The following is a 72,089-nucleotide window of genomic DNA, read 5'->3' as shown; positions in this document are numbered from 1 at the left end:
AGGACTTCCGCAGGAGGTCCTTGGATCCTGAGCCCCCACAAGACCCTGGCCAGGAGACTGGCTGAGGAGAAGCCTTACACTCCATGGTCCCTCCGTGTCCACGTCTCAGCACCAGGGCGGTGTCCCCCAGTTCCTCTGAAACTGTCCTCCACACCCCTGGCCTCTGTTTCTGTGGTGTTTCATCCAGTGTCCTTGGCAACTCTATAAGGAAGACGTAGAATAAAGCACAGAAGAGCAACCTAATTTACCCAAGCCACACAGTCTAGCAGCAAACCTTCTCAGCACTGAGCACATGACTCCGACAGCAGACCCCTTTATGCTTCTGCTCCAAGCACAGGCCTGGGTATAGACGCCAGGATCTCACCTGGGCCCTGGGCAGTCCCTCTCCAGGATTGCCATGCTAGAGATCTCTGTGGCTTCTGACATCCATATAAGCTGAGACTTCCCTGCCGCGCTTTGTGAAGCGAGAGTGCCAAACGTTAGCATCTTTACTTTGCAAGTAGGGAAACTGAGGAACTGGGGCCTGGCATGGCCAGAGCACTAAAGAATGTCTGGAACATTGCAGTCATGCAGGGGTCTGCCTCAGATCCCATCAGGACATTGTTCAAGTGGGGGAGAATGTGGGACATAGCCCCAAAAGACAGAGGACCAGACCTATGGTCAGTTATTTATCCGCTAGTGTTAACCACAGATGACTTCCCTGCTCCTTCATGCCAAGCTTTGCTTTGCATGTCTCCAAGTATATATAAATATATACCTACCAGTGTAGCAATGGTAGAACCATTCTGATCTTAGCTTGGTAAGAGAAGCATTTTTGATGAAGAAACAACAGGGAACATCAAAAAGACTAGGCTGGGGTGGGGGAGGTTACACTAGAAGCTGTAATCTAATCAGACAGAGCACAGTTTTGTCTCAGATACCTGGACTTTCCCTTCTACCAGTGACTAAAAAAAAAAAAATGTATATGAAGCACTTGTTTGTATATTCAGAACCAGGTGGCTAGCTGAGATCAGTGTCCCAAAGAAGCAGAGCTGGCCTTCCCTGCCTGGGTCACCCAGATGAAGAGATGTTGCCTAGGACCTGAACACAGCCCTCCCCTAACCCCACACTGCTGTTGCTGTCGGGCTGCCCCAGCCACCAAAAAGCCACCCACATAGGTTGCCTGTGGCAGACAGCACTACAGGCGACTTCCAAATCTGGAATGGGACGCTGTGAGCCCCTTGGGATTCTGGGCTCTGTTATTTTCAGATGGATCAGTTGTTCCAACCCTGCTTTCCTCCCCAGACCCCCCACACTGATTTCCCAAGCAATCAAATCCACGTGTTACCGGTTCCGGGCCTGGTGCTGGGTGAGGTGAATGCTGGATGCTCACAGTGCCACCAAAGGCTGTATGCCCTAGCAGTCTGGCCCTTCCTGAAGGTCCGGACTCCAGTGTGGTTCCCAAGAGCCAGAATCCCCACACCTTACGATGCTTCCAGGCCTCCAGAAACCCCAGAGGCCAAAGGATAAAAGGGAAACCATGTTTAGAAAGAGAAACAGTCTGAGGGCCAGGGAAAGCCTGAATGTGCGTTGACAGCCTGGCCACATGTCTTCCTCCCCTCTCAACCCCTTCTCAATGCTGGGGGAGTTGAATGGGAGGGCAGTTGAACGAGAAGGGCAGTAGAAGTTCCCACTCTGTCCAGATGGCCAAGTGCTATGGGAGAAACAGTCTTCCACAGACCTGTGACCTAGTGTCTGCTCTGAGACTTTGGGTCATCTGCCCCATCCCCCTGGCGTTGTTATCTGCTCATCCCCAAACTGTGGGTGAGGGCATGTCCTCAACCATAGGGCAGCGGTGAGATTTGGCTGATGGTGTGTATAAAAGGTTTCCCCTAGGACACAGCAGTATCTGGTACCCTGGTCACTTCTGAATGACCAACAAAGGAATAAAGCTTTGTTGAACACCACAGAGAGGGAAGGAAGAGACAGGTGCACTTCTGGAGTCCTGTAGGAGTAGGGACATTTAGATGATGGACACTCTGTCCCCTCAGCACCATCCTGGGATTGCTTGAGTCTGAAGCAACCTACTCCACGCCATCTCTACCTGCTCCACAGCAGAACATACTAGTTCTTGGGGGCCCTGATGTGCCCACTCTTGCCATACAATCACCCTTGGAAGCACAAGAGATCCCTTTTACTCTGACTGCTTGCCTGACCCATGACTCCCCAGTTCAGTGAGGGCAGGAATGACTACCCAAGCCCAGCTCCTCACCGTTCTCTGTGTGTGTTCAGCAGGTGCTGGAAGCATGGGACGCACTGGGCTCCCTGAAGGACACAGAGGAGCCAGACCGGAGGCCTGGTTTCAATCGCACTGGCTCACCCTCTCAGAGTCTGTCTCCTCCGATGTGAAAGGGGCCTGGGGAATCCCAAGTGATCCAGGCAGAGGAGACACGGGGAGCCCTTTAAACAGCAACAGCCTGTCTCTGGGTCACCACAGAATCCCCCACAGGAGACAGAGGCACGGAGAAGAAAGAGCTCCTCCAAGGCACTGGGATCTGGATCCTAACTCTTACTCACCCAGGTAGAGTTAGTAGAATCTTTAGCAAGTAAGAAGGACAATATTGGCAGTCCTCTTCTTGCCCCAGAAAGACCCTGAAGACAGCAGGATAGATCCTTTCCAGATAGGTCCTCACCTCAGATCACCCAGGACAGACAGCATCACACAGACAGGACATCCTCTCATTTGCACACACAAACACAACACACACACACACACACACACACACACATACACACACACACACACACACACATACACAGTGCCAATATGGTAGGACTTATGCATGGTCCCCTGTCCCTGCCATGGGAGCCAGTCACCTCCCTCCACCAGCCGCCCCCTAATTCTTCCAATGTGGCTGAGAGCTATCGAGCCTGGGAAGGAGGAGGGAAGGGAGGGCCGAGACCACCTCTGCTGATGGCTTGTTTACAGCCCGCCCATCAAGTGTACAAACCAGTTGGGACAGCCCTTGGGAGTACCAGTGACACACAGCAGGCATTGGGGGAGGCCTGACCTCTGTCACTGGGAACGGCACTGAGGACCACCCCAGCCGGCCAGAGCCAAAGCAGCCTGGGTGAGTCTAGCCAAGCAGCAGAGAACTAGCAGCTCTGGAGAAGCCTCGGTCTGAAAACAGCAAACCTCCAATCCCCACCCAACCCCGTGTCTTGCCAGGATAGCCAGAGGGCCTTGGTGCGGCAGGGCTCCCTGGGCTGACTGCGCAGGACCTGGGGCTGAAGAATGGAGGGAGATGTGGGTGACTCAGAGCTGTTCCCTCTTCTGGTGGCCCACGTGGTGGGTCTCCAGGCAGTGTCCCAGAGGAGGGGGGCTGTGAGGACCACTCACTGCCAGAGGAAGCTGGGTTTCTATCCCAAGTTTCTCATGGGCTTGCTGTGTGATCCAGGTAGGACTCAACCTCTATGGATCTCTGAAGTGAAGGAGTAAGGATGAGATGAGAGTGTGCAGAGAAGAGGGATTCAGAGGCTGCTGTTCGCCATTCAGATGAGGTTCCGTAGCATGATTCACACTCTCAGGGAGCTGTGAACTCCAAAGATATTCAGTAAGCGTGACGAGCACACCATGCTGAGGACACTGAGCTGAAGCAGCCTACCTTCCCCTTAAGACCACCAGGTTTAGCTAAGGACTAATTAATTAATAATTAACTAATTATCAAATATATAAATAAATAAAAATGATTCATAATTGAACACTTGAGGCCAAGATAGGGAACATGACATGTTTAAGGTTACTTAGTAAATGAACTGTAAATTCGGAACTAGAATGTGAGGCTTCTGACTTCTGCCCAGCAACCTTCCTGTGTCATGGTTCCCGCCTGTTCCAGACTCCTGTCCCCTCCTCCTCTGGTGCAAGAAAGAAAGGAAAACAGAGAAAGAAGGATTGCAGCGACGGGACCAACCATGCTTGTATGACCTGGTTTCTGTCCCCTGATTATGGGGTTTGATCCATTTATCTTTGTCTGTTTCTCTGTTCTTAAAAATGAATTTTGATTATGGACTGGAAATGTGCTTTGAAAGGTGCAAAAAGTCACCACAAGATGGAGTAGGATGGAGTCATTTCAGTGACACCACCCCCATTCCCAAAAAGAAAAGTCTAGTCCTAGGTTAGAGGAGTCTCGAGGATGTTGTGCCCAGGACCTTGTGTCATTGCAGAGCTTAGAAAGATGGGGCAGGGCTCCTGTACACAGGTGATAAATGGGCCGAGAAAGAAATCAGAGAAATATAACCCTTCACAATAGCCATAAATAGCATAAAATATCTCAGAGTAACTCTAACCGAACAAGTGGAAGACTTATATAAGAAGAACTTTAAATCTTTGAAGAATAAATTGAAGAAGACACCAGAAAGTGGAAAGATCTCCCAGGCTCTTGGGTAGGCAGAATTAACATAGTAAAAAATGGCAATCTTACCAAAAGCGATCTACAGATTCAATGCAATGCCAATTAAAATCCCAGAAAAATTCTTCACAAACCTTGAAAGAGTGGTACTCAACTTCATATAGAAAAGGGAAAAAAAACAGGATAGCCAAAACAACCCTGTACAATAAAAGAATTTCTAGAGGTATCACAATCCCTGACTTCAAACTCTACTACAGAGCTACAGTACTGAAAACAGTCTGGTACTGGCATAAGAATAGACAGGAGGACAAATGGAACCAAATCGAAGACCTGGATATTAATCCACACACTTTTGAACACCTGATTTTTGACAAAGAAATAACAAATAGAAAAAAGAAAGCATATTTAACAAATGGTGCTGACACAATTGGATATCAACATGTAGAAGCATGAAAATAGATTCATATCTATAACCATGCACAAAACTCAAGTTCAAATGGATCAAAGACCTCAACATAAAGCCAGCCACACTGAACCTCATAGAAGAGAAAGAGGGAAGTACACTTGAACGCATTGGCACAGGAGACCACTTCCAAAATATAACCCCAGCAGCACAGACACTGAGAGAAACAATTAATAAATGGGACCTCCTGAAACTGAAAAGCTTCTGTAAGGCAAAGGACAGAGTCAACAAGACAAAACGACAGCCTACAGAATGGGAAAAAATCTTCACCAACCCCACCTCACACATACAAAGAACACAAAAAAAATGGTCAACAAAAGAATAAATAATCCAATAAAAATAATGGAGTACAGACCTAAACAGAGAACTCTCAACAGAGGAATCTAAAATGACTGAAAGACACTTAAGGAAATGTTCAACATCCTTAGTCATCAGAGAAATGCTGAGATTCCATCTTATACCTGTAAGAATGGCCAAGATCAAAAACACTGATGACAACCTATGCTGGAGAGGTTGTGGGGGAAAGAAAACACTCCTGCATTTCTGGTGGGAATGCAAGCTGGTACAGCCCCTTTGGATGTCAATGTGGTGATGTCTCATAAAATTAGGAAACAACCTTCCTCAAGACTCAGTAATACCACTTTTGGGCATATATCCAAAGGATGCTCAACCATGCCACAAGGATATGTGCTCAACTATGTTCATAGCAGCATTGTTTGTCATAGCCAGAACCTGGAAACCACCTAATGCCCATCGACCAAAGAATGCAAAGAATGGATAAGGAAAATGTGGTAAATTTACACAATGGAGTACTACACAGCAAAAATAAATAAATAAATAAATAAATAATGACATCTTGAAATTTTCAGGGAAATGGATAGAACTAGAAAACATCATATTGAGTAAGGTAACCCAGACCCAGAAAGACAATTATCATATGTACTCACTCATAAGTGGTTTCAAAACATAAAGCAAAGAAAACCAGCCCACAAATCATAATCCCAGAGAACCTAGACAACAATGAGGACACTAAGAGAGACATACACGGATCTAATCTAATCTACATGGGAAGTAGAAAAAGACAAGATCTCCTGAGTAAATTTTGAGCATGGGGACCTTGGGAGAGGGTTGAAGGGAAGGGACTGTGGCAGGGAAGGGGAGAGAAATCATTCTGGTGCCAGTTTCTGGACTCTGGCTTCCATGGGAAGAAGGGCAGAGCGGGGTCAAGCCGCCAGCATCCACAGCCGTGTCTGCACACGGGCAGCCTGAGAATGATGGTTCAGGCAGTGCAGATCATTTCCAGCCCTGGGTGTGTCCACTGTTCCTATGCTCCTTCCCTGTGTACACTCACGCTGAGAGCAAGTGTCAGACATCCTGGCACTATGTGTTCTATGGAGACTTTTTCATTTGTGGCACACAGGGACTGGGACCTCAGGCATTGATAGCTAGGGACAAGTTCTGGCCCCAGAGTGTGGCATCTCAGCTTCAAATTGCATCCTGGAGACTGCCCCCATCGTCTACCTTCTGCATGAATCAGAGTTTTCATCATTGCAACAGTATGTAAAAAGGTTTGAAGACAAAGATTGGTGGAGGCTCACCGTTTCAGACGTTTCAGTCCAAGGGAACTAGGTTCCACCGCTGTGAGCCTGAGGTGAGGCCAACTTTGCTGGTGGGGGAAGAATGAACTACAGGAGTCTGCGCACCTCACAGTGGGTAGGAAGTGAGCATGGCAGGAAGAGGCTGGGGACAAGTCTTTCCAGGGCATACCCTCAGAGTCCTCCTTCCTCCAACTAGGCTCACAACCTCATTTGTATCGCCCACTAATACTGTCATCAAATTAACTCATTCACGGACTGCACAGTTGATGAGATTAGAGCCATCATGATCTAGTTCCTTCTCAATGATCAGATCCACCAACTAGGACCAAGCTTCAGCATCTGAGCATTTGGGGGACATCTCAGATACAGACCTCTACTTTCAGTTCCTTCATCTGTGAGTGAGAACAACATCTCCTCTCCTGCTTTCAGAGACCATTATCAGAGGAGGAAGCTCTGGCCTAGCCACTGAAGCCCACGTGGCACCCCACTACCCAGGTAGTGCTAGTATCCTGCTGGAGTATGGAACCCATAAAAAGAAAGTACTCACTGTCCTGGACAGGGAACACATATGGATCTAGTATCAGCATAGAGGGAGACAGACATTTGCCTCCCCGTGCTGTGTTAGGTAGAGTGATGTTTCTCTGTTCCCCATACCATCTTTCTTCCCCTTCTTGTAATAGCAAGGAGCCTAGAGCACAGGCTGCTAAAGACAAGAACCTGGATAAGAATCCAGCTTTGGTTGCTCTTAGCTGTGCAGGTTAAAGAAAGTCAGCTGACCCCTTCATGCTTCTACTTCCAAATATGCAAAATGGGGTGAGGACAGAGTTGTTGCAAAGACCCAGCACCTTAACGTGTGCAAAGGGCTTTGAGCGGCATCACACACATTATGGGTTACTAACTAAATGACAGCATCATCTGAAGCCCAGTCCTGGGGATGGTACCCCCAGAAGATTCTCTGACCTCACAAACAGGGCTGCTGCACTTTCCCCTTGGCCCTCCAGGTCCACTGGCACTCCCTCTCACAAGGTCTTTATCTTCCTACACTTGAGCCTATTCACAGAAGTGAAGACCAAGATCTATCAATGTTAGTGATTCTGCTCCTCTGGCCAGCATGTATCCATTGTACACACACGTGTGCACATGCACATGTGCACGTGTGCACTCACATGCCCAGCCACGAGGTAACCTCGGGCATGGCAGCTCTGAGTGCTATTTGCAGGCTAAGAGGCAACCAGCAGAAGAGGGGTGTGAGAAAGGAGGTGGCACAAGCCGGAAGTCGTGATGAGATGGCTGAAGTAAGAAAAGAAACTTGTTGGGACCCTAGAGCAGTTTGGGGGTACTGGGGTACAAAGGGAGCCAGGGGCTGGCAGGGAGAGGAGAAATGAGCTCTACCACACGGCCATGCCCTTGAGCACTAGTCCAGGACCAACAGGCCAATGGGCTGCCTGTAGCAGGGTACGGAAGGAGCCAGGTTTCCACCTGGACCCCCACGACCTATAAGCACTTGGTAGTCCTATTATTGCAATGTTTTGTCACCCTGTACCAGAACTGCCACTCATATGCCCACCTTTATAACACCCAGGAAGGCAGGTCTATTCGTCTTCTGGATCCCTGATCTCCTGTGCCAGGCACAGAGCAGACACACAGGAGATGACCTTCCCAGCTCAGTAATTAACCAGAAGCAAAGCACATCATGCCAAATAGGCTGAACTGTTGTACAGAAGAAAAACTTCTGAACCTGAGAGTTCAGTCCAAAGCCTGGTTCTCCCTCACTGTAGAATGGCCATGACACGTGCCATGGTGTTGTCCTGGAGCCTCAGCTCCTGCTCCACATGAGCCTAGTGTCCCCTCCTCTCCAGGCTTGAGCTTGGATGGGGTTTCAGGCAGCGTAACCACTCTCTAAACGGCAGCTTCAAGAACACCATGAAACTCTTTGGGTGCAAAGCTGTAAGACCATGCCCTGGTTCTGATGTCAGGAAACAGGAAAGGCAGCGTGAAAGACAAATTTTAAAGCAGCGAGATCTGATTTAGAAACTTGGCTCTGCTTCTTGCGAGCTGCGCAACCCTTGAGAAGTAAATTAACCTCCCTGTTTTCCTTGTCTGTTCAATGCTGGCCGCAAGGAGGCCGAGCACAGGCTCAAGAAGACAGCAGACGTGACTATGCTCAGTGTACCAAAAGTGGGCAGTGACCATCACTGTGCGGACAGCGCCTGACAGCAGGACAGAGGGTCCTGTTGTAAACAAGGCCCCTACCCCATTCTGCAGTCTGGAGGCTGCTGGGTGCTTTGTTCCCTGCAGGGCATAGCTGGAGGAGCAGAGGCCATGGCAGTCTCAATGCTCCCACCATCTGCACCTCAGCGTTGGCCCATCTGTCCAACAGCGGGCACACATGCGACCTCATCTTAGGGCATGGGGTCATCAGGGTCAAGCAGGAGAAAATTGGGGGCAGATGAGGAGAAGATTCCAGCTTATTTTTAGAAATAGGGGAGAACAGGGAAGACAGGAGGGCCCTTGTTCATCATCTTCTCCCCATGTGAACGCAAGCAGGAGAGCGGGTGGGCAGCCAAGCCCAGGCCAGAGACAGAGAATCTGCTCTGCAGTCACTAGCCAAGCCAGCTTGTGCCCTGCCCCTCAGGACCCCTCTCCTTCCCATGCCAAACTGTTAGAACGGGAAAACTGTATCTTACTTATCGACTTTTAATTCATCTTTTAAAAGTATCATAAGCATAATATCCTAAAACCAAGATGAATCCAACTATGCTCCACTTCTATATGTAAAGCACTGAGAACAAAATTAATAAGTTAACGTCTGGTTGGCAGAGAGCCCAATTCTAATGGGAAAGGATTGGGGTTCTAGGACAGACAACACTTGGTGAACATCTGTGGAATTGCTTGTGTGTACCTGGCCCAAACAGACTAAGGGGGTGCCTAGAGATGCCGACACAAGACCCACACAGAGACACCGCCCACAGTTATGTGACCTGGGGAGGCTTCCCAGAAGAGATGGTACCTAAGGCCATCATCTGAAGACTGCTGGAAAGTGATTGGGGATGAGGGCACACCCAGTCACATGATAGAATATAGAAGCCAGGATGTTCCAGCCGCTTGAGGGGAGAAAGAAAGGTTTGGGAAGCATGGCCCCTTTGTGCACTGGAGGAGGGCAGGGCCCAGCTCCCTGGTGTCCAGTTCTCAGTACAGTCCTGGCCACATCCGGGAACTGTTATAAGATGAGCCCAGGCCCTAGAGGAGCTTATGCAGTCTCAGGCTATTAAGCAATAAGGCCTTTTCAGGGCTGGAAGAAGAAGAAAAGAGGGTAAGGGAGGGAAGAAGAGGGGAGGGGAGGGGAAAAATGGGAGGAGAGGAAAGGGGAGGGGAAGGGAGAGGAGGACATGTAGGTTAGAATCTGGTGTCCGGGAGGCCAGTGGACCTTCTCAGAAAAGGGCCCAGCACACAGTAGGCCTTCAGAAGAACAAATTCGCACCTGTTGCCTTCCCCCTGGAGCCCATGAACCACCTGCCCTACTCCAAGGACAGCAACAGGAGTGGTTATGAAGGAGACTAGGGCCAGACCACAGGTCTGTAAATTCCGCCTTTCAAAATTCCTGGCTGTGTAGCTTGGAGCCTGTTGCTTTGTCTGTCTGTGCCTCAGTTTCCTTGTCTATAAGATGAACATGGGTGTCATTTATAACACGGTGTTGCTATGAAAATGTATCAATGATTATGAGACACTTGGAACAGAGTCCAGTGCTCAGCAAGCATTGTGTCATCTGTGGTCACTGACTGCTGGGGTGGCATGTGAGGAGGCAGAAGATTAGCCACTCTCCAAAAGGACCTACCTATAGAGAGCCAGGCCATCAGAATGTGATGCCCTTGATGAGAATGCCCCAAATGGCGGGAATCGTTACAATCATTGACTTTTGCCATTCACAGGCCCAGATCCCTCATCCTCGTTCTTTAGAATTTCGTACTATCTCAGGAACAATACATAAATGTCTAAAGACCCCAAAGAGGATGGTTGGTTCAGGAGATAGCATGCTACTGAGTTAACAGCACAAAGGTAGGGGACTGCATGCATATACGTGTGTATGTGTGCATGTGTGTATAAGCCACGGGTGGACCTGAACAAACATGATTAGGAAGCTACACATGTGTCTATGCACATGTGGCTCATAAACATACTCAGTGTACATACTCATGTTTCCCTACAAGCAGCACTCGGACTACAAGAGGCTTTATGTGTGAACCTGACACAGCGGGTACCCATCTGCTCGAACGGCCTGTGCTTTGAAAAAGCAGTAAACACACTTGCTCTGAAGATGGCTTGGCTGAGTCCTACCAGAATGTTCCTGGCTGGCTCCAAAGGCATGTTCTCTTACTGGCAGCTGATGGCTAAGGGACAGGGTTCCAGTTTATCCATATTTCCCTGGAAAGAGTACAGAGCCCTATTGGTTAGTGAGAATTTGCTCTTCTCTGGACCTCATTTTCTCTACCTGTATCAAAATGGAAAACCTTAGGGAACCCCTGAGGGACTCCCAAACTGACAGACTCCTGGATCCACAGAGAAAGGTAATTGGGAACAGTCGTCACTGGGGTGAGCATGGAGGCCTCCAAGAGTGGGTCACCAGACTTCCCCCAGCTGCGGACACTGCCCCGTGGTTTATGTCAAATTGTCAGGCCCAATCCTGTTTCCCTCCCGGGCAGGGCCGCCTGCAGTGGAGCTCAGGAGTGGTGGCCTGTCCAGTCTCTGTGTTTACAGTGCTCAGACGAGTCAGGGAATCTGATCCGGGCAGAGAAGGGTGGGCAGCCCCGCTGGGCCCACCATGTCCACACTCATTTCCCGGAGACTGAACATGGCCGGCCCGCCCACCTCGATGGGTCCAGCTGCTAACCATCCACTCACAGAGAAGCCAGCTCATTGCGGACAGGCACCCTGACGTTGGTAGTGGTGAGAGGGCCCTCAGAGTTGGGGGGAGTACAGAGGAACAAGCGACTTTCTCAGTAGGTTGGTCTCTTCTCCCTTGCCTTGCCTTGACAATTCTAGCTCCATCATCTGGATCAGGAACAGCAAGCTAGACAGCCACTGGTAGGAGGCAGGGATTTTGCCTATGCTTCTTTGTGTGTGGGGAAAATATAATAAGACATGAAGATTATGCGAATGTCAAATGTCAGTATCCATACGTAAAGTTTTATTAAAACACAGCCGTACTTATTTAGATACATGTCATTTTTTTTGTCTCTGGCTGCTTTTGCACAACAGCAACAGAGCTGGACAGTTGCAACAGAGATCATATGGCCCACAGGGAAAGACAGTTTCTTTTATGGATGACATCTATCATTCTCTGATCTGCTTCACTCCTAGATGAAAGAGAAACCTTGGGTCCCCACTTTACCGACTGGCAAAGGAACATGTAGACACAAGAAATGCCAGTTTCTTAATTCCCTAAAACTTAATTCCCCTCACCAAGTTTTGCGGTCATGCCCACATCTGAAATCTTCCTGATGAAACCAAGACCTAGGCAGGGCACAACACTGTTCCTGAGTATTTATCCATGAGATATTCCTGAGATGCCCTTTGTACACTCTCCCTGGGCCCCAAGTGCTCAACCTCCTCGGCAACTTCACAGCCATCTCTTGATGCACCCACACACAGTCCCTGCTCCTGGGGCTCCTGTCCCTTCTTCTGAGTCAGAAGGACCTGAGAAAAGCCCCTGATGGTGGCTTCTGCTAGTCTCCCCGTATAACAGCACTTGCTTTTGCTGGCACCCACTAAAATGCTCTTAATATCAACCTTAATCCCTTCAGACATTTACAAGTCCCTTCTTTAATAAACAAGATGATCCAGGCATGGTGACGCATGCCTTTAATCCCAGCAGTCAGGAGGCAGAGGCAGATAGATCTCTGAGTTTGAGACTAGCCTGGTCTATAGAGAGAGAGAGAGTTCTAGAACAGCCAGGGCTGTCAGAGTTGTTAAACAGAGAAACTCTATCAAAAAACACAAAAGAAGGAGGAGAAAGAGGAGAAGGAAAAGGAAGAGGAAGAGGAGGGGAGGAAAGAGAAGAGGAAGGGGAGGGAAGAAGAGGAGGAGGGGGGAGAGAGGAGGAGAAAAAGAGGCAGAGGAGGAGAAGCAGCAACAGCAAACTGACTATAAGGAATCTTCTGAACAAGATGATTGAAGGAGAGGGGACAGGAAGTAGACACTGTACTGGAACAGGGAAGGCCAGCTCAGTCCTGACCTTGGGAACCTGTGGGCTGAGGAGTCCCAGGACAAAGCTGAAATGTGCAATGGAGAGTAGCCCTCACTGTGCACTCACACAGGGCCGTGGGGCTGAGGGGAGGCTCTACCAGATGAGAAGGGATGAGAGAAGGCTGATGGGAGATGATAAGAGGTGGTAAGACAGAGCGGGAGCAGGAGGAGGGAGAAGAGGGAAATAGAGTCAAATCCACCTGGAAGAGTCAGAGGACCTCTCACAAAAGATATCTGAACCAGACCTGAAAAATAAGATTATAACCACACTAGCTGGGCAGTGGTGACACACACCTTTAATCCCAGCACTCAGGAGACAGAGGCAGGTGAATCTCTGAGTTCGAGGCCAGCCCGGTCTACAGACTGAGTTCCAGGACAACCAGGGCTACACAGAGAAACCTTGCCTTGAAAAAAGAAAAAAAAACTAAAACCAAACCAGAGAGGGAAAGAGAGAGAGCTCCAAACCAACCAACAGCCAGGGGCAGTTAGGGAGGGAGAGAGGAAGGGAGGGAGAGAGGGAGGGAAGAAGGGAGGGGGGAGGGAGCGAGGGAGTTAATGCAAAGGGCCATGATGACACACAGTAGAAAGCGATAAGGGTCAGCAGATAGGCTCAGCTTTGATGCCAGACTCTAGATGAGTGACCTGGGCAAGTTCCTAACCTCTGTGCTTCTGCAGCTCTATTAAACCCAACTGCATGATGGTCTACCTAGTGAGGAAGGAGAAAAACTTCTCATACACGCCATGACTGTGCGATCACTGAAGGTTCCCTCTTCTTCTCACAGGATCTGTTTGCTCAGAGACAGCCTGTAGTGGTGGAGCTTGCCTTCTATTTGAGACCACCACTGCTTACTCCCAGCAGTTCTAGAATTTTTTTTCACAAGGTTCTTGCCCCACAGGCTCTCTCTGCCCCCCCTCTCACCGTGGTTTGAATAAGAATGCCCCCCCACAGAGATTTGAATTTTGAGTCACCAGGGAGTAGCATTATTTGAAAGGATTAGAAGGACTAGGAGGTGTGGCCTTGTTGGAAAAAATGTGTCACTGTGGGTGGGCTTGGAGGTTTCAAAAGCCCATATTAAGCCCAGTGTCTCTCTCTTGGCCTGTGAATCAGGATGTAGCCCCAGCACTGCCAAGATCCCCTCCAGGATGATAATTAACCTTAACCTCTGAAACTGTAAGCAAGCCCCCAATTAAATGCTTTCTATTTTTATAGAAAGTCTTTATTAACTTGTTGACAACTACACTGGGTGTTCGGGATCATCCTTCTCAGGGGAGGTTGTTTGCTTGTTTGTTTGTTTGTTTTGTTTTTTGAGACAAGGTTTTTCTGTGTAACAGTTCTGGCTGTCCTGAAATTTGCTTTGTAGACCAGGCTGACCTCAAACTCACTAAGATCCAACTGCCTCTCCCTCCCAAGTACTGGGATTAAAGGTGTGTGCCTCCAGCACCTGGCTAAATGCTCTCTTTTATGAGAGATGTCTTGGTCATGGTGTGTCTTCACAACAGCAGGACAGGACTTGGACACACCCTCAACCATGTCATTCCATAGTGGCACTTGCTCTATGTGCACCAGTCAGCCCAGGACTCTCCCTACACTCTGTACAACTGCAAACTCTTGCCCTCAGGAACAGACTCTCCAGACAGGAGATAAAGCATGTACATCAGGTAAAGGGGGTAGTTCTGGACAAAGAGAGGATGCAGGAGAAGTGGGCAGAGAGGCCATGCCAGCCCCTCATTGTCACCTCATCTCACCTGTACTACAATACCCCCAATGGCATCCTCCCAACTCCCTCCCACGCAGCTGTCCCAAAGAGTAATGGAGGAACCACACAGAGATAAGCTTTGCTTAGAAACAAGCTCTTACCTTAAATGTTACAAATACTCAGGCCAGGGCCCAGGAGACATGACTTGCAGGTTGGGGCTGTCATTCAAGACCTTTCGTAACCTAATGTGGTGTTGAGTAGCTACTCAATACAATCTTCTGAACAAATGAATGCTCTCCCCCATTCATTTCCCCCGTTGCTCACTCTGGCTCTACAGCTCGAAAAAATAGTGGTTTTTCTTTCCTTTTAGCCCCCCTCCACCCATCCCACATTCACAGGCTCTACTGAACTCTTCTTCAACACCACTTTTCCCAGCAAGGCTCCCCTACCCAGCACTGCCCCATTGTTGCCATCACAGATACAGTACCAGGCAGGCTACAGATAGGGGATCTCTGTGCATTCCTACCTCTTCCCCCAGGCTAGTGTGTGAGCACCATCCAGGAGAGAGAGAACGTTCCTGGAATTCAGCAAGGGGCTTGGCATAGAAGAAAGGCCTGGTGAGTAACTGGTCATGAGGTTGGTTGCTTGGATCAGAGATCCAAGAGGTGGACTGCCTTTCACTGGAAACAGGAAGCAAGCCAGGAGCTGCAGTAACCCTCCAGGCCACCAGGGGGGGTCAAAAAGAAATCAAGCCAGAATGGGGCTGAATGCCTTCCCCCCTCCGCTGTGGTGGGTCACAGGAAGAACTACTGTGGCTTCCCAGGCCCTGACTTTGTGAGAATCTAGACTGAGGTGTGAGTCCACAGGATCCTGAGATGGCCACACCCCCCACTCCCCTGAGAGATTTTTTTTTTTCTCAAAGAGCTTGAGCACTCTGGCTCCACTTATCAGGTAGAAAAACATGAGGTTCACAGAGAAGACCCGAATGTCGAAGAAGCAGAGCCCAGCTTCCCCAGGGAACAGAGAACGTGTCTGCAGTGACGAGCCATCGAGTCTGATGGGTGCCCATGTTCTCTCCTCATCCAGCCATGTACCCAGAGCTGGGCATGTGCTATGGCAGGTCAGATATCTGCTGATTGGATGGTTCCGAGTTATCTCTTCCCATCCCCCAGCCTGCTCAGGACGGTGGGATCTGGATCCAACTCTTCCTGTGACCAGCATGTGAGTTCCATCACCTCCCTCTCTTTACCTGCTGGTTTTCTCCCTGCATCTAGAGAGTGAGCTGGACTCTGAGTGGCCGATGATAGATTTTCTGGAGAAATGCCACCTTAGATTGATTAGCTCTGCCCCCCTGAAATCTGTGAGGTAGAATGCTTTGGCTGATTAGGGATGTCTGGCCTGGGGCCAGGAGGCAGTTTTGCAAATAAAAAATAGAGGATCCCTAGACCTGGAAATCCTGACCAATTCTTCTAAGGCCCTTGTACCTTTTCGTGATCTAAACATCTTCCTCCGCCCCTTATTCCTCCTGTCTTTTCTGTGGCTATCCAGAATGGTTTAAAGCACGGTGCCACCGTGAACCCTTCAGAGATAACCAGGCCAGGATGGTTCCTTTCTCCTGGCAAAGTTCACAGTTGGCTAAGAGACCCCTGCCCAAATCCATGTGCAAACAGCTGGAGCTGGTTGAGCCCAGTCTGAGGCACAAAGAAGCTTAGGTCACAGGTCAGATGCTTCAACATTGAACGAGCCCTCTCAAGTAGTCGTTCAGTGTCTCCTGCTCCTCGCTCCCTCTCAGGAATCTTGTCACTAAAGCCCACTGCGTATTTCACGATGGCAGAAGCCTAATACCTCGAATGGTAGCTATGCTCCCAGGTCCTGGCAATTCCAGTACAAGCTGTGCCAGCTCTCCCAAACGTGGTCACGGATCCCTGATATATCTGCCCTGCCTCTGCCTCTTCACTTCTCCATCTGGTTCAAGGTCTGGTGGGGCTGTCCTGAGGAAGAGAGGAGTAAATACAGTAGCCCGTCTGGCACAGAGCCTTGGGACAGGTGATTTCCCACTTTCTCCCAACTTCTCTTGCTATGCACTCGGGGGGGAAACACGGCCACCTAGTGTTCCTATGGCCCCAGGAAAGCTCAATACAGAAGCAGAGATGCCCGCAAGGCTCCACCAGCATCCCCTCCTGGAGAGTGACATGTAGACATCTCTGCCTGCTGCCGCCTTGGGCATTTACCAGCTATGGTGGCTCAACTTTAAACCAGCCCCTCTGAAGAGAGCCCCCAGAGGAAGGTGGGAAGACCACATTCTGAGGGTGACCCTGCCTCCCTGGCCTGGCTGTATTCTCGCTAATAAAGGCCTGGCTTTATTGGTGTGCTTTCCTCCTTCCCAGGGGAGCCTGTGGCCATGCCACCAATCCATGTTGGACCATGGTGGGCTGAGTGTTTGCTCCATGCCTCCTCACCCCACAAATTATTAAACAAGCTGCAATGGAAATGCAGCTGTCACGTGGCCAGCTCGGCCGCCAACCTTGGCACTTCTTCTCTGATCCCGTTTGTTTTTCTAATATAAAACTAATATGACATAATGTATAATCTAATTTGGAAATTACCATTTGCTTGGTTGGCCCACACTGCCAGCCAATACCAACAGCAAGAGAAATTATTTAAGAATGTTTCTTTTCCTTCAGAACACGGCTGATAATTTATTTTTCCGCAAGAAGATTACTTTTCTCTTTACGACATTTCCTGCCCTTGTGATTTGTGTTAGGTTTCAACAAAATGCTCTGTGACTAATGCAGGGAGGTGGGCCGACATGCCTCTCCCTGGACTGAGCAGGGGCTCGGTCGTGGTCAGTAGCGCATTTGTACCTACACCCAGGAATGGGAGGCCAGTTAGGATTAGCAGTAAGGGCTACACAGAGGGCAGGAAGTCTCTTGCCCGTCCTAGAAGCCATTCCTGAAGGCTGCCTCTATATAAGTCTGTGTAAGCCAGGAACTGCAGGCCTCTGGGGACAGTTGTCCTTGTCCAGCATTTCTAAACAGGAGAGCTCGGCTCCAAGGTGAGCTGTAAGAGAGAGGGAGCTCTCCAGGACTCCAGCCTGTCTACGACTGAGTGCCTCTTCCCTTGAGTATGTATGTGTGTGTGCACACACACTTGAGGTGGCTCCTCAAGTGTCATCTCACATCTTCCTTGTAGTACAGGCCAGGCCAAGCCACTCCCTTACCCTCCTTTCGTGAGTATTCCAGAGGTCCAGCTGGCTCCACAACCTAGGACTGGTTTCAGATGAGACCACTTAATAGCCTTGTGGCCTCGGGCAGCTTTCCTCACTTCTGTGAACACCCAGGAACTTCATCTGTATCATGGGGACAATCGGGTGTTGTAGACACGTCATGGAGAATATAAAGGACTTCTTACCCCGTGTCTGTAAGTGCTTAGATGTGTAACTGTAGTTAATGGACTCTGGACAGAGGTGGTCAGAAGTTCTGGATTTGATGAGAGAGTTCTGGTTCCTATGACCTGGGACCGTGGACAGCAGGCTAGTGCTGGGTCTGCCGGTGTCTACCACTGAGAATTTACTCAGCCAGCACACTATGCACAGGCTTGCTACTCCATGGCACATCTGTCCCCCTTCAAATGCTCTGGAACAGGGGACTCTGAGGGGCTCCTTCCCAACCACAGCGTGGGGAGAAGGTGTAGAAGCTATTCTGACAGATCGCCCTGGCCACCTGCAGCCACTCTCACTAGAAAAACTAATCGTCCACTGAAGCTATTCACCAGATGAGTGACAGGACTGATTTCTTCCTGCCTGCTGGGGACTAAGCTGACTTGGCACCTTGGGGAAGGACCCCTCCGTTGGCTGTGTGAGCCTTTGTTGAGAGTGCTGGGCAGGAAGGGCGTGCCCAGAGAGATCCAGGCATGCTCTGTTCCTTTAACCACGTTAAGTGGCTGTTTGGGTTTTTATTGCATGGAGGCAAGCAGCAAATCGTGCAGTTGACTGGATGTTTAGACACAGGCTCTCCTGCCTGAGTGGTTGTTTGACAGGATGGAGTGGGTGTTTTGTTACTGCCTGGTGACCAGTGTGACCTGTTGGCTTTCGCTCTGTATGACTGGGTTGACTGCTTGTTTGTCTGTGGTGATGGTCGGTTTCACCAAGTCCACCAGTTGTTTTGTCACGGTTAGAGTGGCTGTTTAAGTTGGATAGGTGTTTTGGCATTCATTAGTTCAGTTGACTGGGTTTGATTGAACTGACTGGATGTTTGGGTGAATTAATCCAAATATTTGGACGTTGTTTGAGGCTGTTGATTGGCTGTTTATGAGAGCCGGGGTGTGCTGCTCTTATGTGACCCAGCCGACCCATTGTTCTGGCATTGTTTGACCCGCAGGCTGTTTGTCGAGTTGCTGTGCTGTTTGGGTTTTGTTTAGCTTTAAAGACAGGCTGCTTGAGCTGTTGGATCAAGGGGATGGGTGGTTTGATTGTGCTGAACGATTGCTTCGGTGTCGCTCGACTGCTGACTTAGTCAACCCATTATGATGTGGTGACCCAGCTGTTTACAGGCGCTCACTTGGGGAGCTCTGAGGATAGGCTATTCAGGCACTGCTGGGGCCCACCCACTGTGACCTTGGTCTCCTCAGTTCCATTTGGCCAGCAGGGCTTCGCTGAATTCAATCATCATTTCCGTGGGGTCTCAGGGCTGACCAGGTCCTTCCGGATTGCCTGGCTTTTGGTCTCCTGTTAACAGGCACAGGAATGGCCAGCCCAGCCCTACACTTGCAGCAAGTTACTCCAGAAGCCAGCTGACCTGCTGTGGCAGAGAGGACCACGCACCTCCAACATGGACCCGGCAGGTGAGAAAGTCCAGCAGCGGTGCAGCTGCTGCCTGCGGGCGCTCCCTTGTGCTCTCCTAACCCGGAGTCGAAAGCATTTGGCAGAACGCCTCAAGAATGCAACCTCTGGGTTAAGTGGCTGAAATTAGGCCCAATGGGGCTGTTTCATTGAGAATTTACAGTCAGTCGCAGAGCACAGCCTGATCAAGTGAGAGTTCCACCCATCAAGCTGCAGCCGGCTGCCTATCTAGGGTCTCTGAGCAGCTAATGTGTACGGCAACCCATGACCATACTGTACAAAGGCCTGTCCTCCCCATGGACTGAGGCCACCCTCTCGATGCCTTGGGAGGTGAAGGACGACCCTTCTTCCCCTCAGCTTCCTGATGGGAGGACTCTGGTGGGAGGCTACCCCACATGCGATGCCTGTGAATGGAGACCCCAGAGCCTCCACCCACTCCCCAGAGAGTCACGGGAGTAGGTCTGCTAAGTGAATCACTTAGTGCTCCAGATCACAGAGGTTAAGGGTCTGTCCAGGGGAGCTGGACTGACCTCTTATTTTGCATGAGGAAACTAAGTCACACAGTGGGAAGGCCTTTTCATTTCTATTCTGTTCTGTTTTTCAGTTGTTGTCTTTGAAATTCACACTGTAGCCCAAGTGGACCTTGAACTTACAGCTCTCCTGCCTCTGTGTCTGCTGGGATTACAGGTGCATGCTGCCACACCAGGGGATGCTAAGATTGCATGTGTGTGCCACCATATCAGGGGATGCTGGGATTGCAGGTGCATGCCGCCACACCTGGAAATGCTGGGATTGCAGGTGCGTGCTGCCACACTTGGAGATTCTGGGACTGCAGGTGCATGCCGCCACACCTGGGAATGCTGGGATTGCAGGTGCGTGCCACCACACCTGGGGATGCTGGGATTGCAGGTGCATGCCACCACACCTGGGAATGCTGGGATTGCAGGTGCGTGCTGCCACACTTGGAGATGCTGGGACTGCAGGTGCATGCCACCACACCTGGGAATGCTGGGATTGCAGGTGCGTGCTGCCACACTTGGAGATGCTGGGACTGCAGGTGCATGCCACCACACCTGGGGATGCTGGGATTACAGGTGTGTGCCGCCACACCTGGGGAGAAAATGTGAGATGATAGAGGACACAGAGTTATCCACTTTTTCAGCATAGACAGGTTCAAATCGGAAATCCCTGATCAAGGAGCTGAAGGAGGAGCCAGTTCCGATACAGGGCAGGAACAGCTCTCTGGTTCACATTGACTCACTGCAGCCTCCTTCAGGAGATCTCAGGGGAGCTGCTGCTCAAGAAACACTCAGCACAGGTCCCAGGCTTAGGGATTCAGACTTCCACTTCTAGCTCCATCAAGAAGAGTAGCTATCATTGGAGTGAGGGAGGTGATAGCATCACCGGGCTCTACCTGGAGTTCCCAATAAGACTCAATGGGCAATAATGGGACATCTGTATTGTCTCCTCCAAGGTGGAGAAAATGTGGGATGGTGGGGATCGCTGCCTCATGGCAGCTGTGGTTACCTGCACAAGACTTGTCCCACCAATGTCCTGTCATGGGATGTGGAGAGGCCCCTGGGGCCCCACCTGAGGGTTTCGAGGAGGTGTATGGTTGATGGATGAGGAAGAGTTTCTTCAGTGGTGGAGCTTCTGGTAAACAATCCCAATAAAACTCACTGGGTCGTCAGTGAATATAATTAAAATATGTTAGGTATTTGTATGAAATCCACTATAATGTTTAATATATTAATAACCTGATTATTATAATAATTAAATATTAATGATATTATTAATGTTAATGTTTTTAATGTTTAAAAGAATCAAAGAGAAAATAATAAAATTATTTACAAGAAAAATCGTGTCCTAAGAAAAACTGACGGTGGGGGAAGGTCTGTGCCACTGTGAAGAACGTACAGACAGGCCGAGCCGCTGAGAATTATGGCTGTCAGGGAGCAGAGGTTATAGCACCCAGAAGGCATTTGGAAAACGTTCAAAAGTGATTCTACAGAAGCTGAGTACAAAGAGAGCCCTCTGGCCGACCACACTGTCTAAGGGAGAGGATGCCTAGTCTCCTGAGATGTTGCAGGGTTCCTTGTTGGGTACAGAGAGCCAAGTCAAAGACAACAAGCTCGCTTTCTCCATTCCTGCAGCCACAACTGTCCTCCCTGCTCTGGCACCGTCATCTGGCACCGAGCCTGGTCACCTTTATGGGCTCCAGATGGGACTCCTTTCACACAGGGTACTGTGAGGTACATTAGTGCCTCCCTGGCACTAATACAGACCACTGCCCTCTAACTAGGATTTCAAGCACCAACATCCCATGGGTTCTGGTTCTACCAAGTAGCCCTGCTGAGGGCAGAACCCGGCACGCTCCCTGGAGACTTGCACGGACCCACGATTAGAGAGCTACTCTGCAGTCATGTGATACCGCTGTGTCCATTCTCAGATGCTGCTGCCATTGGGTGCAGAATGGCAAAGCTCCAAAGCTGCTGGAGGAGGGCAGGCCAGAAGCCCTGAAAGATAGCCAGAGCCTCGGGCCTCTCATCAGACACCTTGAAGAAATCCTAAGGGACACACATGATCAACTTCATGGTCCCCCAAAACCCTGGCTGGACAAAGATATTTGTGTAGCTGGGGCCCACACTTACAGGCCTCTGCCTTCCACACAGGCAGTGCCAGAGAAGATTCTGGAGAATGGAGGCCCTCACACTCCTTCTTGCAGGAGCCAGGGCCTCATTGAACACACAGTACCGAGTCACCCAGGGGTTGAGCACAGAGGACAGAGGAGGTAGGGCTGCTGGGAAATACCAAGGCAAAGAAGCAAGACAGTTGGTCAAAAGCTTAGACTCAGGGCCCCTTAGTGCCCTCCTGCTGACTGACCTTGGTCAGGCTACCAGACCATGCTAGCCTCCTCTTCCCAACATGGAAAAGGCCCAGAAATCCTGGAGTCCCGTTCTCAGCTTACAGACAGGAAGGTGACCCAGTGAGAAAGCAATGATCATGTGGGATTGAATTCTGGTCCCCAGCCCAGCCCAGCTTACATTTCCCGCAAGGCCAACTATTCTCTAGACCTGTAGACCACCATCACTACTGTTCTGACAGCTTAAATTCTGAAAAAAAAAAAAAGCATTTTACTTTGCTTGTGTTGCTATAGCAGACACACATCTCCATTCTAGAGGCCAGAAGTTCAAGATCCTAGGAGTGGCAGTGTTGATTTCCTCCATGGGCAGTAGGAAGCTATTTCACATGCCCCCTTTAAGTTCTAGGAGTTATCTGGCATGCTTAGGGCTCCTTGGGCTGTGGAAGCATCACTCCAACCTCAGGCAGCATCTTCATTCAGCATCTCTCACTGCCCATTTCTATTCTGACAACAGCCATCTTGAGTGAGTGCCTACCTGACAGCCTGGTTTTCATATTATTTCCTCTGTAAAGAGTCCACTCTGATGTAAGTGCACACCCTAGGTCCTGGAGGGGGCACAGCAGCATATGGATTTGTAAAGGACCTGATCAAGCAGTCATTTCAGAGAACTGGTGGTACCTCACAGGCCATACACATGTGTGGATAACAGGAGACAGAAGCAACCCTATCTTGGAGACCCTCCCCAACTCGCTGAGCACCTGACCCCATGTCAAGCACCAGAAAGGATGATGGCTGGGATGGTGTGGTTAGACTGAGAACTTTCCGGAGACCGGAAGTGCCACCTTTGTCAACACACCTGGCTTCTTCCATGCCATGTAAGGGTGACAGAGCTGGTGGCTAAGAAGAGCCCTACCCGATGAGAGAGGCAGTCACCCAGCAGGCACAAGTTACCAGTGCCGAAGCCATCCCCTCTTCATCCTCTGGGGATGTTTACACTCCTTCCTAGAGCCTCTGAAGTGGCCTGTGGGATACCTCCCCCAGTGCCAGGGACACGTCTCCAGCACTGCTAAGCTTCTCCCTGACTAGGGTTGGCACTTCTGCAGGATACCCTAATTTCTTTCTTCCCGTCCCCTTCCTGCCAGTCCTTAAGAATCTGCACTGACACACATGGCCTTCTTGGGAGAACTTTTCGGTAGACATTCCTGCCACTTTTGAGGTGTAGGATCAAGGATCCCAAGCCAGATGATATCCTCTGGAAGACAGTGGACACACTCTGTGCCCACTCTGCTGGAAGGTAATGGCCAGGCCAAGGTTTGAAGGACTGGGTGCTTCAGCTTGTCACTGACACATGAGCATACAGGAGCCTACATGCTGAAATATGTACACACGAGCACACACAGCACAGGAGCACATGCATCGCACAAGAGCATGCACGCATGCAGGCACTTATGTGCATGCGCGCGCATGTGCGCTCTCTCTCTCTCTCTCTCTCTCTCTCTCTCTCTCTCTCTCTCTCTCTCTCCTTTCCAGGGTTAGACACAAACACAAGCAATGGAGCTCATACACCGAGACCCATGGGTTGAGGGGGACCCTGTGACTGGAAGTGACTCCTCTCTGCAAACGCCTTCCTGATAAACTGTCAATTAGGCTGCAACTTTAAACCTGAAGAGTCACTGCCTATGTAAGGAGTCAAGGGAAAAGCATTTAGGCAACAAGAACAGAAAGAATGAAGACCATTGGTTGTGTAATCAGCATTCCCATAAGAAATGGGAAGCTTCAAAGGAGTGGGGACTCCTTCCTGATGTGCTTAAGTTTCTTCTCAACCTCCTGTGTATGACTAGATTCCAGTGGCTGAGTTGGAAATGCCACCCTAGGACCCTCTTGACATCCTCATTTCTGTCCCCCAACTGCCACCAGAGGGTCAAAACTCCATAGAACAAAAGACCCATCAAACAGAAGCCCACCTGTTAGACTCAGTTGAAAAAAAGTCTAGGCCTGAGCTGAGCCCCAGGGTCACATCAGCCAAGCAGACTCTGCTAACAAGAAGCCAGAGGGTCATGGCCTGTAAGGGGAGCCAAGTGCTACCAAGGGAGAGGAAATCTAGCTAGAGGGCCAGCATCAAGGTGAGCATGGTACGGAATCTCGATTCTACTGTAATGCGAGCTGACGACTAGAGAACATTCTGCCTCATCCCTGTTCCACCGCCCAGCCTAGCCCACACACAGCAGTCCAAGAAGTTGATTCAGGTGCTAAACTTGAGGTTGCATCCTAGACTAAGGAATGCAGGTACCAGTGAGCCTGAACCTCTGTCTCTTTGGAACTAAGAAGGAAGCAAGAGATCCAGGAACAGGCTCAAAGGGCAGCCACCCAAGGGACCAAGATGAGGATTGTTCAGTGCAAAACTAGAGGTCACTCCTGCTGCCCTGACCCCTGGCAACCTTAGAGGGTGACTGTGAAGTCAGACAACTACTCACTGCCGAAACTTAAGACCTAAAGGACCCTAGGTACTCAGCATAGTTGCTAGTGCTCCCAACAAGGTTCCCCAAGGAACACCAGAACACCAGTTAGGCTCCAAGAATATCACCCCGAGGGTCCTTGGAGCAAACCTTGGAGAGAATTTCACTCGGCTAGGAAGCCAGACACTGGCCTATTGCATCCACCTACATACTTTCTAACTGTGTGTCCCAGCCAATGTTAGCCGGCCACCTCTACCAAAGGCCAAGACCATAGGAATCAGGCAGGTGCATCTCTGCAGCCCTCTTCATCCCTGGAAATCTACAGCAAGCAATGGGCAAACCCAGACAGATTCTGCCCCACCCTTACACACCAGCCCTCTTCCTCCCCTACCCACACTCACCATTTCCTGGGCACCAACTGTGCGGCTGGCCCAGGAGACTAAGATGAAGGAAGGTGTAGCGAAGAGAATGTGCCATCAGATTGAAGGCTGACGGTAGGGTATCAGAGAAGACCTCCCAGAGGAGGAAATTTAAGTGGGACCTTGGAGGATGAGCTGGAGTTGGCCAACGTCATTTTTTAACAATAATTTTTCCTCTATAGCACTTTCTTAGTTCACTTTCAAAATCACTTTCACCCTTCCAGACTATGGTTTTGGCAAACTGGGACTCCGAATATGTAAATGTTAAACTCCGAGGATCTCTTCGCCATTGTTCCCATTTTCCAATTGAGAGGACTGAGGCTCAGAGAGGGAAATGGACTTTCTGAGGTCATCCAGCTGGGAAATCATACACAGGCCCTGAAGTCAAACCCTCAGGATAGAACTCCTGCCACAAAGGCTGGCTCACCACTTTTTTTTCCTTTAAACCACCACCTGGCCCAAGCAACTGTCCCACACCTCCTGCCGGACATGGGACACGTTTTACAGGGAAGGAACGGGTGGGGTGGGTGCGCAGAGAACACAGAGAGAGTTTAACCCCACTATGTTTTCATACTTGGAATCTGAAAACACAAGTTTCTCCAGCAAAGCAGCTTAGCGTTAAGCAGAAAATCGGCTCGAAAGGATGTGATATCATTTATAGCAGTACATTAAATGCAAGCTGAGAAGCTGATATATTTTAGGAACGTTCAGCACACTCTAGACTAATAAACATTTTACAATATTATTGCACATGTTCCTTTCACTTTGTCCAAATAACCATTCCCTTCACATCTAATAAGTCTGTTTGACACATAAGTGGTCTTGGGCAAACACCTCGGAGGCCATGTTTCTCTGTGCATTGATCATTTATTTGTGTAGCCCGCCAGGACAGTGACTAATTATTTTGAGGTTGAAACGTCCTCAAACATCGTCTTTGCCCCCCTGCCTCTTATCGCAGAAATGTAAAATAATTTCATCTTGGCCCCAGAACTTGTTTTTCATGTATGAAAAATGCCTGTCTCTCCTCTGCCTGACATGGCATCCATCAGTTTAAAACAATATTTGGAGGAGCCCCAATCTTTGGGTCCTCCACCAAGCTCTCAGAGTCCCCAGGAGAGAGGTTCCCAAAGACCACTTACTGGGGAATTTCCAAACAAACCTGCCACTACCACTGTAGCCATGCAGAAGCACACCCTACACGCTAGGAGAGCCCTGTCCTTCCACCACCCAGAGAGTAGAAAGTTGCTGGGCACAGCTGGCTCCTCTCAGCCCCAAAAACGTTCATGGGGTTCTATGGCCCAGTAGTCCTGTGGTAGTCTGTTAACCAACCCACCACAGTCCTGGTCTTTAGGAACTCCAAATCAGAGCAAGGCCCACAGTAGTGCAAAACACATTTGTGTGAGAAGTTGATAAAGTAGCCCCACTGGGTAGGATCCGCCAGTTGAGCCCTTCGTTAAGAACAGCAGTGATATACCTTTGTGTAAATTAGAAGCAAAGGACTTTTGCCTCTAAACAGATGCTGGCTCCAATTTGGGCATATTCTTTATAAGTGTATGACCCAAACAACTGTCCAAAAAGGCCAGCTTTGCTCTGTCCTGGTGGAGCGAGAGCAGGACTCAGTGATGACAGACACTGAGACAATGTTATGAAATATATGCCCCATAAAGGGACAAGCCATTAGGAGCAGGATGACTGATTGGAGAGATGGAAGAGCAGACAAGTAGATGGGAGGGTGAAGGGTGGGCAGGTGAGCAGGTGGGCGGATGGATGGATGGATAGATGGATGGATGGCATGTTAAGAGGTATGGGGTTTGAGAAGGACTTACTAGGAAATGTTTGTCTTCTCTCCTCAAACAGAGAGAACTACATCTTACATTGTCCTGAGTAGTTTGTTTGTTTGTTGTGTTTGTCAACTTGACTCACACATTAGAGTCAACTGGGAAGATGAACCTCAATTAAGAAAATTGGCCTGCTTGGCCTGGAGGCAAGCCTATAGGGCATTTTCTCAATTAACGATTGATATGGAAGGATCTAGTCCACTGGGTAATACCACCCTGGGACCAGTGGTCCTAGATGATATAAAAAGCAGGCTGAGCAAGCCATGAGGAGTAAGACACTCATCCATGACCCTCTCTCCGGTGCCTGCCTCCAGGATCCTGCTATGAGTTCCTGTCTTGGTTTCCCTCAGTGAACTACGATATCTAAGCCAAACAAAACCTTTTCTCCCCAAGTGGCTTCTGGTCACTGTGTTTTATCACAGCAATAGAAACCCTAAGACATACATGATCACTTGTCCATCGTGAACTGGAAGGAATCTGGGTCCACACACAGTAGACATGATTCTTTAGGGTCATTTTGTTGGAAAAGGAGACAAGGTAAGGCTGGGGGCAGGATGGGGTGGAGGGCTCTCTATTCTGCCCTGGTCACTAGATTGTGTCTCACCCCCACGAAGATGGGACCAGGCACTGGATGAAGAGCTCTGCCTTCTTATATTTGGAAATAGCACTCAGCTGGATTTGTCATTTCTTGTTCTGCTGAAGTTTTTGAGTCCTCTGCAGCCCTGTTGGGATTGATCTGCTGCTGACCCTTGAGATTCTGAGGCTCAGAGAACTGATTTTTCTGAGGTCACACGTCTGTCAGAGCCCATTTAACTCGCCTAATGACACATTAGATGACACACTAAGTTGAGGAGATGGCCTAAAGAGGCTTCTTCAGCCCTCACACCCAAGAAGTCCAGGCTCAATGTGCAATGCGCTCAATGCGCTCAATGCGCTCACTCAGCTCTGGGTGCAAGATCCAGGCCACTCTGGCTCTGAGGCCTGATCTGCTCCTCCTCCCTGCTGCTTCCAAAAAATAATAATAATAACCTGGAACCAATTCATGGGTTAAGAAATTTGTGCTGAGCTCTAGCTTTGACCTCCTCCCACCCTACTCTCTCCCCTCATGCTTCATTCACCACACCCAATTTGCAAAACAATGCAACATGCTAACACACACTCTTTCATACACACATACACATGCACACACAGACACATTTGCATGTGTTCCTCTCTGCATAAATTTACTATTTTTTATCTAGAATCTAGATATAAAAGATGCTATTATCTAGATTCTAGATAATGCCTGTTGCCTTTCCAGGACAACTCACGTGTCTCCTCCTGCAGGAGGCCCCTCGGACTCCATGTCTGAGGACCTCCCTTGTGCTCCCATGGTTACTGACTCATCTCAGCGGGGCACTTGGGTGTTTATATTTTTGTGATGTACTTATGTAATCTTTCTCTATTCCATCATGGACTGAAGAAGAGAAGAGGAAGGATTTGTCTTCAGCTCCCAGTACAGAGCCTGACCCAGAGCAGAATCAGAAAATGTTGGAACGATGTAGATGAGTGGATGGACGGATGGACGGACGGACAGATGGATGGATGGACGGATGGATGGATAGATGGAATCAGTGAGTGGATAGGTAAGTAGATGGGTGACTAGGAAGGTAGTTGGGTGTGTGGGTACATGAATGGAGGGGCAGGCAAATGAGTGGGTAGGTACGTGCAGCTAAGGCAAGATTATTTGGGTGATGGTGGGCAAAATGATAGTGGATAGATGGATGATTGGATGCATAAGTGAGTAGATGTGTGAGTGGGTGAATGGACAAATGGATGGACCAATAAATAGATTCTCTTTGATGGAAAACAAATTTTGGGCTTGGCTCATCTACTTCCAAGAATAATATTCTAGCTGAAATAAACAGAAGTCAGGTCTTACAAGCTGAAGTTGAGGGTGGTGGTTCTGGCAATAGTAACCCATGGGTGCACAGACCTGAGTATTCATGCACATGAGTGAACAGAGAGGAAAGAGAAAAGCCAGGTGTTATGGGACACCATCACACAGGCAGGAATCCCAGGTCTCAGACAGAGACTCAATAAGAGACTTGGTCTATGTTATGAAGCAGACAGAAGCTGAAGGGTTGGTGAGATGTGAGAACAAGAACACAGGAATCTGTGAGGGCTCACCCCATCTAAGCCTCCACCCCAAAGTTGTGTTCTCTGGGAGAAGCTGGGACCTTGTGTCATGGAGTCCACACACACACCTGGCCCAGGACTCAAGAGTGCTGGAGAAGGAGATGAGGAAAGAGCTGGAGGACTCCAGGACCTTGGCTATTGCAAGATACTATTACTGGACCGCTATCCTCCAAACATGGCATGGCCATTGATATATCAAGATCAGAGAGGTTGTGATCATTTTCATCCACAAGACCTTCACAAGATTAGACCTGTTGATGGTCCTCCATAGAAGGACTGTACAGGGAGGGTCATCGGCCCTTCAACCTGAGATTCCAGACACACTTCTTTTTGCCCACCATCCCCCAAATAATCTTGCCTTAGCTGCACATAGCCTCAAGAGGAGCTAGAATATTATGGAGGGCAGAAGGTTAATGAAGGAGGGGACTCCTTCTGTAGAGCTGTCAAGTGACTGCCACTCATTCTGGAATGGGACTTGTCAGTGATACGGGTGTTTTAGTAAGTCCAATAAACGCACTGTTCACCAAGCCAGACTCGAATCCAATTGTCACTTTCGTTTCTCATTAATAACCTAGATGGAGTGAGTCTACACCTATGAGCAGCTTCCTAGGAAAAGTTACAACCTTTGGCACCCAAACAGAACCAAAGGTGAGTCTGAGAGCCACAGTTGCCTTGCCCCTGCTGTGGAGGATGAGACATGAAGCTAAAACTAAGGCGTTTGAGCCACCTGCAGCCCCTGACACAGGATGGAATGGTGTGCCTTCTTGCTGTAGCATGGTTGCACCCTGCAGCCTCTGGCACGGGATGGAGTAGTGTGCATTCTTGCTGTAGCATGATTGCACCCTGCAGCCCCTGGCACGGGATGGATTGCTATGCCTTGTGACTGTAACACAGTTGCACCCTGCAGCCCCTGGCGTGGGATGGAGTGCTGTGCCTTCTTGCTGTAGCACAGTTGCAGTGTGTCTGCTATGGGTGGCAAGACTTGCAGAAGTGGAGCCGTTGGCTTCAGAGGAAGTCCACAAAGAACATCCCAGTAGGACTGTCTTTCTCTGTGTCTTATGGAAAAGGGTTCCTTCTTGATGAATGTAGTCCAACAAGAGAGTATGGGGATGCCTTTAAAAACCGGAGACTAGGTAACATACTTGTCACAGGACTGTAAGAAAGCTGTGGCAGAATTTGCCTTGTCTCTGCTCTGGGTGATAAGATAGGCAACTGAGGCTCAGCTGTCTGCCCAGAAATACCAAATCAGCATAAGGGAAGAGTTTTAGCAAGAAAAAGACACTCAGGTGAAGTCCCCAGTATTAGCAGCTGATTTGGTAGGCAAATTGGATAAAGGAGAGGATGCTGTGAAAATACAGGCTTGCATTTCTGATGTCTGGGGGAGGGGACAAAATAGTGAAGATTACATCTGTACTGAATAACTCTTCCAGGGACCCAAAAACCCGGAATCTGTGGAAAGAAACAGCAAAGAGAGAGCAAATAAGGTAAAAATGATAGAGAGGGAACTGGGCATGCATGAAATGCTGTTTAGTTCCCAGTCATCTAAGTGAGATAGGATGCACCTTAAAAGGAAGTTAGTTCAGCAGGGACCTCAGGACTGGTGGGGCTTCCGTGGCTTTGCTGAGCCCGGTGGTGATGCAGAAGAGGCGCCAGAGGATCTGAGTGACAGAGTGACAAGAAAATCAGCTTTAGAAAGTGCCAGGGCAATTAACAAGAGGGAGTGAGAAACAGAGAAAGGCAAACAGGGATAGGGGACTGTTCATGTCACTCAGAAACAACATCACAAGATTCCTGTCAAGCTGCCATTCTTAGGCAACCAAATGCTGCACTTGAGAGTTTCTAGAGATCTTTACAAGCCTGAAAGTTCATCCAAGGGGTAGAGAAGGTGCAGGGGCACCCCACTGTGACGCTGCTTTGGAAGACGGTGCTTTCACAGGGTAGGAACTGCCTCAACTGCTTCCCTAATGGAGTGGCCACAGCTGTCTGCTAGAGCCATGTGGATAACTAGAGGCCTCCCATGGAGCTATACGCTCATTGCTCTCCCACAAAATGTGCAGATCTGGATTTGTGTGGATCCAGTGGCTCCTGACAGCTTCCAGGAGCAATAGGCATCAGAGGGTAGATCTGGAGATGCAGTGGTTCAAGTAAAAAATGATTAAACTTGTCCCAAGGGTGGGCAATTATCTCCCCAGCGTATGCTGTGTACATATATCCCCCCGAGGTGGAGATTGTGTCCCCAGCCTGGGGCCCTTTCCACAGCTCGACTTGGCCTGTTGACATGCAGCGGCTGTGGTGCCAGTCTTGAAACCCACTGGAGCACGTGGGAGATACAACTGGAGAGAACATAGCCCTGTTCCCACTTGGCACTCAGATGGGTGAGCAACCTGGGCCAGCTCTGCCTAGTGCACAGATACGGGAAGACGTGCAATGGCCCCCACAGCAGTGCCCCAGGGTAAAGAAGCAGAAACACTTGAGAACGGTTATGGTTTGCAGAGAGCTATATAGTGAGTGCCTCTCATCTATGCCCCTGCGCCCAACACTGCCCTTTGGGAGAAACAATAGTTGACAAGAGTGATGGGATTTTTTTTTTCTTGCTACATTGGACCTTGCCAACTTTTTGTTAAAATTCCTTTGGCTGATGTATCCCAAGACCAGTTGGCATGCCTGGAGTAGAGGTCAGGGGACCTTCTGTAAAAAGCTTTCACAGTATGATGTTAACCCCATAATGGCCGTCCCACTCTGACTGTCTTACAGGGTTAGAAAAGCAACTGAAGGACACGAAGGCATATTTTAAGAAATAGGGACGAGAAGTCAGCCCTCACGGTGCAGAGGCCAGAGGCAGCTATAAAATTCTTGGGAATCTTAGGGTCGAGAACGACACAGACAGCTTCTAATAAGGTGACCGAGAATATCCTACAACAGCCTGCTTGTGAATGTGAAAGCATCGGTTAAGAAGTTAAGCACAGAAGGCGTAAGTGGGAGAAGGCACACCCAGAGGAGTTAAGATTTTTTTTAATGAAAATCCCAGTGCCAGGGATAGGTTATCGGCCTGCAAGTCATTGGTCTGGGAGGCTCCATCTGAAGATCCCAAAACATGCCGCAGATAGGCACTCATGTTTGGTGCTGTACAACAAAAGCGTGTGGCTGAAGCATAGACCCATGTGGAGGAGCAAAATTGACCTCTCAACACATAGCTTTATATCCAAAGATTGTGCCATCAGCTGTGGTCAGGGAGCTTGTTTTTGCAATGGGCATTGATTACTGCACAGGTGCAGTACCGGTTGTCTTAGTTGGGATTTTGATTTCTGTGGTAAACCACCTTGACCAAAAGCAATTTGGGGAGGAAAGGGTTTATTTGGCTACAGGTTACAGTCAATCACCAGGGGAACCCAAGGCAGGAACCTAGAGTCCACGGAAGCAGAGGCCATGGAGGAATGCGACTTACTGGCTTGCGAAGTTTGTTTTCTTATATACCGCAGGACCACCTGCCCAAGGATAGAACCACCCAGAGTGGACTGGGCCCATCCACATCAAGCGCCGATCAAGAAAACCTCCCACGGGCTTGCTCAAAGGTCAATCTGATAGGGGTATTTTCTCAATTGAGGGTCTTTCTTAACAAATGGCTCTAGATTATGTCACATGGACAAAAACTAACCAGCACACCAGCCAAAGCAACTGCGACTGGAAAACAGCCAAATCTCATGGGAGAAGGTCGTCAGGCATCTGTTATCACCGCCTCAAAGCTTAGGAAGCGTCAGAGAAGGAGGGGTGGGAAGAAGGTAAAGACGGGAAGGGGTGGAACATTGTGGGACACTGTCCTCCAGCACGACATTTCCCTTCTCATCTTAAAATCAGAAGAGCTGAGCTGGAGAGATGGTTTATCAGTTAAGAACACTTATTACTCTTTCAAAGGACCCAGGTTCAATTCCCAGCACCCATATTGGATGGCTCACAGCTACCTAAACTCCCACACACAGAGACACACACACTCTCTCTCTCACACACACACACTCTCTCTCTCTCTCTCTCTCTCTCTCTCACACACACACACACACACACACACACACACACACACACACACCAGCTGCAGATAATCCTGCCTCAGCTGCTTGATGTCTCGGGAATTGTTAGAGCACGGGAGAGTGGAAGGTTAACTGAACGGAAACTCCATCTATACAGCTTTCAGGAGGTTGTCACCAATAATGGCATGGGATGCACATGTTAGGGGAGTCATGCATGCCCCTGCAAATAAGCCCAAAAAACAAGCTGGACTTGGATGGAATCATTACTTTGCTGCCCTGAGGTGCTTGTATGCTTGTTCAGATCTATCCAGGAAACAGTATCACTGAGGAAAACTAACAAAGAGAGCAGAGACCCTGAGCTCAGGTCACACCATCCTTCCGACCTACTGTCCAGTGCTGCCCTCCAGACCCCAGACACGGTGTCTCTGCAGCCCTTTTCACCCAAGAGTCAAGCATGGAAGGGGATTCTGGGAATCAAGTCCCAGCTCAGCCATGATGCTCCCATAGAACATGACTAAGTCTACTGGGCACTAGGACCAAGACTAGTCAGTGACGATACATTGAAGAAAAACCAAGGTCTCTACTCTCACTGGGTTTGACTGTAACAAAGACAAAGTTTAAATGCTGCAGTGCAATCGCTGCTCTAGTAGGGTGCTTTAGTTATTTATGGTCTACAGTTGAGAAACAGTGAATTGGACTTATGCTTGCACTCAAAGTCACAGTGGCTGAAATAGGCCAAAGTTGCTCACTTCAAAAATAGTGAGATCTTTAAGTCGTGGTGCACGTTTTTAATCCCAGTACTTGGGAGGCAGAGGCAGGCAGATCTCTGTGAGTTCGAGGCCAGCCTGGTCTACAAGAGCTAGTTCCAGAACACGCCCCAAAGCTGCAGAGAAACCTTGTCTCGAAAAACAAAAAAAGTAAAATAAAATAGTGAGATCTTATGGGATCAGAGACCCAAGTTCCTTCTGCCTGCTGGGCTGCCATTACCTTAAGACCTGGGTTGTCTGACAATTAGTGTCATATCTACCAGGTGACAATCTCAATCCTCAGACAGGGAGGGAGGATGTGTATGTCACTTTGCAGTGGAGAGAAATAATTCTGTGAGGCAACTAATGGTTCCTACCTACTAACTATATGGGCAGTATACAACAGTGATCAATAGCTCAGCTGCAGGAATCACAACCCTGAATTCCATTCCAAGCTTCTAGTTCCTAGCTGTGTGATACTGAGCAAAGCAAGTACCTCCTCCTAGTATCTATTTCCATGAGCACATGAGAGCATGCTCCCCACATGTCAGACACATTTCAAAGAACTTTGCATGTACTGCTATTTTTCCTTTTCCTTTCTTTTAATACTATTTTTATTTTTTAATTATAATATAATTACACCATTTGCCCTTCCCTTTCCTCAATCTAAGGCCTCCCATATATCCCCATATATATATATATATATATATATATATATATATATTTCTAAATACATAGGTATAACCTTCTCAGTCTGTATAATGTTACAGATATGGCATATGCTTTCAGGGCAACCATTTGGTATTAGATAACCAATTGGTGTGTTCTTCCCTGGAGAAGACTATTTCACCAATTCTCAGCATTCTTTAGCTGCCTGTAGTTCTTTGTGTAGGACTGAGGTCTCTTGGGCTCCCCACTGCCAGTTTGTGTTAGCATGTCTGTTGCTGTACTTGTTCAGTTCATGTTTATACATCCATGTTGGTATGACCATGTTCTGACATTCTAAAGATAATTCAATCTCACATCAAACTCCCGGATCCTCTGACTCTTAAAATCTTTCTGTTGCTCTTCTGCGATGATCCCTGAGCCTTTGGTGTGGCAGTTGTATTGTAGATATATCCCCTGGGACTGGGCTCCACAGCTCCGCATTTTAATTGGTTGAGGTCTTCTCTAATGATCTTCATTGCAAAGAGAAGTTTTCTTGTTGAGGGATGAGGGCTACACTTGTCTCTGGGCATAAGGACAAATATTTAGACTGTAGCTGGGATTGTGCTGGTTAAGTAAAGTGGTGGTTGTAGGTTCTCCTCAAAGATTCATGACTTCCTGGATAGCTTGGTTAGGTTTCCAGTACCAGGCATGATTTTCCACCTACTGAGTGGATCTTAAGTCCAATTAGAAACATTTTGGTTACCACCAGATATGTGTACCTTGGCGGTAACTACTGCACCCTTAGGGTTAGAGTGCCATGCTTGTTGTTATTGTAGTTTATAGATACCATAGCTTGGTAGGACTTGGTGTTTGTGGCACCGAGAAAGCTAGGCCTCAGAAAGAAAGGCTTTTAAGTTAGTTCCAACTTGGGGGCATCTGGGCCTGATGTCAGAAGTGCATGGTATCTTCAGCAATAGAAACTTAACCTTCCATCTCTTGGGTGCAGCCAAGAGCAATAGCAATAGCCATTAAGGTTTGGGAGTCTCTTGGACAACCCTAATCTACTTTTTCCTTTACTTTTACACCTCTCTCTCTCTCTCTCTCTCTCTCTCTCTCTCTCTCTCTCTCTCTCTCTCTCTCTTCCTGTGTGTTAGCTCTCTCCTTCTACCGTGTGGGTCCTGAATATTGAACTCAGGTCCTCAGGCTTGGCAGCAAGTACCCTCACCTAGGGAGCAATTTCATAAGCCCTGAACTGCTAGCTTTAGCCTCACAGTGAATATGAGTCAAATACTATTATCGTCTTTTTGTAGACAAGGAAGCTGAGGCTGCGACCAGAGATTCTTTTCCCAAGGTTGTGTTTATTTGTTAACTTAAACATGATTAATGAGTGCCTGCTCTGTGCCATGTTCTGTGCTGAGCTCTGAAGACACAAAGCAAAGTAATGGATGACCTCAGCCCTGGGAGAGCTCCTGGATGGGGAGATGTGGTGCCTGTGCCCCCCACTCTGCCAGACTGACCCATTGCACACACATAAGGGCTTGGGAGATCAGTTTAGAGAGAGGATAGCCAAGTGGTCCTTTGTTTTGCCTTCGAGTCCAGCCTGTGCCCACAACATCTGTCTGAGAGTTTTGTCCCCACCCAAGCTCCACCCACACTACTCATAGAGGGGTCTACCTGGCAGGAGGGGGACAAGGCAGTCCTCAGTTGAAGATCCACTCTGCAACAGCGTGGCCAGCAGATGCCACAACAGTGACAGGAATTGCAGTGTCTACCAGGCTCCACCTCATGGTCACAGAATGCTCATGAAGCCATTCTATCTCAGGCCATTTATAGACAAAGACCCTGGGGCTCAAGGGTGGAAGTCACTTCCCTAGGTGACACAAAAAACTTTGGAGATCTTGCAGAGAGCTACATCAGAAGGAAAGATGGTGGTCACCTAGCCTGGGATTCAAGTGACCTAGGTCCAGGACAAAGAGGTGGGTACAAAGTTATTAAAGATTCTTTGTCTTCTGTAGGAGCAGAGGTGCAGTGGTAAGAGTCATTGATGGCCCACCAGGGATCTTATGTGATTTCACATGTTAGGGGACTTTGCAACAAGCAATCAAAATGCTTGGAACGCCTCACCAAGGGGGCTAAGAGAAAGGGATTGGTAGTTAAAAGCAGTACTGCTTTTGCAAAGACCTGACTTTAGTTCCCAGCACCCACATCGGGCAGCTCACAACCATCTATAACTCCAGCCCTAGGGCATTCCACACCTTCTTCTGGCCCATGCAGGCACCTGCACTCATGAAAATAACAACAATACACAAAATTAAAAACAAAAATAAATCTTTGAAATGCTAAAAATAAAAAAGGTTTCACCAGGTGTGGTGGCACATACCTTTGATCCCAGCACTCAAGAGGCAAAGACAGGTGGATCTTTACGTGTTTGAGGCCAACCTGGTCTATAAAGCGAGTTCCAGGACAGCGAGAACTGTTACACAGAGAAACCTTGTCTGAGAAAATAAATAAATAAATAAATAAGAGATTGCCATTTCCAGGTCTCAGGATCTACAGAATCCTCTCTCACCTTGGCCCTGTCACCGGGCTAATAAAGCAGGCCACAGCACAGTGCACACACTCGTGTTCCAGAGCAGCCCTGCCCAGCCCAGAGACAGTGATGTCCAGAGGGAGCCAGGAGAAAGAGAGGAGGGACCAAGATGGATTATGAGACCCAGGACTGGCACTAGGCAGAAAAGTTTAGCAGGAAGTATTTTGGGGGGTGTGGGGGGCAAGACAAAGTGCCACAGAGCTCTAAACACACTGATGGGCACATGCAGTGCCTTCTGTATATAGTGGCTCCCTTCCCTTCTCACCTGTTTGCCCGAGAGAAAAAGCCAGGGGCAAACATCACTCAGAACAGATGGTGTCAGGGCTGGAGCTCAGCCCATGGTTGAATCAGAATGGTCAAGGCCAGTGAGGACAAGAGACTTCCCCAGGTTCACAAAGTGTGGGCAAGGCCGCAGAGCACTGAGGTCTGCAGACAGCTCCGTGGGATCCCCTACCAACCAGGATGCTGTGAGGGGTGCGGGAGCCTCGGCACTTGGTGGGGAGACTAGCAAAATGGAATGCACGGTCTCACTGCAGAACATTCAAGAAGCACAAGTTAGTGACATCTGCCCAGCATCTTCACTGCCTATTGTGCTGAGGAACATCCATCTGTGTTATTTGTGAGTTTTGACTTTGGCCCCCTCCCCAAGACCCTTCCCCCTTTCCTGTTTGGCCTGTGAATTGGAAAGGGCTGTAAACAGGCAGGCAGACTCTTCACCCTGGGGGCGGGCCTGTCAACCAGCCAGGGGAAAGGTAGGACCCAGGGGACCCCTGCCCCCACCCACCCCACACAGCCCAGCTGAAGAACTTGTAAAGACAGGATTTGTTTGTTTTCTTGGATCTGGCTCAGGATCTGGCTGAGGCCAGGCCCTTTGGGGAAAAGCAACTTTTAAATAAATGCTTCAAGATTGTGCAAACATTTCAGTAGTATTGGAGGCCTGGTGTTCTGGGTCAGAGAGGGGAAAAAAATACCCCGTCAATCACTCTAGAGATGAAAACCCGATAGCAAAGCGGTTGGTGAGGACAAGAGCTTGGGTTGCAAATCACAGTTGTGGCTGGCTGAGACCAAACTACACTTAAGCCCTCTCTCAAAAAATCATTTGCATGTTAATCAATAGAGCAGCCCGCTTGACAGACAGAGAGCACCAGTGCTTGCTGGCCAAGAGCCTGCCTGTGTGATGCATGCAGAACGGACTGGACTCCAAGGCACAGAACTGGGTTTTAGCCCTGGCTCTGCCTCTGTTAGTTCTATAGTCAGTTGCTCGACATCGCTTAGCCTCAATTTTCTCACTGGTAAAATGGGATTACCATATCAACCTTATACAGACATTATAAGACTAAAACACAAAAATCCTGGTCCAAACAAGAACTCCATTGAAGTGTGAATAACTGCTGTTTGTGGAACATTTTTTATTTTCTCTAGGCAAGGAATTAAATTTAATTCAAATTAATTTCAGTAAACCTCAAAACCCATTTGACACGGTCAAGTGGCCTCTGTATCTTTTCTATGATAGGTCCATAGTGGCCGACATGGGGGGAGGTGGGCTCAGCCTTGAAGCTCAGAAGCTCAGAGCTGGATTGCAGATATGTGTGTGCACATAGATGCATTCCCAGGGTGTGGAGCTTGGACTGCCTGCCTCTGGGAAGAGGAGAGATCTAGGCTAGTCTGGAAGGTGAGGAAGAGGGTTGAAGGCAGGCTCTGGGGAGGGCTCTCCTATAGGAGAGCCTCCACAGCAGGCCTGAAAGTGGCTACTAGGCAATGAAGGATCATTAAAGAAACAGACTGCCGTGAAAGAAGAGAGTTCTGCACTGGGAGGGTCCAGCTTGGTTCCCTGGGCTAGGGGAGAACCTCGCCTTGCTCTGCCTCCCCACTGTTCCCTACCTTATAGCTGGGTGACTATAACTTTGGCCCCAATCTGTCTGTACCTCTCTGTCTACCCTGTCTCAGGGGGCTCTGAGGAGTTAGAGAGCTGTGAAAAGGTTAGCATGCTCCACCGACACTGGTACCATGTGTTACAGGTACATGAACACACAGACAAGCACATGTGCACACAGGATCCCTGGTCTGAAACAGAGCATGGAAAGCACCAGTGTGAGCCCAGCCAACATAGCCAGTGTAACATGGTGAGCTCCCAAACTCAAACTGCCTGTTTCTCCTTTAAGAACAAACCACCGCTCCTCAGGTCGGTGCATGACTGTGTGTATCCTAGAGGTCAGTCCCCAACTTTCTCATTGTACATATGGGGAAACTGAGGCTCAGAGAAGAAAGACAGTACATCCAGCTTTGAAGCAATGGGGTCTATGGTAAGAAGTCTTTCGGGGAGCACTGACCCTTGAGAGCCAGCAGGACTCTATGTGGGAGTGGCCAAGTGGGAAAGGCATTCAGCGGCAGGAGACAGCATGAGACAGCATGAGACATTCCCCAATGAAATCTCTGACTGACCTGGAGGGGAAGACTAAATTCCCTAGCCTGTCAGAGCCAGTGATGGAGCCCTGCCTGAGGAAAGCAGCTGAGGAAGTGCTGGCATGCAAGGCAGGGAGACATCATGAGGTTGTTTGGGGGAGCTTCGAGAGCCCCAGAAAGGCATGGGTAAGAGAGCAATGGCATTGGGCCAGCACTGGAGAGGGGTTCCTTTAGTGTGAGATGCACACAGGACCAGAGGTATGTTACATCTCTGCTCCCAGAGAGGGTGGAAAGTGAGTCTATTTTAGAGGAACTCATGGGGGGAGTGAGAGGAGAGAGGGAGAGGAAACTGGGATTGGTGCATGAAATGAGAAAAGATTGTTTAAATAACTAACTAAATAAGAGGAACTCAAAAAACAAAAGCCCCTCCAAAGAGCATTGGTTTTCTAAAGGAGAAAAGAGTGATGGAGACAGCGCTGGAACCAAGAAAACACTTGAGGATTTTCAAATCGGTAGCCCCAACAGCCACCTTCAAGGGACTTCAACCATGGCACTTAGAAAAAGGGTTCCTACTACCGCTTCTAAATACAATCCCAACCCCAGAGAATTTAGCGTCCAGAAAGAGATCACTGCAGAGAGTAGAACTAATCTCAGCTCCGAGAGATGCCAGCTCCTCTCTCTCCGGATAAACGATGCCTTTTCCCCCTTCCATGCACTCCCATCATCAGTGTAGCAGCGCTGTGAGTGGCACACCGACCAGCCTGGGACAAGCAGGGCTTGAACACAGGTCCCAGGGCTGGCCAGCAGCCGCTGTCTCGCCTCTGCTTCCTCCCTCATCCGCCGCCCCTCTGCGGCTCCCAGCCCAGCGCTTTCCCCTCCTCATCCTCCTACGGCGCCGCCCCCTCCTCCTTCTGGTCCTCAGAGCCCAAATACTCGACACCTGGAGCAATCGCAGCCGCCCAGCGGCCTGGGCCTCATTATGGCCGGCCCTTATCGCGGCGTGCATCGCATTATTTCATTTCAAAGAATCCACTGAGAAGCCCGTCCCCGGCCGACAACAGAAAGTAAAAACACAGCTGACTCCCATTAGGGCCCTCTCACAGGCTCCGCGTGAGGTAATGAAATATGGAAGCGGTGAGATATGTAATGCTTTATTAAGCGGTCTCGGCTACAACGGCGTGCATGCCAATTACGCCTGCAGGCTACCGCCCGCCCCCTGCCGCCGGACCACCCAGCGTGCGCCCGGCCCGCGCCCCGGCCTGGCGGAGGAGCGCAGGCGGGAAGAGGGAGCAGGGAGGAGCGCGGGGGAGACCAGAGGAGTGGTATGTGGAGAGGAGGGAGGCGCACACGTGGAGGAGGAAGGGGTGCAAGGGAGAGGGGAAGGGTAGGAGGGAGGAGTGGAACACAGGGAGGAGTGGAGTTGAGAGGAAGGAGGAGCACAACGAGGAGGGTGAGCCAGGGAGTGGGCGGAGGATTAAGAGGAAGAGATGAAGAGGAGAGAAATGGAAGAGAAGGAAGGGAAGAAAAGAGAAGGACCACACAGGTCTTCGGTCAGGGCAAGCCCCAAAGGCCCTTCGCATGGTGAGAGCCAGAGGACTTCAACCAGAAATAAGGCTCATAGAGGGAGAGACACTTCCTGAGGTCACAGAGAGAAAGCCTTGGGAACTGAGGTCCCTCGTGCCTGGCCAAGCACTAGATAAGCAAACCACTCCCGACCTGGAAGAGCTCCCTCTCTGGCAGGGGTAACAACACCCAAATCAGTGAGGAGTTAGACTGGGCCACCCAGGCCAGGGAGGCTCGGCATCACTGGTGTTTGTGTAGTCCCGTAATCTAAAGGAGAGCTCGGAGGGCTCTCTAAGTGCACCCTGAACTCTGGAGCACGACATACCCAGGACTCGTGGAGAAACTGCTAGTGCTTAGCCAGCAAGTGTCAGCCAGAGCTGAGTGACAGGAGAGCGTCAGAGGTTGTGTTAAGCTAAACTACTTCAGTCATGGAGCCAAGGTGCTCATTCATCTCTCTGTAGTTACTTTTTTTTTTCTTTTTTGATCTTGCTCCCCAACAGGATTTCTCCGGACCCTTCATACTGTCCCAAAATAGAAAGGGCTAGACGTCCATTTTCGTCATACGGGTATCCTCACTCCCATTCTACAGATGAGGATCTGGGAAGCCATGTAGCTCACAGGGACAATATATATGGCTCTTAGCTATTGTGAAATTAGTATGTGCTGGGTACCATAAGGCCTTTCTGTCCATTGGCATCGCGCCTGGTCCTCAAAATGACCATATGAGAATATTCTTGAAACTCTCCTGCATTTTGCTCTTTATGTCTTTGGACTTGATCTTCCATCAGCCCTGTGTGCCTTCTCTCTCTTTACCTGAGGTGTTATTTGGGCTTCCAACTAACATGTGGGTTCAGTTAGAAGAGCCCACAACACAGCGATTCAAACAGAAAAGAAGTTTGGCCCTTGTCGTGAAATGGTTTAGCTGTGGCATGTGGTCCACAAAAATATAGGACAGCGGCCCCTAGCCGGGATCCCAGCTCCCTGTCCATCCTCAGAGCCAAACTTGTTCCCCTGCACTACAGCCACACTCAGCCTGAGGCCATGGTAGCATGCAGTTTTACCTTCATTCAATGTGGTGTGGAATCTTGGGCTCACCTTCACCGAGTTGCAAGGAGTGATGGTGACTATAATGTCAGACCAGGTGGCAGTGTGCCCTGTGGGACCTGGGAGGAACGTGTCCACAAAGTGTCACTAGCACTGAGCTGGGGAAAGCAGCTTGCACTGCTACCTTGCATAACTTCCCGAGAGGAAGCGGCTGCCCTGAGTCTGTGCTTCTACAGCCCTCTGTGCGCTGCTCCTTCAGGCCTTCAGATAACCCTGTCTCCCCAGCCAGCCCTTGAGTGGCTATTTCCTCTTCTGCAAATAATCACGATAATGAGTCCTCGCTAGGTCCCAGGCACAGGGCTAAATGAGCTTTATGTGTGAACTTGGTTGCTCTTCCTACACTATTCAGACTTCCTCCTCTATAAAATGGGCACACTGATGATATCGGCATCATGGGTTGCTCTGAGGGTGCAAAGAACTGCTATTGAGATGGGTACTGAGAACGTAAAAAGGAGTGACTGCTACCGTTGTGTGAGTGTGGGCTGGTAAATGGATCAGTGGATGGGGCTAGACCAGTTATAAATGACATCCCATGCCTTGCACTGCTCGCAGCTGAGCAGAAAGATTGATTGCATTCCAGAGCTTGGATTCACCTACAGGTGCAAGGCCAGAGGGCACTTGATAAGGCTAGAAGTGTTCCCAAACAGTCCAAGATGGTTATAAAGCTACCTTTACCTTGCCTTAGCTAAGAAAGCCTACTTAACCTATCTAGTCAGAACCATGGCTCAAACTAGGCTGCACACTGTAATATAACTATGTTGCTGAGTGTATATTCTTAATTAATGGAATTAGAAGGGGGAGTAATTGATCTCTAATATCTGTTCACAGAAAGACCAAGTTCAGGGGGCTGGAGAGATGGCTCAGTGGTTAAGAGCACTGCCCGCTCTTCCAAAGGTCCTGAGTTCAACTCCTGGCAACCACATGGTGGCTCACAACCATCTGTAATGAGGTCTGGTGCCCTCTTCTGGCCTGCAGACATACACACAGACAGAATATTGTATACATAATAAATAAATAAATATTAAAAAAAAAAGAAAGACCAAGTTCAAACGTGTAGGCTGTGTAACTACCTAGTGGTACTACCTAATGGTTGTTGCAGGAATAGACTCAACAGGCAAAGAATCTCATGAACCATTTTAGAATTGTTTTAATACACTAGACATAACAGAATCTTTACCAAGCATTTGGTTTTACCTCTTAATGGTAAGTTACCCTCAGACTATTTCCGCTTTTTAACATTTGTTTTTTATTTGTGTGTGTGTGTGTGTGATGTGTGTGATGTGTGTGTGATGTGTGTGATGTGTGTGTGTGATGTGTGTGTGTGTGTGATGTGTGTGTGATGTGTGTGTGTGTGTGTGTGATGTGTGTGTGTGTGTGTGCCACATTTGAGCCAGTGCCCACAGAGGCCAGACAAGAGCACGGTTCTCTGGAGCTGGAGTTAGAGGCAGTTGTAAGCCACCTGGTACGGATGCTGGGAACCAAACTCTGGTCCTCTGGAAGAGCAGCAAGCATTCTTTCTTAACTGTTGAACTGTCTTTACAGGCCCTATTTCCATTTTTCTTGTCCACAGCATTCTGTAGATCTGTTCTTCACTTCAGGGTTATGAAATCAGAATGTCTATTACAGTCACAAGTCGGCCTCCAAGATGAGAAGCAAGCATGCAGGCAGGGCTGTGTGTGCAGTGTGATTTCAATTGTGGGACCTACAATAGAAACAATAGTGTTGACTCTTAAGTTTGAACCCCAATTACTGCTTTCTATAGCCTTAGAAATGGTTAATTTGATATAAAAATAAGGTTTCTGTTTGTGCGACAGACAGCTTGTCACCCACCTGTCGGTGCAGTTACTGCAGTAAAAACCACCCAGTCTCTTCAAATGGATCAGAGATGCTCTGGAGTGGGTCTAAGAAATTGATCCATCAAGTACTATAAATTAGGCAATAAACACATACCTGTCCAAGCTTCCAGCTAACTGTTTTTGAAAAGCTATTTAACTCCCAGAATATGGAGGAAGAGACCTGTGTATTTATCTAAATCAGAAATGTTCACAGAACACTAATATTCTTCAGTAGGTCTTGAGGTCATGCCATTGACTGGGGTGAGGGGGATGAGTCCTGGGGACTGAATCCAGGCCCTCCTACATGTTGGGCAAGTGCGTTACCACTAAACTACACTCCTTCCCCAGCCCTATCCTGTTGACTTTAATAGAATAAAGTTCACAGATAGTCATGGTATCTGATGCTTGTAATCTCAACACTCAGGAGGTAAAGACAAAAGGATAAAGAATTCAAGGCTGAGCTCTAAAAACATTCATACAAATAACATCATATGATCTGAACAGGTTATATTTAGGAACACACACAATATCTATTAGTGATCAAAAGAGACCACGAATTTGAAAGAGAGAAGGGAGGGATATATGGGAGGGTTTGGCAAGAGGAAAGGGAAGGGAGACATGTTGTAATTAAATTATAATCTCAAAAATAAAAAAATTAAGAATTCTATACTAATCTTGGCTGTATGGTGAATTCAGGACTAGCCTGGACTATATAAGGCCTTATTCGGAGAGATTGGGAGTGGGTAGAAAGAAGGAAGGGAGAGGGAGGGAGGGTTGGTAGAGGAGAAGAGAGAAGAGTTGAGTTCACAGACAGCAAACACAACACTACATTGCCATGCTATTCTCAGCTGCGGATGAACTAAAGGGCCGCAGTGGCGAACCAGTGATGATCCAGTGTGCACTCAAGCTTTGATTGTGACCGTCACATGGGAACAGTTGTATGGTATCAGTTAATTTTCTTAAGTAGGCACCTCTAATGTGACAAGTCTCTCCCCCACTGCAAGGTGTAATTAAATCAATATGGCACCTGACAAGTGGCTTCATAATATCAAGAAACTACCATTTTTGGTTGACATTGAGCCACTTATTCGAAAAGGAGTTCGTCATCCCATCAGCGCCTGTGTTCTGACCCTGCTTTTAGCATCAAGTTCCCCTCTCATGACTCAATCATCTCATATCGATAGTACTTGTCTTCTGACTCCACAATTTATGATTTTCTCTTTTTAGTGTGTGTGTGTGTGTGTGTGTGTGTGTGTGTGTGTGTGTGTGTCACACACACGTGCAGTAGCCTTAGCATATGTGGAGGTCAGACGACAGCTTTCACAAGTCGGTTCTCTCCTTCCACCTTGGTTTGGAGACAGTCTACCTCGTTTCTGCTTTGCTCTGTACTCCAGGCTCGCTGACCTGAGAGATCCCCGGATGTTCTCCTGTCTCCTCTTCTCCTTTTACCACAGGAGTGCTGGGATGGCAGGTGCACCCACCACATCGGTTTCTAGGTGAGTCCTGGGGATGGAAATCAGACGGCTGGGCTTGTATGGCAAGCACTTTTCCTACTAAGCCATCTCACCAGATGCCATGTCTTCATTTTCTATGACTTTTACTGATTGCTTGAAAATTTTGTCTTCTGCCTCTGCTTTCTCTCTTCCTCTTTTCTTGCCTCCTTCCCTGTTCTTTAGTGATGAAGACAAAAGGGTTTGTTGTTGTTGTTGTTTGGTTGGTTTTGTTTCTCCTAATAGAATCTTTCTTTTCTCAGATCAGGGCTAGAAAGAGGAAATGGAACATAAAAGTCATCGTGGCTTTTGTCACCTTCTGGAATTTCATGCTGAATAACCCCCTGCCCCAGGTCAGGCCCTTGCACCCCCAACCAGCAGTCTCTGAGTGGAGATTCCCCCAGAGACCAGCCTTTTGTATGTGTCTTAAAGACTAAGCTGAGTAAAAAGTTCTGAGCCTCTGGTTGGAAAAGCGAGCCAGTTCAACACTTGGCATCTCTGGAGCTGGGTTAGAGTCCTGCGTCTGCCGCTGGCTGGCTTTACAACAGCAGGCTGTCACCGTGTCTGCCCATTCATGAAGAAGAACTTCTCCAAAAGGTTGATCAAGACCCTGATTGCTACAGCCACCTAACAGTTGCTTCGTGTTTGTTGACAGTCTAAGAAAATGGAAGTTCTTCAAGAGTGAAGACACAAAGAAAGAAGAATGTGGAGTGTGGTGGAAACCTGTACAAGAGTCCTGTGCTTTGCAATTGCAAAAGTGGCTACAGATTCCTCCCTTCCCATCAAGAGGCAGCTCTGTGTCCTCACCTCAGGGGCTGGTTGTCTGTGGGTTTTACTTGGCCAATGGCCCCCAGCAAATGTGATGCAGTAAAGCATGAAAAGTGGGTTTTAACTGCCCTTAGGAGCTAGTAGCTGCCACTGGGGGTAGAATCTTAGGCTGTCCTGGTGAGTGGGGAGAGACACATGGCCCAGACACCTTTGTCTCCCCAGCCATCACCTGGCTGTCACTGCCATCTGATCATGATGCCTACGTACTATGATATTGCTGCATAATAAATTACCTCCAAAACAGATTATCTTCCTCACAGTTTCCCTGGCAGCAGTTTAGCTACGTGATTCAGGGCCAAGATAATATAAGGCTGCAGATAAGTTGCCAAATTGGAGTCAGCATTGTTGCTTCCAGGTGCTGTTGTCAGGCCTAGATGCCCCACCAGAGGGGTTGGTGCCAAGGTCTCTGATGCCTCCACATGAGCCTACCCATAGGACTGCTCACTTCCTGGAAGCTAGCTTCCTCCCAAGTAAGTGATGGGGTGGGGGTACTCAACACATAAGGGTAGTCTTTCATAACCCAACCTCAGAAGTGATAGACCATCACTGCTACTGTTTACTATGATCACAGAGACCAGACGTGATACAGAGTGGGACCACATATGGATGTCCGAATGCGGTAAACAGATATCACAAAGAGTAATCTTGAAGCCTGGCTTGGTGGCCACTGTGTATAAGCTAGACTGAGGATATCAGAAGCACCAACTGGCTGAGCCCAGTTCTAGTTGCCGACCCAAAGCTTGTAAGTGATAGCACTGCCACTGTTTTGGAGGCATCGGTTAAGGCGTTAGATAACTACTGCAAATATCATATGCCCCAGCATCACCTTCTCATCTACCACTCACTAACCTGGTTACCAGCAATGTGGACCAGAGCCTGGACCGAATGTCTCTGCAAGACTGCAGATGGCTTGAGTCTGGTTCTTGCAGCTCAAGAAAACTGAAGATGAGCCAGGTCCCTCTTTCCGCCAGCTGCTTCCTAAAGAGAGGTCCTACCTTTCTTCTACCCAGCTCTCCTTCTCTGGAACCACCTCTTCCTCGGAGACTGGACTGGCAAGAGTTGGAGAAAGCAGAGTAACACCCATCACACCTTCCCCAAGTGCAGCTACAGCTCCACGCACAACATAACCTACTTCAGAGTGTCAGAACCCAAAGGGTCTGCCACAGTGAGCCTCCCTGGCCCCTCATTAAACAGACGGGGAGGCATGCCCAAAGTCACACCACACACCCACACACACTGACTTCCCACCCTAGGCTTCTTTCTGCGCAGTAAAGACAGAATACGTTACAAGTCTGGTGACATTTCTGCACAGAAAATGTATTTCTAAATATTGCCCATCTGGGACTCAGAGAATGGCCCAGGGCAACAAGAAAGAACCAGAAATAACAGGAAGGGGAGAAGTGAGCTCACTGCCTGGTTACATCCCACCAGTGGCCATTTGTGTGTGTGTGTGTGTGTGTGTGTGTGTTTGTGTGTGTGTGCACACACGCCTCCTCCCTACACCTTGCAAACCAGGACTCCCGCGTCTTCACATAATTGTGCCACACCAAAGCATCTAGCCCTACATATACAGTAGCTCCCTTGTCTACAAATTAATTTTGCAGTTACGTAAGGTCAGTCAGGGTCTCAAAAGTATCAAATAGAAAACTAATGCAAATAAACAAGTTGTAAGTTTTAAATTGTGTGTCGCTGTGTAGTGTGATGAAACTTCGTATGGCCCAGCTCTGTGTGGCTGTGAATTGGTTCTCAGTCTCTCATTTCCACACTGTGTAAACTGTCCACTTAATGACCCAGTTGCTATAGTGGTTACCAGATTAACTGTTACAATATCACAGTACTGTGTTTAGGGAACCCTTACTTTACTTAACAATGGCCACAGAGAACAAGGGTAGTGATGTTGGCAATTAGAACATGCCAGACATGAGCTGTAGAGGGCCCCATCAAATAAAAAGCTGAATTTTCTTAATAAGGAGGAAAAACATCTTAAGCTGAGTTTTCTCAGATCAGCAGTTAAGAATCAATTTTATGAATTTGATACAATTTATGAAGTTGTAAAGAAGGTAAAAGAAATATGTGAATTTAACTGTCCTGTCTCAAGTAGCAAGAAGTATGGTCATGGTGCATGGCCAGTGCTTACCTAAAATGCAAAAGGCAGTGAATTTGTGTATGTGTGCATGTATACACACACACACACACACACACACACATTCATGGACACGAAGAGACAGTGTGAATGTGAGCTTCTGGACATCCACTAGAGGTCCTGGATTGTACCGTGCCCCCGTGGATGGGAGGGGAGGCTACTGACTTCCCAAGAGGCCCTATCGGTATGAATATCTGAATCCAACTTTCCAGGATGGATCTTGGCATCTCCTGAGCTGCTGAGCCACACTCACTCCATGACAAGTGGCCATCCAGTCCCTGCTCACAGGTTTCCAGCAACCAGACATTCACCATTCCCTTGGTTAGAAGGAGTTTTGAGAGAGACCCACCTCAGCTCAAATCCTAGCTTTGTAACAGACTGCTGTGGGGCCTTTGATAAGTCATTTGACCTCTTTCTACCTACAATTCTCCTCTGAAAAACAGAAGGAATTCCTTCTGAACAGGGTTGCCGTGATGATAGGTTTTACATGTGTGTGCAATATTCATAGAAAATCATCAGTGTACAACAGTTAATAAATAGAACTAGGTTAACGCTAAATGGAACAGGGATCCTGTCCCTAGCTCTGTCTGCTTCCCGCCTGGACACCCTAGCCCACCAAGGCAGCCTACTGGGCATCTACAATGCCCCAGAGGTCTCTTCTACTCCCAGCTCTATGCCTCGCACTTGTCCATTCTCCAACATTTAAGCTATTTCCTTGGGAAGCTGAAACCTGTAGCAAGCCAAAGTCAGCGGCTAGTAAATGTGGAATCAGGACAAAACAGACTATTTGAATGGAAAATGCAACACTGTGGGGCAAGGGAACTCTCCCGGCATGTGGCTCATCTTTCACAAAGCAAAACAGATTTGCAAGCAAGTTATTGAGTGTGAGAAGTTGTCAGAGAGCAGAGGACAGGAACTGGGAATGCATTACACCTTCCTATTGTCAGTCAATATACAACCACACCAAGAGTCTTTATTGCTGACACTGACCCTGTGGTTTATTTTACCAGTGCTTAAAGAGCTCCAAGGCCTTCCACTGACTCATTGGTGAGATCTCCACCTATCGCCACCCTACCCTATCACTCTCCACCCTTCTCTACTCTGTTCTGGACCTCCAAGGCTGGCATGTGAAGACCTCATCAATAGGATTTGGAGATTTAGTGAGTCATGGTGGGGCACTGATCCCACCACCTCCTTCCTACTCAGTCACTGGGAGTCAGAAAGTGGCCACATACCTCTACCAGGAAAGACCATCGTGAAGTCACCCCAGGTTTCGGTAACTTCTCCCTGCTGTCTTTTCAAGGCTCCTGTCCTACCAACCACAAGGGCCAGATCCCTTGCTGGTTTCCTAGACCCGGTCCACACCTTTGTCAACAGCTCCTTTAAATTGTCTCCAGGCTGTGAAATGGCTCAGCAGTTAAGAGTACTGGCTGCTAGGTTTGAAACATGTTAACTACAAACTGTGTTGTGCAGTTTTTGAAGGACAGCACCCTCACTGAACCAGTGGTAATGGCACTTCTCAAATACTGGCCAAAGACTCACAGTCCAAAAGAAGTAATGTTCTTAAATGAATTAGAAGAAATTCTAGATGTAATTGAACCGTCAAAATTTATGAAGATCATGGAGCCTCTCTTTCGAGAATTAGCCAAGTGTGTTTCCAGCCCTCACTTCCAGGTGGCAGAGTGGGCACTGTATTACTGGAACAATGAGTACATCATGAGTTTAATTAGTGACAATGCAGCGAAGATCCTGCCCATCATGTTTCCATCCCTGTACCGCAAACTCGAAGACCCACTGGAACAAGACAATACACAGCTTGATATACAGCGCCCTGACACTCTTCATGGAGATGAGCCAAAAACTCTCTGGTGACTGGACCCAGCAGTTCAAAGCAGAGAAACTGAAAGAGAAGCTAAAAATGAAACAACAAGAAGAAGCATGGGTTAAAATAGAAAATCTAGCCAAAGCGAATCCCCGGGTACTACAGAGGAGAGTAACACAGGAGTGTTGAGGCATTGCTTGAATGTTTGATGAAATAGGATCTGGCCCCACCCCAGGAGGGGAGGCCATCGTCACTAACACTGTATGTGCAAATGTCCACAATAAAACACTTTCTAACTTTGTAACCTAAAAAAAAAAAAAAAGAGTACAGACTGCTTTCTCTCTTTCAGAGAACTGGGACTTGATTCCAGGCACCCATCCCACAGCTCACGACCATCTATAACTCCAGGTCCACGGTATCTGATAGCCTCCCTCTTCTGGCCTCAGACACCAGGAATACACGTTGTACACAGACTTACATGCAGACTGTCTTAGAATTTCTATTGCTGTAAAGAGACACCATGACCATGGCAACTCTTATAGAGGAAAACACTTAATTGAGGCTGACTTACAGCTTCAGAGGTTTCGTCCATTATCAGTGTGGTGGGAAACATGGCAGTATGCAGGTAGACACGGTATTGGAAAAGGAGCTGAGAGTTCTACATCTGGTCAGCAGGCAGTAGGCAGAAAACTAGCTTGAATTTAGGAGACCTCAAAGCCCCCACCCCTATAGTGACACACTTCCTCCACACCTACTCCACAAAGGCCACCTCCTAATAGTACCACTTCCTGTGGGCCAAACCTTCAAACAATGAGTCTTGGGGGTGCCATACCCATCCAAACCAACATATAGGCAAAACACCTATACACATAAAATAATTAAAACTTTTTAAAATAAAATAATAATGTTATGTATCATAATGATAATATATTTGTATACTATCTGAAAATGTATTGCTGTGATTGGTGTAATAAAAATCTGAACATCCAATAGCTAGGCAGGATGTAAGGAGGAATTTCTGGGGAGAGAAAGGAGGAGAAATCAAGATTATGGAAGATGCCAGGAGAGATGGAGAGAAAACAGGAGGTACAAGATAGAAAAGAGGCAGCACCACGTGATAGAATATAGAGTAATATAAGTAGGTTAAGTCATAAGAGCTAGTTAGGAACAAGCCTGAGCTGTAGACTGAGCTTTCATAGTTAATAAAAAGTATCCTTGTCATTATTTGGAAGCTTGCGGGCAGGACAGAAAAAGACTCATTATATAATGATGATGATGATGATGATGATGATGATGATGATGATGATGATGGTGATGATGATGGTGGTGATGATGATGATGATCTCCATGCCTAGAACAGGCCACTTGTGTAGTTGGTTGCTTTATTATTCTTTACTCTTTTGGGGGGGCCCACCACCCAGTTCCCAAAGAAATCACACATGGAGTCTTATTCTTACTTATGAATGCCTGGCCTTAGCTTGGCTTGTTTCTAGCCAGCTTTTCTTAAATTATCCTTTCCACCTTTTGCCTCTGGGCTTTAATCTTCCTCTATTGTACATACCTTTCTTTACTTCTTTCTCCATGGCTTGCTGTGTAGTTGAGTGGCTGACCCCTGATGTCCTTGTTCTCCCTTGTTCCTCCATCTTTTTTCCCAGATTTCTCCTCGTATTTATTCTCTCTGCCTGCCAGCCCCACCTATCCTTTCTCCTGCCTTGTTATTGGCCATTCAGCTCTTTATGAGACCATCAGATGTTTCAGACAGGCAAAGTAACACAACTTCACAGAGTTAAACAAATGCAATGCAAAAGAAATGCAGCACAGCTTTGCATCATTAAGCAAATGTTCCATGGCATAAACAAATATAGCACATCTTAAGTTAATATCCCACAACACACTTTAGGGACAAAAAGTTGATCAGCAGTTACCACGGGTGAACAGGGTGGAGGCCTAGAAGTTCATAGATGACAGCTTTGTCAAGGAAGCTGGTTCCAGGGAGGAGAGACCATGGTGGTGCACAGCAGTGCAACTGTGCCCACTACTACTAGTGTTCTTAAAAACAGCGATAACCATTTGTCATAGCCAGAACCTGGAAACAACCTGAATGCCCTTCAACCGAAGAATGGTTAAGGAAAATGTGGACATTTACACAATGGAGTATTACACAGCAGAAAAAAAATAACAACATCTTTAATTTTGCAAGCAAATGGATGGAGCTAGAAAACATCATTTTGAGTGAGGTAACCCAGACCCAGAAAGACAATTATCACATGTACTCACTCATAAGTGGTTTTTAAGCATAAAGCAAAGAAAACCAGCCCACAAATCACAATCCTTGCCAACAATGAGGACCCTAAAAGAGACATACATAGATCCAATCTATATGGATAGTAGAAAAAGACAAGATCTCCTGAGTAAATTGGGAGCATGGGGAGAGTGTTGAAGTGGAGATGGGAGACGGAAAGGGGAGCAGAAAAAAATATAGAGCTCAATAAAAATCAATAAAAAATTAAAAAAACGGCTATGATCTATTTAGATTTGCTCCTTTTCTGTGCTAGTATGCTGAGACCAGACTCAGGGCCTCCAGCGTGGTAGGGAGACAGGCACTCTACCACTGAACTACATCTCGAGCCCTGCCCAAGATGCTAACTTATATGTTAAATGTTTTATATCTTTCTGTTTTTTTAGTTGTATGTGTATACAGTCATATGCATGTGTGTTCACAAATGTGTGTATGTGGGGTGTGTACACGTGTATATGTGTGTACATGTGCCTACCACAGCACATGTGTCGGGATCATCAGGCTTCTGTGGTGAGAGCTTTTACCTGCCAAGACAACTCAATAGAATTCTTACTACTGTCTTTTAAAACTCACCTACATTAAGCAACCTGAGTATCCTCCAGTCCCTTCTACCACTGATTCTAGGAGACTCTTCTCCAATAGGTCCCAAGTTCCTAACCTTGGACTCGAGCAGCTAACTGGAGATCAGGCAGGGCAACTGGACCCCATGGAGACCATTCCCATTGAGCCATGAGAACTCAGTCTTCTGTGTTTGGGGAGAAACTATTCTGTTGCCCATGATGTTCATACTGAAGCTCTAACACTCAGTGTAAAGATATTTGGAAGGATCCTTTTTGGGGAGGTTTTAGGGTTAGTTTAAGTAATGAGGTCCCCAAGATGGAATTCATAAAAGAAGAGATGTGAGGTCTTCTCCCCACCCCATCCTTTCTTCCCTTCCTTCTTCCCTCTTTATCCCCTCTTGCCTTCTCCTTTACCCCCTTCCCGTCTCTCTTCCCAAGACCAGGACTTAGAAAAAAGACAACCATCAGCACACTAGAATAAGAGCACTCCCCAGAGCCCAGCCATATGGGCAGTTGGCACTTTAGTCTTTATGAGAAAACACATTTCTGTGTGTGAGCCACCCAACCAATGGCATTTGTTACAGCGTCACACACAATCTGAGGCTCTGGGACAGTGCATTCTTTTGGAGTCACACCCACACCTAGGACAGCTCTGCAAGCCTGGCTCCTGACCAGGGTCTTCCGGGCTCTGATTCACACACTGACCCCAGCTTACCACACAGCTGGTGGATCAGGAGAGACAACCTTATTCCGCCAGTGCCTGCATGACCTAGGGCAAGTCCGTCCACTCTCTGGGCCTCGGTTTCCCCTTTTGTACAATGAGGAAGTCAGCCAGCAGTAATCAAACTTTTATTTTTCCAGCTGGCAGAGTCTTTCTTCAAATAAAATCTGACAAAGAAAGCCAGAGTTAAACAAAATAAAACCATGGCTGCTTGGGCCGGGAACAGGGTTGAAAGCTGGATCTACCCTCGTCTGCATCCCCAACCCTAGTTTTGAGCCAGATCTACTTCTGAGAAACCCTAGAGTTCTAAGAGGCACACTTTGACAAACCCTGCCTTAGAAGGTCCTCCAAAGCTCCCCAGGTTCTGGCAGGGTGTGACGGGAACAGCACTGAACACTGGAGTTCATTGTTAACTTTTGCTAAAGGGATGACAGAATACCCTGGAAAGATCCACAGCCTCCTGGGTAGAGAGTGCATTGGGGCCCAGGCCTGAAGACCACCAAGTGGAGACCCACTCCTTGTAATACCTTGGGATATCAGGGACTGCTGAGCCCTTCTGCCTGCCTCTGCCTGGAAAAGAATCTTGCTCTTCCCTAGCCTGGGCAGCCTGCTTCTTCCAAACATAAGCTGTAGGCCAGGCTGGGGCCAAGAGCAATATTTTGTCAGTGAGTCTATTAAGAAAATAATGGAATAAAAGAAGCCACCATCATGAAGTGATGTGCAGGCTTCTCTTCAATCTGCCACAGCCTGACTGAGACTGAAATGGCCCTTCCAGGTTGGGCATGCAGCCAAAAGCTTTAAATAATCACTAAAAATGTGTGTATGATTTATCACTGGGGACAGGGTGGCATGGGACTTGGAGGCAGTGCTCACTCAGCTCTGCGGGCACAACAGTCCATCAGTCTGACCTTTCTCCTCAGTGCTGGTTTGTGGAGATGGGTACGGCCACCCTCCTCCCTCCAGGTGACCCCTGTGCTGTCGACATTCCCAAGGAAGGAGAGATTAGCAGTTAATGTTCTCACTCCCTTTTGGCAAGGAGAAAGCAAGTCATGGTGACATCTAATGTCCCCTGAGTGTGTAGGACCCTTGCCAGGCACATTTCAAGAATTGCCTCATCTGATCGTTTCGACTATCAGAATGGCTGCTTATATTCCTGTTAGCCTGGGGAAACTGAGGCACACAGATGTAGGTAACTTGCTCACTGAAAGGCAGCAAAGTAAGCTTTCGAGCCTGGTGTGCTTGATCCTTGGGTCCTTCACTGGGGTTGATGTATCCCCCTAGAAGATAGGCCTTCTCTCCCATCTTCACTTTGGGATTCCCAGTAACCTCCCACCTTGGTGACCTATAGGCTTCTGTACAAAGACAGCCCTATAAGCTTCCCATGGGCCCCAATTCCATTTCTACATGTTGTAGAAAGAGATATAAAAGCCCCACTGACAACGGCTCTCCCCTCGTCAAGACCTTGCTAGCAACATCTCCTCAAACTCTGCTGAGGCTTAGGGAATCACTAGAGACACATTCCTGGTAGCCTGGGGGTGGGAGATGATTCAGTCAGTAAAATGCCTGCCATGCAAATGTAAAGACCTAAGTTCAAATTCCCAGCACCCACACAAAAGCTGGGCATGGTCTATAACCCTGGTGTTAGCAGCACAGAGACAGGCAGCTCATTGGCCAGCCAGGTTCAGTGAGAAGCCCTGTCTCAAAACATAAGGTGGAGAACAGCCGAGGAGAATGCTCAGGGTCAAACTCTCACCTCCACACCCATGTGTACACCTGCGCACCTACGTACACACATGCACATGCCCACATACATACATCAGACATACACAGAGTGCCTAGCCACGTGCATATGGCCTAAGAGGCCAGAAAATAGACATCCTGAGCCTAGCTCTCCTAGGCTTCCTCACAGTCTTGGGGAAATCCCTTCCCCTCTGGGTTTCACTTTTCTCTTCTGTAGAGCGATTGTGAAGATGCTTTTTTACCTCCCAAGGTTATAAGGAAACTGAAATGGGAAATTTATTAAGCAGGGAAAGACTTGCAAACTGGAGGGCGCTGAGCCTATAGAAGGTGTCTTATGAGCTTTACTTATTTTCCAGGTGCCAATGAACTTCTTACAAGAACAGCTTCCAGGATGGGAAACAGTTCCTCCAATTCCAGGCCATTCAGGCTGAGGTGGGCTAGAGATTACAGTTCTCACTAGCCAGTGTGACTGAGCTCAGAGACCTGAGGCCTGATCCCCACTCCGTTCTCATGACCTCTCCTCCGAGTATCACGACCCATCTATTGCCAGTTTCTGTTTGTAGGCCAGTTTCTGCCGTGTAATCAAGAGAGTCTTAAGGACTCCTACCAAGACTGCTTCTAACCCTATGCCTCCACCCCTCACCCTGTTCCATCCTGAGCCAGGGGCTCTGTGGATGAATGGATGGACTGAGTGATGGGATGGACAGATGCATGAGTGATAAGGGAGAGCGATGCTCACCCTGTGACCCCACTCTGTCTCCAAATGCGTCCACCCCAGAAATTCTTCCAGCAAAGGCCTCAGAATCACCCTCTAGGGAGGTAGCAATCTCCTTGTCACCAAAAACAGAGGCAAGACCCCTGAGAGGAGCCATGAAGTATGTCCAGTGACAACTCTTACCCGAGGGGCCCTGGAGCTTTCGGTCACTCCGACATCCCCACGGGCCCCCATCACCATCACGACTGTGGCTTGTGGCTCTGATTTCAGCAACATCCAGCTCCCCTCCAGCTGCCCTCTCCATCGCCTGGGAGAGCAGCCTTCTACTTCTCTCCTGCTGAGGTCAGCTCAGCTAGCCACCCAGGAGGCTTTGGAGCAGAGACCCGACCGAGCCTGGGCACTCCCTACTTGGACTCTGACAGCCTCCAAGTCTATCATTAACCTACCTTCCACCACACAATATAGGGCCAGTGCTGGGGACAACCACACACAGAAAGCAGGAGCCCTGCCCTGACTGTGAAGGGTCAAGGGTTCAGATGACGACATGAAGGCAGCACAGATACAAGCCATGCCCTTAAAGATGAGTGACCTCTACAGAGGTGGGAACCAACCCGGGGGTTTCAGTGCAGGTGAGGGATCCAGTTAGCTGACAGTATGAATTGCATCTCTGGACCTTTTTGTGGGACTTCAAGCAAGTAACTGTAATTCTCAGGGATTCTCGTGTGTGTGTGTGTGTGTGTGTGTGTGTGTGTGTGTGTGTGTGTGTGTGTGTGGTTTTTCAAGACAGGGTTTCTCTGTGTAACAGTTCTAGCTGTCCTGGACCTTACTTGGTAGACCAGGCTGGCCTCGAACTCACTGAGTACTGGGATTAAAGGCGTACATCACCAACACCACCATCTGCAGGGACTCTTATCTATCAAAAGGGCTATTGTGGGTTGATTTGCCCAGAGAAGCTGAACAAAAGATGCCAGTGTTGGTCTGAAGGCGAAGGGAAGAGCAAAAGAAGAACTGTACATGGACCGTTCACAAGACTCCCGGAAGAGAGAAAGAGGACTCCAGAGAGTAGGGAAGGCTCCCGGAGGAAGCAGCACTGGAGCTGGGCCTCGAGGGAGCAAGACTTCAATAGAAGAAAGGGAGTGACTGACACTAGAGGGCAGGGCACCAGCAAAGGCCCTGAGCTTGGTAAAAGACGTTGGCCAGTATAGCAGAAGCCCATGGGCTCCAGAGATTTTATTGAGCATCATTCTAACCGCTTCATGTAGAGCACACTTCTCCCTCAGTCTCACCATCTGTACAATGAGGCTACCAGAGTCCAGGAACCTCTGCACCCCCAGCCCTCCAGGACATTTCATTCTGCAGGCCCTAAGCTCCCAGGCTCCTAAATGTTTCCACATGTCAACCCTGACCTGCAGGGCTCCTTATCTTCGCCTGTACAACGCAGCCAGCCAGCTCTGCTTCCGGGCTCTGGATGGCCTCCCTATGGTCCCAGGGCAGACATCTATCTCAGGACCACCAGGCACCATGCCCAGACTCCATCAGAAATAAGTCTGCCTGGGGTGGTGGTCTCACCATCTCCCTCTTCCTCCTCCAGCCTCAGCAGTGCTGAAAGCAGCATAGGCTTGTTTGGGGTCTGCAGAGTGCAGGGAATGTTATCATTCTCAGGGAACTCCGTGTCCCAGGCTTGCTGCTTATTCTGGCCCTTTTCCGAGGATGCTGCAGGCATTATTGGTGAGGTCTTGCTCCTGCTTTCAACTACCCAGGGCTCCCAGGTCCAAAGAGGTGTCGGGTTTCGAGACATGAACTGAGTTCCTGAAGGGACAGCAGCAGCCTCTTTGACTCTTGGAGCAGAGAGACTGGCAAGACTGAGAGGGTCACTCCCCCGCAAGTCCCCTGACCCTTACCTCTGCAGATGGCAGGCGTTTGCCTTTCAAGCTGGAATATGAGAATACTAGACTCTTAGCACCTAAGAATTCAAGAATCTTCAATCAGATAGAATCTGAGGCCGTCAAAACCTAGGGCGTTGTTGAATCTTACACTTCTAGGATCCTGAAATTCCCGAATCTCATGATCAGATCACGCATACAGGGAATAGATGGGGTCCATCCCTTTCTGGCTGTGTGACTCTGAGCAAACAATCTAACATTTTCGTGTTCTAGTTCCTCACCTGGAAAATGGGGCTATGCTACTTCCCACGTCTTAGAGCTGTTATGTTAACTAAATGAGCTGACATGTATGCAGCGCTTCGAACAGTGCCTGGCACATGGACTTTGGTCCTGTGGTCACAAAGTACAGCATGCACTTGAGCAAGGAACATGGGCTCCAGAGGATTCAACCCCATGAGATCCTGAGCAGGGGCCTCGACTCACACACACACACAAAATGGGTGTTATGTGAAGCCTGTAAGAACGCGGTAATTCGGTATTCGACAGTAGAACACCTTCCGGCCAGAACCTCAGTCCCCTTACTACACTCTGTGGGCTGAAGGAGTCACAACAGGTGAGTCCAGATTCGGTACGAGTGGGAACCTCATAGGGCCCTGCACACCAGGAGGTGTGGTCCCCAGCGGACTATCTTTGGATGCCAACAAAACACCATCAGTTCCTCAAGGCTGGATCCCACCTTGACCCTGTGTCTGGCTGTCCATTTTCTAGAGGGTAGCATGTGCTGCTATGCTAAGAAAACTGTTTTATGGGGTAGCTGCGTGTGATATCAGAACTGAGCCCTCGTGCTGACGTCATCATCTAGTTTATCCCCATTCAAATCAAGTGTGTTCTCCATTGAAAGGTTTGCAAGGGCCGCCTGGCTTAACCCTCCACAGTGAGGGAAGCTGATCTCCGCAGAGTGATAGAAATTTCCCAGGATCCCACAGCAAGCCACAGCCAGGGTGGAGAATAAGTATCGGAATGCCCAGCCTCCAGATCAGCTCAGCTACTGCAAGCTCTATGCCCTGTCCTCAAGGGAAGAAGCCTCGCAATGCCTTCCCTCCTGAAGGGAACAGGTGGAGTGGAAAGGCTCGCCACACAGACCAGCAGAGACACGGGACTCTGGAGGACAGGTGAGCGCCAGGAGCTGCATTGCACACTGGACATGATATGTCCTGATTATTCCCCTTGGTCACCCTGGGATCCAGGCAAATCACTTGTCTCCACCTCTCAACAGGAATGAGAGTAGTGTCCAGCCAGACAAGCGAGGTATGGGCAGAAATGCCCTGTGGAGAGCACCAAGGGTTGCTTTCCTGGGCAGTTTTTCCAAGAGCACTCTCAGTTCCTACCTCCTGGTTTACTGTTCCTCTTTTTACAGCCAAGAGCCCAAGCCTCCTGCCACCTCTGACCCTAGTCCATCTTTTCCATCTCCAGTGAAAACTACCAGAGACTCCTGAGTGTCCTGTCTAAAGCAGTGTCTTCCTTCCTGCTCTGTGGACTTCTTTTTTCCGCAATCCAAAATTATCCTAATCACTGATTAACATTAGTTTTCCGTGCTCATCTCCATATTCAAGGAATCTGACATATGGCAATGCTTGTGTTGAACAAAGGAGTGAGGGGATAGAATTGTGACTTAAGTCTGGGACAGAACTTCAGTGCTGGTCCAAGCAAAGATTGTATCTGAGTCCCCAGTCTGTAAAGTGAAGAACACAAGAAGATGTCCTGAGCCCACCCACAATGACTCATTTTCTCTCCATCCTGACTGCATGCAGAAACTGGAATCCTCACTGGGCATGAATGGACAAGTTGCTGAGGAAGTCCCAAGATGATAGGCATTTTGAAATAAGTAAGATCAGTAGGTACGAATCTTGCTTACTGATCTCCCTAAGTTTACCAAAAGCTTATCTTTATGTCCCACCCCAGAGGTCCTAACCAATAACATTTCTGAGTTGTCACCCAATGAATTAATAAATATATAAGTGGATAGGTGGATGTTTGGTGGATGGCTGAACTATTTGATGGATTGAGGATAAATAGTGGGTGGAGAGAGGGTGGGTGGGTGGATGGATGGATGGACAGACAGACGGACGGACGGAGGACGGACGGATGGATGGATGGGCAGATGAATGGATGGATGGATGGATGGATGGATGGATGGATGGATGGATGGACGGACAGACGAATGGACGGACGGACGGACGAATGGACGGGCGGGTGGGTGGATGGATGGATGAATGGACGGATGGATGGATGAATGAACAAGTAGATGAAAGGAGGGAGGGTGGAAAGAGTGTTGATGGATGAGTTGTTAGTGAGTAAACGGGTTCAATTTACTGTGTCGAACTCTCCAGAGTCATGGAGCAGAGGAAGCAGATGTGCTCTGTAGCCCTACAGGACAGAGCTGAGAACCCTAAGTCAAGGCGACAGTAAAGTATTCTTTAGCTCATTATAAGAGGGAATTGCTATCACTGGATGTGCCCCACCCATGAGGGAGGCAGGGAGCAGGAAGAATCCGGATTTGGTTGAAAGATTGAGCTACAGTGATATCCCCCCCCTTTTGGACTAAGAAACTGTAGGAATCTAGAAGACTCAGAGGAAAGTTTCTGCCATCGAAGTTTGGGATGTCTGGGCCCTCGGTCTCCAGCCGAGAACTTGGATGCTCTTTATCTTGATACCTCTCCTGGGGCTGAGAACAGGGCCAGTGACCAAGGACTATGCTGTGAGCATTTACTAAGTATGCTCTTGACAACTCAAGGGGTTGAGACTGCTTCTCACCCCTCATCTGTCTGCTTTCCTCACCTTGGCTTGCTGTCTAAAATGTAGTAAAGCTAGGATTTCAGAATTCTTTTTTTTTTTAAGATTTATCTATTATACATACAATGTTCTGTTGGCAGATACATGACGGAAGAGGGCACCAGATCTCATTGCAGACGGTTGTGAGCCACCATGTGGTTGCTGGGAATTGAACTCAGGACCTCTGGTAGAGCAGCCAGTGCTCTTAACCTCTGAGCCATCTCTCCAGCCCAAGATTTTAGAATCTTAAACAACCCAACTTAAATTCATTGATCTTTATTGGTACCACGTACAAAAGAACATAGCAATATCTTCATAACATTGTTGGAAAAGTTAAATAAAAGAACACACAGCCCACCTAGTATACTGGGCATGCTGAAAGCCTTATAAAGTGATAATAGCGAAACTGGTATTGGCATTAACATTGCTGTTAATACAAAGACCCACTTCTATGTCTGCATCCATATTTGTTAGTAGTGTTACTACAGTATACCATTCTATTGCATGCTGTTATTGCTCTAATACCATGGATTCATAGATGACTGAAGCAGCACATTGCTCAAAACTGACCTTTTAAGAAGCTTGTGATATTGGAATTATTATATCTTAGAGCCATGCAAAATTGAATCTGGCTACTCTCACATCAGGCAGAATCTCTGAGTTCTGAATCCACTCGACCCAACAACCCAGAACAGAAGCCTTTCTGATGTTCTCCATCCCACAGCCCCAGGCCAAAACAGACTCTGGGACCACTTGGGGGGTCCTAGCTGAACCTCTTGGCCCCACACTCCTATTCGCAGACAACCCAGAATCCCAGGAATTTGTGACCACAGAGAGTAGGGGCCACTGATTGGGCCTGGAGGATGATGAAATATGGAAGCTTCCAGAGTTAGCCTGGTGGGGAAGGCCACATTTTCTGTGTCATGTTCTATTGCACGCCAATCAATTACAGTGTTCCCTATATAAACACATCATGAGGGCTTTGACAGGGGGCCGGGGTGAAGTTGGGTGTCAGGGTAAAACAGGGGATAATAAAATCACTGGAGATTTATTCCTCTAAATTGGAAACTTCATGCTTACACCTGACTAAATCATCAGGCTGAAATTGGAGCCGACTCCCACGGAAAACACGTGTAACCTTATCCCATCTTTGTTTAACAGAGACCCATCAAGCCGCTGATGGATTCTACAGATGCGCAAGCATCCTCCTTCAGCTCCCTGAGTTGTGGGGGTCTCAATCAGACCTGTCTTCACTGTGCCCACCCTATTCTCTGGCGGCTTTTCCAGGGCTAGCCAAAGGGATCTTTCTTTAAGGTGACAGTCTCTGTGGGTCTCCTTCCCCTAGAAAGCTCCCCATCATGAATTTACACCCTGTGCACACTGACAATCACACATGACGCTGTTCTGGAAAAGGGGAGTGTTGCTAAATAATAGCAGAAGCAGCCAGGATGTCAAGACATAAGCTGTCCATCATAGCTCCAAGTCACAGGTCTGAGAAAGCCCGGGTTCGGGTAACAACTTAGCTTGTCCCTCCCTCAGAGAACCTACCTGAGGATGTGGTAAGCTAATGGATGATTGAAGGTGCTTTATAATTTATAAATGTGTAGTTTATATTATCTAATCTTGCATTTGAATTATGAAACACTATGTGGGGTCCCAGGAGGTGGTGTGAAGTTAGCCAACCTCTGCTAAGGAGTTTTCCTTTGTCAGGAGTTATCGGCCAGGGTTGGGAAGACTCTGAAGGGACTCTAACCCACCACCCCATCTGTGTGCTAGGCCCTGGGCTAGAAGAACTTAAAACAAGATTCTGTTTGATTCCCCACATCACAGGTAAGAGAGGACAAATTAGAGAAAGATCGAGATCAGGGAGTTTTTGCACCTCTCCCAAATCACACAGTCAAGATAGGAACCAGGGTGTTTCTCTGGTTCCCACCCCACCCCACCCCACCAAGTTGATTAAAATGGTGTCCGAGAGAGAAAAGGTGAACAGTATGTACCAGCCTCTCCCAGACCCTCCCTTCAGACCCACGAAGTCTTCCACACACCAACACACTCACCCCGTAGCACACCGCAGGTAGTCGGTGGCTGGGAAGCAGCAGCGGGAGGTTCCTTGCTCAGAAGAAGGCCCTAGGCTCACAGCCCAGGTTTACACTTCCACAGTCGCCTCTTCGGCGAGGTGGGGTGTTGTGGGGGAGGGGAGGAGGAGCCCCTATGTCATTTTCAGCAGCAGTCAGCAGAGCCTTACAAAGTGCAAGATGGCTTTTTTAGCCCGGCATAAGGATCTAGTTAAAAACCAATAAATCAGCAGTGAAATGTGCATAGCAGCCTTCTCCGTAAAATCAACATGGCTTGTGCCTCTGCGGGAAGCCTTCTGACTGCCGGCTGAAGCCTGGGGCACGGGCAGAACCCTCCTCCGTCCCGCAAGAGTCTTGGGGGAGGAGAGAGATCTCTCCTTTTTCCCCTAGACAAGGAGAGTCAGGCAACCCGGAGTGCCGTCTAGGAGGTGCCTGGACTGGAGATCTGCAATCACCAGATACAGACATGCCAAGAGGAGTGTGAGCAAGGCCCAGACCGCCCTCGGCCTCCTCGACACGGAAAATCGAATTAGGAGACAGCCCGACTGGGACTGGATGAGATGCGAGCGCCAGGCGTCTCCCCAGCACCGAATCCAACCGCCAGCTGCAGGGAGGGCGCGGAGTCCCTTGGCGAAGGCTGCCCCCGAGCTCTGTTTCCCCTCGGGTCGGTATTTAATATCTGTAAAACTGCCACTCGGACAGCCAAGGTAAACAGCGTCCCCGACAGTTCAAAGGTGAGCGCGCTCCGGCGCTTTCCCTCGGGCCGCGCGGCCAGCGCCGCATCTGTGCACTCCGCGCCGCGTCTCCCACGCACGCTCCAGATTTCTCATTAAAATCGGCGACTGTGTCAACAGCGCGACCGGGGCTCCGGAGCTGGAAAAGCCATTTCGCCGCCCCACCCGGCCCAGTCAGGTCGCCGCCTCTGTGCGGCTCCTTAGAGGGTCCCCGGAGGGTCCCGGAAGCGCGCGCGCTGTCGGACCCGGGCCAGGCCACCCAGCGGTGGTGCGAGCCCACCCGGCCCCGGGCCCAGGAGGCGGCGGCCCGACAGTGAGAGTGCTGGAGACCCTCTGGCCTCACTAGTGACAGGCACCCAGCTCGGAAAGGGCATTCTCTGTCCTGTGTCAGGGTTTCTTACAGAACCAGCCAGACAGCTGCAACCCGACACACCTGGCCAGCTTGTTTGTTCCCCTTAACTCTTTTTTTGTCATGCAGAGTATTAGGCCCTTGCCAACTATGAGAATGCTTGGAGAACAGTGCAAAGAGTTTTTTGAAGATGAGTCCCTTGCATTAGGATCAAACTCCAGGGCCAGAGGAAAAGCCAACAGTTGGCAATAGAGTTTAAACCCACCTCTAACACACAGGATGCCCATGTTTTTCCGCTAGAAAATGCAGAGGCTTTGAGGGCTGGAGAGATGGCTCAGCATTTGTGGACTTGCGGCTCCTTCCATATTCTAGTTTGGTTCCCAGAACCCACCCATGCCTGTATGCCTGTAACTATAGCTCCAGAGGGTCTAACACCCTCTTCTGGCTTCTGTGGGCGCCCCTACGCAGAGGTATTCACACACACACACACACACACACACACACACACACACACACACACACACACAATTAAAACTAAAAATAGGGGACTGGAAGCTAAGTGGTTAAGAGCGCTGGTTCCTCTTCCAATGGACCCGGGATCAATTTCCATCACCCACCCAGCAGCCCATAACTTCTGTAACTCTACTACCAGGGAATCTGATGCCCTCTTCTGGTCTCCCCAGGAGCCAGACATGCATATGGTGCACAGACAAGCATGCACATGGTGCACAGACATGCATGCACATGGTGCACAGACATGCGTGCAAGCAAAACAACCATAAACATAAAATAATTTTTAAAACAAATAAATCTAAGGAAAATAAAGACAATAATGGAAAGATAATGGCACTTCCCACCGCCTCCAGCTCCTGGGACTCAGAGCTACTCTACCCAGTAGTTATTCTTTCGTCAGCCTGTATTTATTTATTAAGGCCCTTTTGCATAGAGCCATGAAAGAAACAGCTGGTAACAGGAGGAACCTGCAAGCAAAGAAAACAGGAGGCAGACTGTCATGAAAGGGAAGTGTGTGTGTGTGGGGGGGGGGGGTGCTTCCGACTAGGCTCCGGAGAATGGAGCCATAGCTGTGACTGAAAGAAGAGAGGGCAACGGAAGTTAAGAGTGTGTTCCAGGACTTGAATAGAGCCTGAGAAAGAGTAGTGGGGGAAGACAGAGGTACAGAGGCAAAGGTGGAGCTGAGGGAGCGAGGGTACGAGCACTTGCGAGCTGTGTAACTCTCAAGGAGCACTTCTAAGTCCTGGTGCTTCGTGTGTGTGTGCTCTTGCTTGTCCATGTGCCTTTTCTTTTGTTTTACAGGGGAAAATAGAAACAAAGCCCCCAACAAGTTATGAAGTTGAGTCTCTGGTGTGTGTGCAAATCACGGTGGTTAGCACATCTGGGATGCAATGAATGAGCCTCATCCTGGAGCTCCCCACCTGATAAGTATGTAAGTCTGTAAGCATGTGTCTTTGAATGTCCCCTAAGATGTGTGCCCACATGTATGCATGCTTAAAATGTGTTTGTCTCTGGCTGGAGAGGTGGCTCAGCGGTTAAGAGCATTGCCTGCTCTTCCAAGGGTCCTGAGTTCAATTCCCAGCAACCACATGGTGGCTCACAACCATCTGAAATGAGATCTGATGCCCTCTTCTGGCCTGCAGGCAGACACACAGACAGAATATTGTATACATAATAAATAAATAAATATATTTTTTAAAAAAATGTGTTTGTCTATTTAGATGTGTGCCTGTTGTCTAAATCACCATTCGTGTGTGGAAGAGTGTGCATGCAGCACACTCATGCATGTACCCATGCATGCAGCCATAATAGCAGGAAGAAAGATATGTGATTTGCCTCTGCACAAGAACCTATAATTGTTCCTGTGGATCTGTGTATATAACTTGAATTCCCACATGCTTCAAAAACATGTAGTTCCCACTCTCACACTTGCATGGCAGGGCTGTAGAGCTAGGGCAGCTGACCGGGTCCCAAGCTTAGCTTTCATCAAGGCCAGGTAATCCCAACCAGCATGCCATGCCCAGAACCCCAAACCTCAGCCTCCATTCCCCCATTCAAATGGTTAATGTGACTTCTCTCCCTATAGGAAGCCAGTCCTTCCATCTGACTGTCCCCTGAAGAGTCCAACCTTGTCCTTCCTCTCTCCAGGTTCTCCAAGTCTCTCAAACTGACTGTTGTGAACCAACAGTTAAAACAAAAACTAAAAGAAACAAGATCAAATTATCGCACATAGTAAAGACAAGTGTGCAGGGTGACACGTTGTTTTGGGTGTGTGTCAGGGAGTGCTGGTGACCCAGGACTCATTGGAAATGTCAGGGTGACAGAGTTGAGGTCAAGAGTGCAGAAGCTGTGCTTTCTCCCTCTTTCCCACCTCCTGGCCTTCAGCTGAGGCTCTCACAAGTCACTGTGCGGGGGAGGCGGGGGAACCTCACCTTTCGGCCAGCTGCTGTGCCCTCCAATGTCTGCACCAACAATCTTCTTTAAGCTGGTGTCTACACTAGGCACCCCCATTTTATTCCCTCTCATCCACTGACCAGGCCAGCTGCACACCTTAGAGACCTTCCCCCTGGGTCTGAGGCCTCTGCCTCAACACCTGATCGCTTCCTTGGTTCCCACTTTCACTGTTGCCCTGCTATTCTGCCTCTGTTGGCCACCTTCTCCTCTCTTCTGAAGGCCCTTCTGTCCTCGCCCTCCTCTGAATGTGAGTGCTTCTCAGTTCTGGGCCCTCTTTCCTGGTCCTCAGTAGCAGGGGAGTCAGGTCTGGATGAAGATAAGACCTCAGGATCTCCATCCTGTCTCCCTACCCAGTCACTTCTCTGTAAGCCTTCTAAGAGTCCTCTGAGGTGACATGGCCCAAAGGAGTCTAGCTTCTTCCTGCTCCTTTCCTGGCATCCCCATCTCTGTATGGGTACCTCTGCCCTGTACATCACGTAAACCAGAGCACTGGCTTATTCCTGACCCAATCCCAGCATCCAGACACCTCCTCTTGACATTCTCACTGGGCCTTTACTTCTGCCCAGAGGCTTCTCAAGGCTCTAAAGTTATCTCCCAAAGGTCATCTCTCCTTGCTCTCTCCAGCAAGCTCTGCAGTCTTCCTCCTCCACTGATGGAAGAAGGTTCAGCTGCCACATTCTTGGAGAGGTACCTCGTGGAGTTGGCCTCCATCTCTAGCACCTCTGAGTGCTCTTGCTCTGCCTGGTGCTCTTTGGACTGGTGACCCATGACCACCTGGCCCCTCAACTTGTTCAGCTAATGCCCTCACTCTCAGGTTCCTTTGGTCAGGACTGACTGATCCGGAGCACCCCAAGCTCACGTTCAAAGACTCGGCTCGGCCCAGCTGCTAGTCTCCATAAATGAGGATTAGGTGGCCCCCTTTGAGGCAGACGGGTGGGCTGTGAGAAGAGTTGGTTTGGTATAGATTTTATGGCAGGATCACATTTCGTCATCAGACCCCCCTCTGAAGCCAGCCAAGGGCAGGTCAGGGGCAGGGGAATGGGAACCTGAGCTCTCAGTCAGCCCAGAAAACAGGGCTGCTGGCACAGGAGGGAGCTGTGCTGGAAGTGAGAGTCAGACTTTGAGTAAAAGCCGCCTCTGCCACCACCCACAGTGTGAACTGGGGTGGGTCCTCTGAATCTCTGGTTTGTGAAAGAGGGCTCTAGACTAGACGAAGTTGGCCCCGGGCCACCTTCACTCGCAGCCTTCTGAACCTTATTCCAGTCTAAGTCACAAACCCATCGCCCTTCGAATCACCAAACGAATGATGAGCTACTATAGACTTACAAACCCATGAACCAAAGTAGCCGCCTAAATACAGGCATCCAATTATGAATTTCAGATAAATATACAGGTTTGAGATGGGCAGTGGTGGCACACGCCTTTAATCCAGACACTTGGGAGGCAGAGACAGGTAGATCTCTGAGTTGGAGGTCAGCCTGGTTTGTAGAGTGAGTTGCAGGACAGTCGGGGCTACACAGAGAAACCCTGTCTTGATAAAAGCAAAATAATAGTAATAATAAATAACAAATACATAAGTTTGAGTATAATTGTATCCTAAGCATTATGCAGGCATTCTAAAATTAATACCTTATATGTCTGAAATTCAAACCTAGTTGGTTGTCTTGTATTTTTTACTTTGTAAATGTGGCATTCTAACCTTATGTGCAATGAAGTTTACAGTACCACAGCCCCATGATCCTTCTAAGGAAAACAGGTCACAGTTGGCAGGGAAAGTGGTCTTGGACTAGCCATTCAACTGTGATCAAATGCAGTGGGAACTCTGTGGAAAGGTGTCCTGAGAAAGGGACTAGCAGAGACTAAGGTGCAGAGGCAGATCAGTGCTGAGGACAATTCCGGAAAGATTGCAGAGGACAGATATGTAGGATGAAGTAACTGGAGTCAGATCCTGCTACATCCAATTTGGGCTGCTGCTGCTGATGATGATGAGTAGGATGATGAAGATAAGGATGAGGATAAGGATGATGCTGTGTTAAAGGAGAAGGCCCAGAAGGTCTGAGTTGGAGCAAAATTACAGCCAGAGACTAAGTACAAGGAGCAGACTCCAGCTGCCCAACGATCAGGGGAAGGCAAACTCAGTCTAGGGGGAATTTGTAAGGTCTACTCAAGGACTTTGGGCTCAGTTCTGTTATATTCATGTGCTGTGATTAAAATATAACACATGTCCCCAGCAGGCTCATGTGTTGAATGGTTGGTTCCCAGATGGTGGCACTATTAGGACTTTAGTAGATGAGACCTACTTGGAGGAAGTAGGTTCCTGGAGTCTCCCATCTTTCCTTCACTCTCTGCGCCCTGCCCACCATGAAGTGAACAACCTCCTCCTCCCCCACACACTCCCACAGCCAGGGTGCTCTGCCTCATCACAGACTTAGAATCAACAGAGCCAAGGACTATGAACTGAATACTCTGCAACTATGAGCCAAAAGAAATACTTCCTCCTTTGTCCATGTCAAGTGCTGTACCACAGTAATCAAAGACAATTGATGCCTTCAGAGTAGTCAGTAGTAGTTAATAAATGACAGTTGGGTTGCTCTTCCTATCAGGTGCTCTATGCATGCTGTGGCTTTGCATGAGCTGACCCCCTACCCCCACTAGATGGTCCCTGCAGAGTCAGGGCCATCTCTGTACTTTTTTTATGTGTACATGTGCTTTGCCTGGTGTATGTGTCTGTTTACCATATGTCTGGTGCCCGTGGAGGATGGAAGAGGGATCAGAACCCTGGAACTGGAGTTATGTAAGGTTGTGAAGCAAATTGTTGGTACAGAGGACCAAACCAGGTCCTCTGCAAGAGTCAAAAGTACACTTAGCTGTTGAGCTATCTCTCCAGTGCTGAGGACCATATCTCATAAGAGAACAAGGGTTATTGGCAGGTTCCCATGCTCTGCCCTGCTTCACCATCCTGTTGCGCGTTATCAGTGACAGGTGAAGCAGCAGGCAGAATAGCCTTGGCAAAGTGCATTTCAGAAAGAAAACAATGAAGACTAAGGCGGGGGCCTGCCAACACACTTCCCTGAGTCTCATATCATTCTCACAACAGCTCAGGAAGAGGCATTAAAGCCCCACTGCAAAGACGTGAATAACAAGGCCAGACTTGAGCTTTTGTCCAAAGGTCTTGACTAATAACAGTGGAAAGTGGGTTTTAAAATTCATGAGAAAATTCAAGAGCTCCTTTTTGTCTACAAGTCTGGATAGATGGATGAGAGAACAGTGAACCCTAAACCCAGTGCTTTTTTTGAGCCTGCTGCACCCCCACAGCTGTTGAGCTCCTCCAGGTACAAACCTCCCACCCCTGTGTCTGTCCACGAGATCTTGGAACCCGGCCTGCTCAGATGGTATCCACATGGTTCTTCTCATGATGCTATGAGGAGATTCGAGGCATCAGAAACCTTGGATCCAGTCTCAGGTTCCCTAGTTCTTGGCTGCATAGTTTTTAACTTTCTGAATCCCATCTTCTTTGTCTAAAAAATGCGGATAAAAATGCCTTCTTTATAGTGATGTGCTTCTCAATGTGGTGATACATGGGAAAGGCTTTCTCAACCAGAAAGCCTGGAGCAGATGTGCTCCATGCCCCGGATCACAGACACACATCATCCTCCAAACTTAAAAGCTTTTGCCAGTTCTAATCTCTCAGAGTCCTGGGGAGGGCTCTGGGCTAGCAAGTAAGTCCTGTTCACGGCTAATTCCGCATCTCATTTGGCATTTGTCAGTGTTGCCCCCTTGCATGTGGTGCAGATTCACAACTTTTCTCAAGTTTGCATTGAACCTAAATATATTTTTATTCTTTTATCTGACAAATGTCTGTGGGGCTCTTCTAAAGTGATGGGATGTATCAGCAACAAAACACATAGTTCCTGTTATCAAGTGTCTTAGCAGAGCGGATGAATAATAAAAAGATAAAAGTAAATAATGACTTAATCATTATATATTATATGATCTAACCACAGGTACTATGAAAAAATTAAGGTAGAATAAAGGACTGGAAACAGAGAAGAGGGTTGGAGAGTTAGCTTACTTGGTAGATTATTTGCCTAGCAAGCATGAAGCTTTGTGTTTGATCCCCAGTATTGCAAGAACTGGGTAAGGTGCTATCTGCCAATAGTCAGGAAGTGGAAGCAGGAGGGTCCCAAATTCAAACATCCTCAGCCACAAAGCAAGTGTTAAAAATATTAATTGATAGGTAATTGATTGACTATAGTATTTAAATCTGGGAGACTAGGCATGGTTAAAAAGGGAAGAAAGGGGGGGGGGAAGAAGCATGAAGGGGTTATCTTACATATATCAATTAAATGGACAATGGGACTGACTACTGAGTATGAACATGACTGAAATAAGGTCATTATCACTGAATAATCATTAAATATACATAATATTGTTAAAATTAAGGCAATAAAATTTACAAGATATAGCTAAAGCAGGGCTTAGCATAATTTTCAGAACTTCTAGCTTTTATATTTTAAAATAAAGATAATATTAAATCAATAGTCAACATATCATTTTAGGGATTTTTTTTAAAAAAGAAACAAAGAGAAAGAGAGAATTACCAATTACGAGTGGAGGCTGTGTTTAGTGGACACATCTGTAATGCCAGTACTCAGAAGGCTGAGGCAAAAGGATCTCTGCATGGATCCTTTTGAGATAGTGAGTGTCAAATGAACCAGAACTACAGTGTGAGACCATGTCAAAAAAAAGTAAAAAATCTCTCCCCACCCCTTCCCAAAAGCATAGAATTAACTGAAATAGGAAATGAACAATAGGAGCTGGAGAGATGGCTCAGAAGTTAAGAGAACTAGCTGCTCCTCCAGAGGACCTGGGTTCGAGTCCCAGCACCCACATGGTGGTCACAACTGTCTGTTGTAACTCCAGTTTCAGGGACTCTGATGACCTCTTATGACCTTGTCAGGCATCAGGAACGTATGTGGAAACACACATACAAGCAAGTAAAGCATTCACATACATAAAAGAAGATAAATAAATCTTTTAAAAATTGTTTAAAAATGAACAATGAGGGAAAAATAGTATAATAAAAAGCTGATTCTTTGGAGGAATTTATAACAGTCAATTATCCTCCGGCTAGATTGCTGAATATCGGAAAGCTCCTGGGAAAAGGCTCAGCGGGTAAAGGTGCTTTCTGAACAAACCTGAAGACTTGAGTTTGACCTCCAGAACTCACGGCTTTTTGTTTTTCTTTGGTTTGGTTTAGTTTTTGGATTTTCAAGACAGGGCTTCTTTGTGTAGCCCTGGCTGTCCTGGCATTTGCTCTGTAGACCAGGCTGGCATGGAACTCAGAGCTCCATCTGCCTCTGCCTCCCAAGTGCTTGGATTAAAAGTGTGCACCACCACCACTGGCTCCATGGTTTGTCTGTTTGTTTTTAGCCCATGTGCAGTAGCGTACATTTGTAATGACAGCACTCGTGGTTAGAGAGGAGACAGAGACGAGCAATTCTGCAGGAAACTGGTGTAGGAGCACAGCAGCATAAA

General features: G+C 48.4%; 1 long non-coding RNA gene and 1 pseudogene across 1 annotated transcript; one reads left to right on the top strand and one right to left on the bottom strand.

Annotated features, from left to right (window-relative positions):
* Positions 1-43,188: 43,188 nt before the first annotated feature.
* Positions 43,189-64,149, bottom strand: LOC146895147 (uncharacterized). Its single transcript, XR_015000895.2, has 2 exons — positions 62,985-64,149; positions 43,189-45,654 (listed from the first exon to the last, which is right to left on the bottom strand). It is a non-coding gene; the product is annotated as an uncharacterized LOC146895147 (long non-coding RNA).
* Positions 49,787-50,366, top strand: LOC125412691 (serine/threonine-protein phosphatase 2A 56 kDa regulatory subunit gamma isoform pseudogene; annotated as a pseudogene).
* Positions 64,150-72,089: the final 7,940 nt, after the last annotated feature.

The sequence above is a fragment of the Myodes glareolus genome, chromosome 3 (assembly GCF_982192425.1).
Source record: "Myodes glareolus chromosome 3, mMyoGla1.1, whole genome shotgun sequence".
NCBI lineage: Eukaryota > Metazoa > Chordata > Mammalia > Rodentia > Cricetidae > Myodes > Myodes glareolus.
The sequence above is the reverse complement of the archived record's forward strand: the minus strand, read 5'-3'. Positions and strand labels throughout refer to the sequence as shown.